Raw genomic sequence first — 72,089 nt, forward strand, 5'->3', positions numbered from 1 at the left:
GCCATGGGTAATCCAGACACGAAGTCCATAGTGATACGCTCCCATTTCCACTCAGGAATGGGCATCCTTTGCATAGGACCACCCGGTTTCTGATGCTCATACTTCACTTGTTGGCAATTTAAATACTTAGCCACAAAATCAATAATGTCTCTCTTCATGCCACACCACCAATAGTGTTGTTTCAAGTCATGAAACATCTTTGCCACTCCCAGGTGAATCGAATACTTGGAATAATGAGCCTCCTCCAATATCATACGTACCCATTCACTAACCTTGGGCACACAAATACGACCATTAATCCTCAAAACTCCTTCCGAATCTAGAGAGCCTGATTTTGCTTCACCACTTAACACTTTGTCTCGAATGACCCTCAACTTTTCATCTTCAAACTGGTGTGTACGAATCTGGTCCATCAAAGTAGACCTAGCCTCCACAAAGGCCAACATACCATGATGTATAGAAATATCAAGTCGGACCAACTGTCTAGCCAATGACTGAACCTCCAATGCCAAAGGCCTCTCCACAGCCTTAAGAAAGGCCAAACTACCCATGCTAGATGCTTTGCGACTCAGGGCATCCGCTACCACATTAGCTTTTCCCGGATGATAAAGTATGGTAATGTCATAGTCTTTCAATAACTCTAACCACCTACGCTGCCGCATGTTCAGATTCGGCTGAGAAAAGATATACTTAAGGCTACGGTGGTCAGTATAGACCTCACAATGCACTCCATAGAGATAATGCCTCTATAATTTCAGAATAAACACCACCGCTGCTAACTCTAAGTCGTGGGTAGGATAGTTCTTCTCATGTACCTTCAACTGTCTAGAAGCATAAGCTATAACTCTATCTTTTTGCATCAATACACCACCCAAGCCGACTCTTGAAGCATCACAAAACACAATAAATGCCACGCCCTCCTCGGGTAAGGCTAGAATAGGTGCTGAAGTCAATAATTCCTTGAGCTTTTTAAAGCTCTCCTTACACTCCTCAGTCCACTGAAATGCCACAGTCTTTTGAGTTAGCCTAGTCAATGGGGCTGCAATAGAAGAGAATCCTTGAACAAACCGATGATAGTAGCCTGCCAACCCAATAAAACTCTGAATCTCGATAACCGAAGTAGGCCTAACCCAATCACGAACCACTGCAACTTTGGCTGGATCAACCATAATACCATCCTTGGTCACTATATGACCCAAGAATGTCACGGACTCAAGCCAAAACTCACATTTGGAGAATTTTGCATACAACTTCTCCTCTCTCAATCTCTAAAGGACTATCCTTAGGTGCCTAACATGATCCGCCTCATTCTTGGAATAAACCAAGATGTCATCAATAAACACGATCACAAACGAGTCCAAATAAGGTCAAAATACCTGGTTTATCAACTCCATAAAAGCAGCTGGGGCATTAGTCAACCCGAAGGACATAACCACAAACTCATAATGCCCATAACGAGTCTTGAATGTAGTCTTTGGGATATCAGATTCCCGAACTCTCAACTAATGGTAACCCGACCTCAAATCAATCTTTGAGAACACCGATGTACCTTGAAGCTGGTCAAATAAATCATCAATGCGAGAAATAGGATACTTGTTCTTGATAGTGACTTTGTTCAACTGTCGATAGTTAATACACATTCCCATAGTACCATATTTCTTCTTCACAAATAAAACCGGTGCACCCCACAGTGATACACTAGGTCTAATAAACCCTTTCTTCAATAAATCTTCCAATTTTTCTTTCAACTCTTTCAATTCTGCCGGAGCCATCCGATAAGGAGAAATAGAGATGGGTTTAGTGTTATTCTCCAAATCAATCACAAAATCGATATCACGGTCAGGAGGAACTCCCGGCAAGTCTGTAGGAAATACATCCATAAACTCTCTCACCACCCTCGTAGTCTCTATATGAGATGACTCCGTGGTGAGATCACGTACATGAGCCAAATAAGACAAACAACCCTTATCCATCAAGCGACGAGCACGAATATAAGATATCACCCCCTTAGGATATGAACTCGGATTACCTTTCCATACCACACTAGGTAAACCGGGATAAGCTAAGGTCACGGTCTTTACATAATGATCTAATATAGCATGATAAGGAGATAACCAGTCTATACCCAGTATCACATCAAAATCAAGCATGTCTAATAAAATCAAGTCTACACGGGTCTCTCTACCCGAAAATATCGCCAAACATCCCGTGTATACCCGATCCACTACTAAAGATTCACCTATTGGGGTAGAAATAGTAATAGGCACAATAAGGGACTCACTCACATAATCAATACCCATATCAAAATAAGTCGACACATAAGAATAGGTAGACCCTGGGTCAAATAATACTGAAGCAGAACGATGGCAAACTAGAATAATACCTGTAATAACTGCATCAGAGGCTTCTACCTCATATCTACCTGGTATAGCATAGCATAAATAATGGTCACCCTTAGCCTATGAACCCCCACGAGCACCACCTCGTGCTCCACCCTTAGCACCACCGGTGCCACCTCTAGTATTCTGCAAAGAACCTCGAACAGCTAGAGCATCTATAGAACGAACAACTGGTGCCCCGGGCCATCTAGTAGAAGGAGCACATTTGGGGAGATCTTGGGCCTTATGCCCAAACTCATCACACACATAATAACCTCGAGGACCTGAACTCCGTGGGTAATAACTAGAAGTATCAAAACAACCTCTGGAGCTCGAAGAACCCTGAATAGCTTCCTGGACTGGTCTTCCCTGATAACCATGGGTTCCTGAACCTGAATATTCTCTACCCTTGGAGGAATGATCGTTGAATTGACCTTGCCGACGGAACCTCTTGGCCCCGCCTTATCTAGCACGTCGGATACTCTCTATCATCCTGACATGATCAATAATACTCTGAAACGTACCCCAGACAATACAAGAGAGGTTGTAGCCTCCTGGAGATATACGACAAATCCCTTCACTAGTTTGCGAATCTGCTCGAACTCAATGGGAATACTCAACATAGCATAACGAGATAACTCATGAAAACGAGTCTCGTACTCAGATACAGATAGGGAGCCCTGCTCCAGTCTGTCAAACTCATCCCTACGCTGATCACGAAGGCTATAAGGCACAAATCTCTAAAGAAACACCTCAGTAAACTATTCCCAACTCATCATAGGAGAACCAATAGGTCTACGAGCAAGAACTGACCTCCACCATTCTTTGGCCACTCCTGCAAATTGATATGAAGTGTAAGCAACTCCATGTGCCTCTAAAATGCCTAGGTTGAACAACCTGTCTTGGCACTCAGTCAAAAAGTCATAGGCTTTCTCTCCGGCTTTACCATCAAACCTTGGAGGCGCTAATCGAACGAACCTCTCAAAACTCTTCTGCTCAGCTACCAACATGGAAGCATTAGCAGAAACTGGCGGAGCTGCAAATCTCGGAGGTGCAATAGAAGGCATTGAAGATAAACCAGGAGTCTGAAATCCTACACTAGGCCCCTAAACTGGCAGTATTGCACCAACTATGATAGGAGAACCTACAACACCTGAAATAATACCAGAGGTAGGAGCACCATCCAGTCTAGCCAATATTCGAACCAGTAGCTCCTGAAGAATCGGAGCACTATCGGGAACCACAGGAGGCTGGGATGGCCTCTGCTCCTCAGCCTTCTTCTCTAAGTCATCCTCATGCTCATACATGGGCTCAGGTGATAGCTCTCTAGCTCATCCACGAGCAGGTGCCACTGCCCTTGCTCGGCCCCGTCCCTTGACTCTACCACGTCCTCTACCTTGCCCACGTACTGGGGCTCGAGCAGCAGGTGCAGCCTCACCCTTAGTAATTATGGCTCTAGTCCTCACCATCTGCGCAGAAGGAATAGATTAGAGGTATACAACACTTGATATGAATAAATCACACAAAGGGAGTAAAAAGAAAGAAATTCTCCTATTAAGTATCTTGTAGCCTCTCGAAGATAAGTACGGACGTCTATGTACTGATCCGCAAGACTCTACTAGACACCCTGCTCTTTAACTTATAAGACCGGTGAACCTAGTGCTCTGATACCAATTGTCACGACCCAAAAACTGAGGTCATGATGACACACATCTCAAAACCCAATCTAATGTGTAACCCTAAAAATAAAACTCATACAAGACTCCCAAAGGGGAAAGTGATGCCACAATTTAAATAAAAAGAAAAAAATGAAGAAATTATCCCAAAACCTGGTGTCATAAGTATAAAAAGCATTTAATACAAGGTTCGAATCTGAAGATACAACATAAGTCTCTTAATGATACAAAAGACTGAAAAATAAAGATAGACTAGTGACGATACGAATTCTGGGACCTCACCACTAATCTAAGAATACACAATCCGCTAGAATATCAACTGCCATGTGGGGTATCCCGACTAGTATCTGCATCAAAAAGGGACACAGAAGTAGGGGTGAGTACAATTCACATGTACTCAGTAGGTTTTAGCTGACTGAGTATAAGGAATTAATCAAACTTATGAAATAAACTATGGAACGCATCCACCTGCATACAGAAAAGTCCCACTTCGGCATTGGTGCTGCCAGTTTATATATATATTGGCGCGAGTAAAGTAAACCCATAATAACAGCTTATAATCACAATTAATCAGATAATTCAAGCAGCACAGATATCAATGCAATACAATGCAATATGATGATGCAATGATGTGGTGGTACGGTAGAATCAAGACTATCGCACAGCCTGTCATATACACCTGCCGAGCTGTGCTACCAAGCAGGACCCATGGGGGTCTTGCAGACCATATACCTCAATCACAATATCTCATTATCTTTACCACCTCCTCGTGGTCAAGGGATCATAATGCATCCACTACCCTGCCGGAAAACTGTCTCGGTCAGGGACTCAAGATACAAAGGTTTAAAGGTGTTTCATTTTCTTTCTCAAAAAGAATTTCCATATTTCTCAACTTCCCATGTTTCATGATATGATGAATGAGGATGAATGCATCAAAACACATATGCATGGAAGTAATAATCAACTCACATGTGGTATAAGGTTCAAAGTTCTCAAAAATTAACCTACACATGATATTCACCCTCAATAAATATTAACGGGAAGAACTCACTTTTATTTAAATATTCACCCCTTTCTCAACAATATTTCAATACTCAAGTATGCTCAAAACCCCCAACTCAATCTCTCAGGCGGCATCACAAGTCAAATAATATACTCAAGCCTCTCTCTTAGGCAAATAATAATTCACATGCTCTCAAAGCAAATAAGATAACAAATAAGGCCCCCACACGGGCTATGTAATACAAATAAACCCCGTCACGGCAACACATTAATAAATAAGCCTCCACACGGACATCACAATATATATAACATTCTCAACTCATACTACAACCCCATCCCAAAGTCTAAAACATATGAATGACTAATTACCCCATCTCAATCTCAAAGAAAGATAGCCAAACCTACCTCAATTGTCGAAACCGCACTCGAATACCTCCACCAGACAAGCAACTCTCGAATTCAGCGCTCGGAATGACAACCCACTATCAACAATGAAACATACATGTCACAAGGAGTCCAATGGCACCCATATTGATAGGTTTCGGAACCGGGGGTAAAATGATCTAAAAATTAACTATTTTCGAAAAGGGTCAAATCTGGAAATTTATTGAACAATCCCATTCTATTGGTAATAAGGAACTCATGGTTGAAAAACCCATAAAAATAGAGCTCAAAACGAGTTGGAAATCACGATTTTCCTTAAATTCGGATTAGGGAAGAAACAAAGATTTTTGGGGTTTGAAACTAAAATTTAAGAGTTAAAATCGTCAAAAACTTAATGAAAAAGGAAGGTTTTAGGTCAAAAATCACTTACCCAACACTTTGCCTCAAAAATCTCTTCTCAAATCACCTCAAGGAGTTCAAGAACTCAAACAAATGGTGAAAAATATTGAAATGGGAAGAAAGGGGCATTTTCTGCCCAAAAAGTTACTGTTCACTCGTGTTACTGTACAAATTTTCAAAAATCACCCTCAAGGTCATTACAAAGTGATCATTTCAAATAATTCATAGCATGCTTCCCTATTAATATACACATATGCATAAATTGAAGTAATTTATCAATTACATGAAACACATACGAAAAACAAAACCATCACCTACCTCGAATCGAGCTTCAACAACTTTAAAATGCAGGAGTTTTCTCCTTTCGGGTTCGTTCAGCTTGTTCTTGGTCTAAAGATAGTAAATACATACAAAAGATCAATATAATGGTCTACTTTACTCGAATTATAGTATAATTCCCCTCTTAGACCAACCCATGATCACCCACCATAGTTTATTGGTTCTAAAAATCAAAATATGAGTTTAGGGAGTAGAAATCCTACCTTTGGCGTAAGAATCCATGGAAAATTATTTAAAAATGCCCTGGGTTGCCTCCTAACATCTTAAGAACAATTTCTATGCAAAAAACTATTTTCTGGGGTTTTTACCCCATTTTAACTCACGATTGTCCCGCCACAGCAAGACTATCCCAATCTGGCAGCCCTTCCCTGTCGCGATTGTTCCCACTCTATCGAGTTGCACGAAAATAGAGAGCTCAGAACTTGAGCTCCAAACCTCCATTTCACTACACACCCTCAACCCACGACATCTTATATCATACCCTTAAAGCCAAATCCAAATTCTGGAGTTTACTCACCCAAATATAATTTCGTAAAGCCATAAAGGCTCCATATCGTATTGGCTATTAGTTAATTTAATCAAATCGTCGATTTGACCGCCGACCTATCACCAGGTCATCCTAGACCTCGGCTGACTCAGAATTAATCCAAGTCTAGCTTAGGCTCAATTTTTCCAAAGTTACTACCCAAAGTTTTCTGGCTTGAATTCCTTCCCCATTGGCCTATCCATAAGGATGGGGACAGGTCGTTACAAATTAGTATGAAAAATAATCGTGTGTTTCGGAGTTAGGATATTAATGTGAGGTTACTTGCTATTTTGGATTGATATTAATGGGTCTGCATGATGGTTATGTTAATTAAGTTTAGTATTGGGTGAACATAGTGTGGTGTTATAGTAACTGCGAGAAAGATTTAATATGAGTGGAAAGGATCTACCATGGTTAACTTGATAATATAACTATTAGAAATATTAGAAGTTGAGTGGTGGAATTGATAATGATAATAATAATAATAATGTTGGACTTAATAATGTGATGACTTCTATACAATAGTTACGTGTGTGAGTATGATGTTGGTGACTAGGATAGGAAGTGTGCCAAGAATTTATTAAAGAATATAATCATAACCTTATGTGAATGACTACGGTAAGAGAATAATAATAGGTATGGAGAAGTATTATCTGTGTTATAATAATGTGACATAATGGTGTTGGTGTTCCTGTTGATTTTGTGATGTTTTATGTGGAACTAATTTAGGTTGATTTATGATGTCTACTTAATATGTGTTGTGTACTGATACTATTTTCTCTATACCTTTTGTTTGTATAGATTTATTTCAGATTGTTTGAACCGTGGGATGACGACCGCTCACTATAAAAATTCACCTACTTCGTCCTCAAGTAAACGCTTTGTTGGTCTTTTATATTATTTATTTTATCTTCTGTTTGTACTTTGTTAGAAGCTTTTTTACCTGTCTAGACTAGGTCCTTGGGAGATGTTGATTATTTTGTAAAGTTTTGGAAAGGAATTTTCTTATTTCGTTATTCTTGTTAATGTAGATGCTTTTATTCAAATGTTTCTATTAAATGGGGGAAAAGTTGAAAGTGTACGCCTATTTAGTTAAGTTAAAGTAGGTGTCCACACGGTTCCATAATCTGTGTTGTGACACTTTTTCCATGGTATGATCAACCTACGTTACTTTGATCATAAACTCTCAAGGAAAAAAAAAATACTTTTTTCATAAATTGAATGATTATTGGATATTACTTTTTCTGTTTCAATTTATTTGTCTTAGTTACTATTTGAAAAGTCAACATGTATTTTCTTTGACTTTAATTTTTTCAAATGCTTTCTAAATACTTTAAATTGTTAACTATTTTGACTTATAGTACTTTTTATTTAGTTTTTGAATATGTAAAGTTTATCTTTAAAAAAACTGAAGATTTTATGTACGAATTCACAGCTAACATTAGTTAATTTGACCTTCGAACTCTGAACACTAGCTTCATAATAAATCTGCAAAGCTTCCGGGAACACCTACATCACCTGCCTTACACTAAAAGTTCACGTGCTTCTTAAAAAATAAAATAATCTGAAATGAACCCACATATAAAAGTCAAGCTAAGTAAATTGAAACAAAGGAAATATGTTTTTGTGATGAGTAGCTCAATCCTAAGTTACTTTATTATTATAAAAAGTAACTTAATCACTATTATACATTAAAATATCAGTTGAATGACCATCAATGGAAATCACCACAGTTTAAGCAATCATAATAAAATCAATTACATAGTCACATTTCAGTCTTTTGAATTGAAATAATGAATCTTGTTCGTGAATATTCATGATATGCAATTTGACATATATCAGGAGAAAACAACAATTCATAACATTCAATAAGCCATTAATATTTTATCCTTACTTATACGATCGCCATGGATATACTGATCTGTATTACTGATCATATCACCATGAATACATCAGTTTTAGGTCATATGGAAAAGGGTTGATATAATTTGCAAAATAAAAGCCATCTTCCCTAACCAACCAATAACATATATCACCACGACCTCTGCACCTGTTTGAATTACTTTCAAAAACATTAAAGGTTATGGTCTTGGTAACCCAAACAAATTCACACTTGTACTTAGTTGTCTGCCATAAATTCTCACGAAAATGCCAATGAAAACCCTCCTCAGGACCAGAATTAAGAAAATGAGTTCCCAAATCATTGTCTTTGGACCAACAATGGATGAACAAAAGATTTGTTCCAACAGGGAGGTCACTGACAATCCAAATTTGATAGCGAGTTAAAGGACCCTTAGTAGAATTAGTAGCAATAACTCCACTCAAGGACAAGATATATAAAAATGAAAAGATTATAGTAGTGATGTAAAAATTCATGTTAAGAAAAAACATAGAAAAAACTATCCTCTTGTAATTTCACGATATTCACATATTATTTATAAAAGGATCCCTATTTATAAATTCTTGAAAAAGCTCCATTAATTTAGCACATTAACTTACCTGTAAAAGTCAAACTATTTTAAATTACACAATCTAGTTAAACTCTTTTAGATTACATAATCTATGGTCAAGATAGTGGAGTAAATTTCTCAAATGGCCATTCAATTGGTAGAAATATCTTACGAAAATAACTTTTGAATTTTTCTGGACAATATGGTCATCAAACTATGCCATATTTCCAACGAAGTCAAAACTAGAGAAAAGCCAAAAGTTTAACGAATATTTACATGTAATCTTTTAAGAATCCAATTTTAGATACAATACCCCCAATCCATTATATAAAACCCGTGACCCATTTTTAATTGCTTACCAGATGGAATAATAAAAATTCTCTCATGTTTGCAATTAAAACGTTTGGTATTTAAGATGTACCTCTTAATTGGAATTAAAGATTAGCTAAAAAGGGTGAAAAAAACTGAAATGCATAATTATTAATCATCTCTGCACAATTAAAATACAATACATTATATTGTTAGATTGAATTTTAAACAAAAACAAACAAACTAAACTTGCTAGTAATTCTATGAATTCGGGATATTGTCTAAATAACTCATGCATCAATATGTGTCTTTTAACACTTGGAACATTACATAATAAGGAAGTTATACCATCAGTAACATAACTAGCCGAAAAAAGATGCTCACAACGTTATGAGTTATGCCTTCTACGCATAATCTTTGTTTATCACACAATCACCCAAAACAGAATATATATTCTCATACAATTGCTATTTAGTGAGCGGCAAGATAGAGTATATGTGAAAATAAATTTTATAGAACAACTTCTAATTGTTGAGATAGAAATTTTACTTCATCCACTAAAGAATTTAAAATGGCTCAAAACGAATTTTATACAATGGATCAAGGGGTATTGTGTTTTAAAATGGATCCAGAAAGATAGTTTGTAAACATTCATTGAAAATATTTTTTGTAAAGTGTCCAACTAATTCAGAGGATCACTAGAAATATTAGTTTTTTTTTTAAATTCAATCAAACAATATAATTTATTGTATTTCAAATGTGTAGAGATGAATAGTATTAGTTATGCATTTCAATTGTTTTTTTCTTTCTACCTAATCTTTATTTGAAGCTAAGAGGACTTCTTAAATATCACTTTTTAAGCCGCAAATTGAGAGAAATTTTTACTTGATCAGCCAAAAATAAATAATTAAAATGGGTCAAATGAGTTTATATGATGGATTAAAGGTATTGCGTCTAAAAATGGATCCTACAAAGATGGCATTTAAGCCTCTGCTTAAAAAGTTATTTATCCGTTAGTTTTATCTTCGTTGGAACTTGGAATATGACTATAGTTTGATAATCATATTGTCCAAAAACAAATAATCCAAAATATGAGATATTTAGGCATTAATGATTTCTCTCATTATGTAATTGAAAATAATGACAAGTTCTGATATAGTAAAAATTAGAATTGATTTCTCTCATTTATGTACTTGAAAATAATGACCAGTTCTGATATAGTAATACTTAGAATTAGATTTGGTCAAATGAGGATACAAAATTAGCTCATGAAATTATAATTAGTTCAAACTTGGATTGACTAAAATAATTTTTATTTGATATTTGTAGCCATAAGAAAATAAAATTAAGTACGCGAAAAATTATACAAAGAACAAATAGATACTTAAAACATAGTAAGAATTGGGCAGATTGACTTTTGACCCGCATTTTAGCACTGTCACGATCCGAATCGGGTGTGATGGCACCTGTCCTTTTCCACCGGACAAGTCATCCTAAAACCCAACATTTCGGTAAATAAAGTAAAAACAGTCTAAATAAGTATATAATAAACAAAAGCGAAAGTATGTCAACATAAATACCTCCAAAGATTGGTTATCACATGTACAAGCCGCTAAAGAAAAATAAAACTGAAATGAAATACAAGTCTCAATATGTCTTCAACTCTCAAATAGAGTAAAGCATAAAAATACAGGAAATCTGAGAGTACGTTGGATATCAATAGCAACTTTTCCCAAACTCCTGGAAGCCTTAGATGATCAGAAATGAACGATGATCAAAATCAGGCTTAGAACCTACACAAGTGTAGAAGAAATGGTGAGTACCAAACAAAATGATACCTAGAAAAACTAAGTAAGTCTAATAGAATTCACGAACTCCTTTCCAACACAATCGAACCTCCGTAACTACAACCTGCACAGAAATCAACCCAACCTAACAATTCATACCAACAGTTCAATAAGGTTGAGATCTCAACTCAATATCACAAAATATATCGTACACATAATCACAAGTCACAAATAACAATCAAAACTATCACACACAGATATGGAGAACATATATATGCACACTCAATGATCATGCATGTGTGCAATAGCCGACAAAGACCTCGACATAATAAACTCTGATCGAAAATGACCTCAGTTTCATAATCTCTGACCAGTAATGACCACGGTCCCACAACCTCGCCGAAAATGACCTCGGGAATATAATCCCGCCAAAAATGACTGCGTTAATATAATCCTGCCAAAAATAACCTCGACAATATAATCCCACCAGAAATGACCTTTGCCTATAAATCTATGACCGAAAATGACCTCGGTCTCGCAATCATATGCCTCTCATCGCAGTATTTCAGAAACAATGCAAACAATATGCTCACATAGGTAATGAAGAATAATCAATTCAAACAAACCGCAATCATAATTAGACTATCAAGTATTTCATTAAATACACATAGATATCTAGATTACGACATGTAATATTCAATTCTCAACAATAACAAACATTGTCTTTTATTAATCCATCGATTTATTTTAAATTAGGTCATATCATAATTAAACCAATAACCTCATCCCCATTACACCCTAACACATATACAACGGGATATTCAGAATTCTAAGAGATTCTTGGAGTTTTAAGAGTCCACTTGCGTTAGCCAATACGCGATCGATCAATCCACGTGAGCCTTTCCCTTTCAAATGCACTCTGAATCACCACAGTCTATGCAAATTCGAATTCTCAATCAAAATATGGAACCAATGATATCCAAATCATATTTTTGAAAATTCAGCCGACACTAACCCGAAATGCTCAAAAACTCCAATTCCGAAAGTGAGAAAAAAAATCCCATAAGTTTTTACATAAACAACATCCTCAAGGAATTTAGGATTTACTAGTGAAAAAGGGGAGTGGATTTGGATTTAAGACGAGCTCACAATCATCAAAACATTGAAACTATACAAGTTCTTGAAAACCCCAATTTTTCCAATTCAAAAACCTCAATTTCATGCTAGAAATCTTAAATAATCAATGGATAATCAAGATTTGAGGTTAGAATTACTTACCTCCAAAGTTTCCACGCAAAAAATCCTTTGTAAATTGCCTCCCTGAGCTTCACAATCACCAAAAATTATAAAATTAGGCTAAATCCCGATTTTAGAAGTCTTCACCATTTAGGCAAATTTTTCCCCTCCGCGATCGTAGTGCACTTACTCCGTGAAAGCAGAGGTCAAATTCGGTCTTCATCGCGAATGCAATCGGAATCCCGAGAATGCGACGGCCAAAGAATCAGGCTTCCATAAAAGCAGAGGAGCTCCCGCGAAGGCAAAGTTCAATGCCTTCCGCGATCACGACTCCCACTCTACGAACATGAAGCACATATAGTGGCACCATATGAAAACAACTCTACAAGTCTCAAAATCTCGAAATTAACCCTCGAGATTTGTTCGGAACCTAGTATAGACAAATCATATATGCAACCCTACTAACCTCGGGGTTCCGGACTCAACGAAACCATCAAAATTCGATTTCGAGGTCTCCTTAACCTGAAAACCAAAAAGTCTCACCTTAACCAAATTTATACCTTAAAAGACCAAAATGCCTTTAGAGCTTCCAAAAAATACACAGGAGCTTTTTCTAGGCCTAAAATCACCCTCCAAATCTAACTTAGTCATCGAAATTCAATTCCGAGCACCCGATCCCCAAATGTTAACCAAAGTCAAATCTATGGCCAAAAAACTTAAATATTTCCAACTCAACACCTCAAATCCACGATATGACCCCAAATTTGATTCCGTCAACTCTCCTAAATCAATTTCAACATTTTGGAACTGATGGAATTCGATTTTGAGACTCAAAACTCTGAATGACCTCAAATACCACTTTTGAGTCATTCTAAACCTCAAAAACTCAAAGTTTACCAAAAATCTCAACTTTTCAAGAAAATATGAGAACCGATATCATATATCAACCAAACATGACTCGGGAAAACTATCGGAGGGGGTAAAATGGTATTTTTATGAGATGTTTTAAAAAAATGACTTTCAATGTCATGAAATCATCCACCACTAAAAACCATGTTCGTCCTCAAACATAAAGTAAAAGAAGAAGAATACTCACCGCTACTGAGAGTCCGTGGCGTAGCCTCCAAGTTCAGTATTTGTCTTCACAAAGTAAACCCATCCTTAGATCATATCATTAGAAAACATGCCAAAATGAACTTTCAAATCAAACTGTGGTGGATCTACAAGTCAGAGTAATTCCCAAGTCACAAACTATCGCATGGACCAAATTGAAATCGAAATCCTCTAAACCATAGCATAACCATCAGGACAAATAACCACTAGAGGATTCTAAACTAATACTCACAAAATCAGTGTGATCCTGAAACAGATACCACCCACTCATAACATACGATCCATCACAGACTCTAGCAAAATCCTATTCTTACTGCCAAATCTCCCCACTTGCTTAAGTTATACAACTCTGATTCATAGACATCGGATACTTATCACGGGGAAATCAAATTTAGCTGACCCAAAGAATGAAATGGTCAAGCAATCATCTAGCGAGAGATACCTTCAAGCACACAAAACCTCATACAACACAATCAAATTGCCAAATCAGTAATTGTGATTGTAATTGACCCCTCAAAGCGATAACTCTAGGCCCACAGACTCCTCACGTTCAATTATACCTAGTCAAAACATGAACTCAACGACGAGATTCACAATAAGACTGCTAGTTAGTGCACATATCTATAGTAGCTCTTTTATAAGTTTACATAAACCTTCAACCACCCCAAGAAAACACCAAATCTGTCATATCTGAACTTACCAAATCTGTGCAAGAATCTTACCCTATCAAGAGGACATGTATTAGTACATTCGATCCACCATGAGAAATCCATCCACGGAAGTGAAAACATGCATGGGTATAAATAGGGAATCATATTCCAACACCATGTCTGAAAGAAGTAGGTGGTACATAAGAAAGTCTGAAACCGAAGTCTAATAACACAAGATATTCCTTCCATAGTGTCCATAACACCTATTTCACCCATCTGACTTCACAATCAACCAATCTAATCTTATAACAATCATAGACACACTCAATTTATCAAGTTTCTCATACCCTTTTAGTGCTTCACTGAATCCAACACTCTCTTAATACTACTCGAACGTCATAGTCACACCGGTCAGTTACTTTACCCTCAAACCATCACCAATATCTAGGTACTCTTAGAAACATAGTGTTGTCTCCCAATTTCGAACTGTGGTCTTCTATCCTTCTATTTAACATTCCATGATAGGTACGACTCCCATCCAATTGCTAATAATCTAAACTTTGAATCTCATAGCACTTTCCTATTGAGATAAAACTATTGAATCACGACCAATACCAGTTCCACACAATCCTTCACTTACCGAGTTCCAACTATAATTTCAAACCATCATATACCTCATGCCAAACTTAGAGAAATTCTTGGTCACCCTAATAATTTTATACTGGTAGTCCCATCAATGGAGTTATCAATCCCTGCTCATAATCCTCAATAATCATGTAGAACTATAAGTCTTTCTGATGGTGCTTCTATAAGTCACCTACCATAATTTGAACCATCCGACAAAACTCAAAAGCATAGAACCCCTTATACATCACTGTTTATCATCGACACCAATACCAGGTGTTCAAAAAGCAACTGATGACCCATCATACATCTTTTTTGAACCACCCCACCTTGCATTGTCATATCTAAACTCAAAGACAAAAATCCATACCATCCTCAATCTTGACCTAAGGATCTACATGTGATGTCATATCTCTTCACATCTCTTGACTTGTACCTATTACGCAAGACTTGTTTCTTTCCATAACTCATGTATCATTATTTTACATTGGCCAAACATCCATGGCCTAATACCTTTTACCTTAAATCAAACTTATCGAATAAAAATTCATCGAACCCTTTTACAATCTAAAGTAATAAACTCTATAACTCAAACCATGCACAAGTCATTCCAAAGGTTCAACGATCTACTCAATCAATCATTTCTTACCTTGTCAATTCATATCTTGAGAAAACCATCTACCACAATTGTAGACTTATAATGCAATACCCGAATTTGATTCAAACTAGGTAACCCAATCTTATTCAACAATCGACATTAGTCTATACCTGGAAGATTTTTATGAAATCACATATCTCAACTCATCATCAAATATCTATCCATCGATCTTACCATGTCCCTCATTAGGAACCTAAATCGTGCCAGTCGTCAAACTTGAAATAACAATTTAACTAACCACAACACTAGAGCCGAATATCCGTAAGCTCCACTCTCGAAGCATGCTCAACTTGACTAATGAACACTGGATACTGTACCATACCCAAAACAAGATAGAAGAAGCCGTACGTTTTTGAATTTTAACTCATCAACTCCCGGATGGTAAATCATTGTCCTTTACAATCCAAAAATGAATGTATTTTCTCTCCGTCCTTCTAAGAGCCAAGTTACGTCCCATTAAATTTTTATATATTGAAATTATTTCGATTCTACTCGAGAGTTGTCCAACACATTATATATTATCCATGCAACTATGCTACATGTCAAGTAGTACCATGCCACAACCTTAGATATCCACAAGTTATCTTTATCGTACCGTGTCTCTTTATTCGTAAGCCTTTATCATATAGATGTAATCTAATCATAGAATGCCCCAAACTCTTATTACCATGTTCAGTAACCTTTCCACCATCTCAAAATCAATCCTATTATCCATAGAATACCTTGGACCCAATTATACGAACCATATCCAAGGGACCAACCCCATGTTTCTTTAAATTGTACTTTCTCACTAACATCCCCAGCTGCTTTTGCACAAATATATATTTTTGGAACTTTTCTTACCCATAGCTTATTTTTAATATCTGTCTACTCCTCTTGTCTTATCATGAAGCCATTAGTTCCCAATATAATAATGCCAACCCTAGTGTCGTACCTTGCCAAAGAGACGAGAGAGGAACGATACACTCGATCCACCACTATAATGTTTTATATAAATTATGCTTAACTCAAGCGTTCATAGTAGCAACCACTTGATTTCTCAATCGAGAATGCAATATCAAACCTCATCCCCTGAGTTGGTGAAACAACTGATAACTTTTTAGGTGTCTCCACTTCCATAAATCACTAGTACCACCTCGTGAGCATCCACTAGATCCACCATTTTATCATGTCATATCTATTGAGAAAGTTGTACTCAAATAGACCAAACATTTATATCCATTACATAGCTACAAAACATCACCAATGCATTTCAATTTCCAATCAAAGGCAATATACACCATTCCTTAATCTAGGTCGATAGCACAAGCAACACAACCCATAACCCTAACCAAAAGAATACAAGTACTATCATAGAAGTCATATTATGACCCTTTTTGATATACACCAACACTATAAAAGTCCAGTAGAAATTCTAATCTTGATTGGGACAATGCCATTTTAGTAATACACGAAATAATCCATTCCTTTTTGACGAACTTCGCAGATTGTAGTCTCCAACGCCACTGTGCTCACAACACAGTCATTCCCTTACTCATACCATTCTTAATTATTGAACCACTTCAGATATTGTATAATCTCTACAAGCGCTATCCCCGCTATTGAATAATAACTTGGAAAGGTAAGACATTCATGAAGTCTCTCAACCCTCGCTCATTCTTAAGTACCATATCGTCAAAAAATATCATCGAACCATAAACTTACTCCCCCGTTCGAATCACAAAGCATTCCAGGCCTGACCACACATCCATTCCGTAAACATATCACTTCCTCCTCAATACCAGATCTAACACTGAACCAAGTGATGACATCTCAATTGTATGCATGCAGGACCAAGGATGAACAATAGAGAATTAAGAAGTGAAGATCTTTCCTAACAGACTTCATAAACTCCCAAAGATAAGTACTAGCATCTTCATAACGATCCTCGAGACTCTACTTAGACTTGGCTTGTACACGTGAGACCTATGAACCTAGGGCTCTGATACTAATTTTTCATAATCCAATTCAGATGTGATGACACCTATACTTTCCCACTTAATAAGTTAGCCTAAAACCCAACATTTCGATAAATAAAGCAACAACAATCCAAATAAGTATATAATAAACAAAAGCGAAAGTTTGTCAACTTAAATACCCCCAAAGATTGATTTTTATATGTACAAGCCGCTAAATAAAAACAAAATTAGAATGAAATACAAGTCTCAATATGTCTTCAACTCTCAAATAAAGTAAAGCATAAAAGTATAGGATATGTGAGAGTACGTTGGATAACAATAACTACCTCTCCTAAACTCTTGAAAGCCTTGGATGATAAGAAAGAAACAATGATCAAAGTCCAGGATCAGAACCTACACAAGTGTATAAATAATGGTGAGTACCGAACAACACAATATCCAACAAATTAACTAGAAAAACTAAGAAAATCTAATAAAATTCACGAACTCTTTTCCAACCCAATCAAACTTTCGTAACTACAACCTGTACAGAAATTAGCCCAACCTAACAGTTCATACCAATAGTTAAATAAGGTTTTTTTCTCAACTCAATATCACAAGATATATAGTACACATAATCACAAGTCACAAATAGCAATCAAAACTATCACACACATATATGTAGAACATGTATATGCACATTCTATGATCATGCATGTGTGCAACAGCCATCAAAGACCTCGGCATAATAAAATCAGACCAAAAATAACCTTGGTCTCATAATCTCTGAATGATAATGACCTCGGTCCCATAATCTCGCCAGAAATGATCTCGGCCATCTAACCCTGCTTGAAATGACCTTAGTAATATAATCTTGTCGGAAATGACCTCAACTATATAAGTCTGCCGAAAAATGACCTCGGCTTTTCAATCTCTAACCGAAAATAACCTCGATCTTGGATTTATATGCCTCTCATCATAGTGTTTCAGAACCAATTCAAACAGCATGCTCACACAAGTAATGAGGAATAATCAATTAAAACAAATCGCAATCATAATTATACTATCAAGTATTTCATCATATACACATAAATATCTAGATTACGACATATAATATTCAATTCTCAATAATAACATACATTGTCTTTTATTAACCTCATCTATTCATTTTAAATTAGTTAATATCACAATTAAACCCATAACCTCATCCCCATTACGCCCCAACACATATACAATGGGATATTTAGAATTCTAAGAGATTCACAGAGTTTTAAGAGTCCATTTACCTTAGCTAATACGCGATCGATCAATCCACGTGATTCTTTCCTTTTTGAATGAACTCTGAATCACCACAATCTATGTAAATTCAAATTTCCAATCAAAATATAGAACCAACGATATCCATATTATATTTTTGAAAATTGGGTTAAAACTAACTTAAAATGCCCGGAAAACCCAATTTTGAAAATGAGCAAAACATTCCATAAGTCTTTGCATAAGCAACATCCTCAAGGTATTTGTTATTTACTAGTAAAACGGGAGTGGATTTGGATTTAAAACGAGCTCACAATCATCAAAACATTGAAACAATACAAGTTCTTGAAAACCCCAATTTCTCCAATTCAAAAACCTCAATTTCATGGTAGAAATCTTAAATAATCAATAGTTAATAAAGATTTGAGGTTAGAATGACTTACCCCAAAGTTTTCCACAAAAACTCCTTTGTAAATCGCCTCCCAGAGCTCCAAAATCACCAAAAATAGTGAAATTAAGCTAAATCACAACTTTTAGAAGGCTACACTATTCAGACGAATTTTTCTCTCCACGGTCGCGGTGCACTTACTCCGCAAATGCGGAGATCAAAGCCGGTCTTCATTGCAAACTCGGATGGGATCCCGCGAATGCGACGTTCAAAGTTTTAGGCTTCGCCAATGCGAAAGCTAAGTTTAATGGCTTCCACGATCATGACCTCCCACTCCGCGAATGCGAAGCACATATAGTGGCACCAGATGACAACAACTCTACAAATCTCAAAATTAACCCTCGAGATTCATTCGAAACCCCGTATAGACAAATTATATATGCAATCCTACTAAACTCGTCCGTTCTGAACTCAATGGAACCATCAGAATTCAATTTTGAGGTCTTCTTGATATGGAAACCAAAAGGTCACAAATAAACTAACTTTTTACCTCAAAAGATCAAAACGCCCTTGGAGCTTCCAAAAAATATATAGAAACTCTCCCCAAGCCTAAAATCACCCTCCGAATCTAACAAAATTGTCAAAATTTAATTTCGAGCATCCGATCCCCAAATGTTAATCAAAGTCAAACCTTTGGCCAAAACCTCAAATATTTCCAACTCAACACCTCAAATCCATGATATGACCCCAAATATGATTCCATCAACTCTTTATTCCCAAAATGATGGAATCGACAGAATTTTATTTCAAGACTCGAAACTCTGAATGATCTCAAATATCACTTTTGAGTCATTCTAAACCTCAAAAACTCAAACTTTACCAAAAATCTCAATTTTTCAAGAAAATTCAGGATTTGACATCAGATATCAATTAAATATGACTCAAAAAAACTATCAAAAGGGATAAAATTATCTTTTTACGAATTTAAAAAAGAGAATTTTAGGGTCATTACAAGCACAAATCACCCTAACTCATTTCAACTCAAATAAATTTTGAGTGGATCAATAACTCATCAAATTCAATCTACACAATCCATATTCTGCCTCAACTAATAGCTGTCGAAAGTTAACATTAATTTGGACCTATCTATTTATTATTATTTTTATAAATATATTTTCTATACTAGGACCAAGTTAATTTACTCTTATAAATAGAGGGATTCTCATTCATTACATTTCATCTCTCAAGAGAGAGAATATGCCTTCTCCATTCTCTCTATCTTTGTCTATAATATTCATCTTCTGTCTTTATTATTTTATAATTCATTATCAACATGAGTCTCTATTTTAAAAATTTTCATGCCCCAAATTCGACCCTGGTGCAACAGACATTCAATTCTATGGAACCACATTGTAAGAACCTTATATAGATAATAGTTCACACGATTGCTCCATTATTATTACTTAATTCAGTTATATATATATAATTTAATAAAAATTAAAATTTTGGAGTACAAAATAATATAAATCATGTGAAATTTATCTAGTTGTTAAAGATAGTAGTGTGCCCCAATAAGTCAATCAATAACTCAAATAGTACCAAGGCCACAATATCTATCTAAGAAGCCTCTATGAAAAGAATAATTAATTCAAGATGCTGCTCAAAATCTAATAAAACAATAAAAGAAATATGGAGTTCCATGATAAAGAATATGACCTCACTAACAACCTGTATTAATAACAAGTCATTCCTAAGCAATGTGATCATCTCGAACCTGCTCCTCTTCTATACCAAACATACTATCAAAAAACTAATGGTATGCCTGAGTAAAGTACTTAGTGAGTGTCTTGGGATACGAGTTCAACACCAACAACAACATATATACCAACAACAATATATCTAGTAAAATCTTATTAAGTGGCGTATGGAAAGAGTAAAATATATGTAGACCTTATTACTACTTCGTGGAGGTAGACATACTACTTTTGAAAGACCCTCGACTCAAGTGCAACAAAACTAAGTAAAAGAGGAAGAAAACAATGAAAAACACATAACAGTTAGTACGAAAAGCAGTGTAGAATCTACAAGAAGAAAAATACCAACAACAAAATAGTACGTTAATCAAAACACTATACACAACATATGGCGATAGATAACAAAAGAAGGGTAAGAGAAAATGCTACCCCTACTAATCTTCTAACCTAATATGCGACCTCCACTCCTTTCTATCTAGAGTCATATCCTTAATATAGTAAATTTAATAATAATAAATTTAGAATAGTTATAAAGAAATAGTTCAAATCTAGTTACAGAGTAAAAGTTGTGTAAACATAAAACATATCATCAATATAGAAATAAGAAGATTATTTTTTTATCATGTTCAACGATATGGTATGAAAAATAAAACAAATCAAAGCAATTATAATCATGCCACTCAAACACGAATATAAAATAGATTTAGACCAGTCATAGAGGTAACCCAAAAGCTTGGGAGAGTCACATCATGATCCCATTGCTAAAAAGTGATACATTGCGGTATGCACCCTCAAAGCCATTCGAATACAAGAAGGTCTCACCAAAGTTGGATGAAAGTGATCCGAATAATGTGTCTGTTGTAAACCCTGAATAACTGAATCTATATCATTAAATAATAATAATAATAAAAAAAATATATCATTAAATAATACAACATTAAATGATGTTAGTACATGAAATATACGGTATGCAAAATGGTTGAATGAAGTAATTAGCTAAAACTGAACATAAGGAACTCAATGAATAACTCTGAAGATAGACTGAAATAAAGTCAACTGAATAGTAATTCATGCATATTTACTTTAACACAAATTTTATGACTGAAAATATGCATAAATAGAAAATACTAAAATTAATAAAACTTTATTTTTTTTGGGAGTAACATGAAGTCCAATATCTGACCCAGTTGGGAGAACTGCCCATACCTTGCCAGGATATATAACCTATCTATCTGATATAGATCCATTAACTGAGCCTCAAAGGCCTAAGGAATTTGACTAACAAATCGCTAAACTCAAATTCTATGTGGCAAATAGTTATAGGACTTGAGTTTTCTAAACCTGCATCCTCTCGGTGCTAAAAAGTCCTCTCAAAATATTCTATATATGCTCATAATATATCATGAAAATTGTAACTAAAATCATATTGTGAGTATTTGTAATGATCCTTTTAGTCATTATGGGATAGCCAATAGTAAAAACATTTTGGGCTAGAAAACTTATTGGGTAGTAGGTAAAATTTTAAACTAGGCTAGTCTCAAACAAAATCTGAGTAAGGTAAGGTCTAGATCAAATTGATAAATGATTGGGGATAATTTCTAAGCGTGGATTGTGTTTTCTAGTAGCTAAGATATTAAGGAATATGTAAGACTTTTTAGAATTGAAGTAGGATAAGTAAAACTCCCGATATCGAACTTGACATGAAATAGATGTTTTAGAATGTCAAGGTTCGAGGGTGTTTTGTGAAATGTGGTCCTGGGAAAGATTATTTGATTTTCTATCTCCACGAAAGCTTTCATAGCCGATGGAATCACGCTATAGTGGGGTCACTATAAAGGGAGGGTGAATTTAATACAAAAAAGTCCCAAAACAACTCTTTATTCTCAACTTTATTCATGAGAAAAGAAAAGGAGATCTAGGGCATTTTTCTGCAGTCATTCATCAATTTCTTCTGTAAAGGTAAGTTAATTATTCTCTTAACTTATTATTCAATTCTTAGACCATAAAATCCATGATGGAAATCATAAGGGAGGTTTTTTTTTACTTGAATTAATGGTGGGGAAATTCATGGGATGATCATGAATATGGCCTATGGTTAGGATTTGAGTATAATTCGAGTATTTTTAGGCCATTGTTCATTGATTGTTTTGTTTTGTTATTGTTTTGGACCAAGAACAAGCCAAAACATTGCAAAAGAGAAAAGCTCAAGCTCTTTAAAGTTTTCAAGGCTTGATTCAAGGTAGGTGATGATTGTTGTTTTTCTATTTATGTTATATGTGCTTATCAACTTCTTCGTGGTATAATATACATGATATATGATTAAGGAAAAGGAAATAACATAATTTTAATTATAATTGTTTTCAATTACATGCAATGAATGTGTTTAGTTGGGTGTACAAGTGTGATTGCTATACATTATGGGTGTGATTGTGATTTATGGTTTTCTGGTTAGATTGGGTAACATACTAGTACATATTCATAATTAGATCGTGTACCACATTATTACATATTAATGATTAGATTTGGTACCACACTGGTACACTAACTGATGGTTTGATCAGGTATCACGCCGGTACACTAACAGTTTATATGTAGGTTCCATAAGAGAATCGGGTTGGTTACTGTGTTGTGATTGCTTATGTTTATTGTGTATATCAATTCAGAGTAAGCACAGGGGTTTGTACTTGCTAAAATTATGATGTTAATTGTATAGTAATTGTTTTACTAAGTTGTGGTTTCTTGTTCATATTTCATATCCTGGAATTAATTGTTTGATCCTACGAGTACACAGTGGTTTGTGTATTGATACTACACTAGTTTTTTCTTTATTGAGTACATGACATATGTAGACAGCTGTTGAGAGACCTCAACTGTGAAACTTCCACTATTTGAATCTAATGGTGAGCTATTTTGTTCAGGCTATTGTGGATTCTTTCTTGTTTCTTTGTCCATCTTTTCGTAAAAAGATATTTTTAGATTTGATTTATGTTTTCTTATTGGGTTTGAATCCCGTTCATTCTATATACTTTAGAATTTTGATACCACGACTTTCAGATTCTTAGAGATTTATTTTTGCAATACTTTTTGTAATATTGATTGAGTTTTTGAGAACTCACTATTTTACCTATTTAAACCGTCTTTCTAGCATTTCGTATAAGATTTTTGCTTCATGAATGGTTTTATGATTTAATAATTAGTTCTTCCACCAGAAGGTTAGTCTGGATGCCATTCACGATGGATCGGGGTTATGAAAAATTTGGTATCAGAGCTCTAGGTTTATTGATTTTATCATACCAAAACAAGTCTAGTTGAGTTTTGCAAAATAGTTCAGAAACATCTGTACTTTTCTTCGCGAGTTGACAAGACCGTTGGAAAATTCTCTGTTTTCTTCCATCGTTCTATGACTTGAGTCCAATTGGTATTTAGGGATGCAAATTTGTATTTAACTCCCTTCACATTTTTTTCGTAGATGGTTGATACTCAATGTCATTGTGTAAGGGTAGTATCTCCAGCGATAGAGCCATCATCACAAGGACACTATAGATGAAAGGGTAGGGGAAGAGGTTTGAAGGAGAGGGAGAGAGATACCCACTAGGGGTAGAGCTTGGGTGAAGACTGAGCTCTGGCAAACGACCCCTCCCCCATCCTAGAAAAATGTTGAGGAAGAGATTGAGTTTAAGGTCGTGGAGGAGGTTGAGCAATAGGTGGAAACTTAGTCTGGGGCTATAGGTTTTCCTCCCATATCAACTAAGAAAGTTTAGCAGGTGTTGGCATATTTTAGTGAGTTAGCAGGTACTGGAGATATGCTCACTCTACTGACTCCTCATTCTCTAGAAAATCAGTTTTTTTCTAGTACAACCCCTAGGATAAAGGGTTCTTTGGGCATTGATGCATTTTTACGTCCTTTACTAAGCCTCGTTATGATCGGTACAAAACATGGGATGCTATCTAAATTCCTAAAGTTAAAGCCTCTAGTGTTTTAGGGTACTGAGAGCAAAAATGCCTTTGAGTTCATCTTTGGGTTATATGAGAGACTACATAAGCTTGGCATTGTGCAATAACATGGGATTGAGTTCATGATTTTTTCATTACAAGGTGAAACCAATCAATGGTGAAGAGATTATGTAGAGTTTCGATCATCAGTATTTCCTCTACTAACTTGGACTCAGTCCCACACTTTGTTTCTAAAGAAATATATGCCTCATTCTTTGAGTGATCGCAAGAAGGATGAGTTTCTATCTTTGAAGAAGGGTGGTATGTTAGTGGCAGCCTATGAGGCTAAGTTTCACACTTTGTCTCATTATTCTACCCATGTTATGTACACAAAGGAGGAGAGAATCTTCTTTATGTAAAGGGACTGAACACTAATTTACAGATCATGTTTGTGCATATAACTTCAGTTGGTAAGAGCTTCAATAAGGTGCCTAATTATGTGAAGAAGATTGATGAACTTTGAGAGGTTGGGCAGCCTAAGGCAATGGCTAAAAGGTCTAAGAATATGGGAAATTTAGTGGTTCATATTCTAAGGGTTCCAGACAGCAGGTGTATTCAACTCATTCGATTCAATTTGCATTGCCCGCTTCTATGAGTGGTTAGCAGTCCCTAACTTAGGGTGGCCAAGGGACTTCTTACTAGTAAACCAGCAGGCATCACTTTATCTGGTGTGTTTTAATTATGGTGAGCTAGGATAATTCAAGAGGGAATGCTCTCACAATCAGATGGTTGGCCAAGAACAATAATAGGTAAAGACTATGGTACCAGTGGGTGGAAGGGGTAATGGTAGATGATGCTCACAGGGTGGTTGAGGTAGTTATCAGGGAGGTCGTAAAGGTCGAGGAACTGGTAATATAGGAAGACATCTAGCGCATCCAGGTATAGGGGCTGACCATAATTATGATAGAGCCTAGTGTTATGACTTCTCAAGAAGAGTAGAGGCTAAGGCGTAGAAGGAATGATAACAGGTACTATTCTTTTCTATCATTAGATGACTACTATTTTGTTTGATCTGGGTTCTACCTGCTCCCACATATATGTTAAGTTCTATTTGATTCTTGACTTTATATTTAATATATCCTTGATCCTCCTGTGTATGTTACTACCCTAGTTGGAGAGTTTGTTGTAATTACCCATGTGTACCGTACTTGGTCTATTGTGTTTGTGGGTTTCCAAACTTGAGTAAATTTGATTATTTATACATGGATGATTTTGATGTGATCTTGGTTATGTCTTGATTGTCCCCTTATTATGTTGTGCAAGATTGTAAAGCTAAGATAGTGACTTTAGAGATTTTGGATATCCTAGGAAAACAAAAATTGTATGTTAAATATTCCAAGTGTTTAGCTGTCTTTGATAGACTTCTTGGGGTATATGGTTTCAAAAGAATGGATAATGGTAAATCCCCAAAAGATTGAGACAGTATAGAATTGTATTCGACCTAGTTCTATGACGGAGGTGAAGAGTTTTGTGAGTCTTGTTAGCTACTAATGCAGATTCATCAAGAATTTTGTCTCTATTACTATACATCTAACAAGATTGACTAAAAAGAGGTAATATTTGAGTGGTCCGAAAAGTGTGAAGACAACTTCTAAAAGTTCAAGAGCCTTTTAACTACAGTGCCCATCCAGATATTAATGGTTGAAGGTAAGGACTTTATTATTTATTGTGATATTTCATATTTGATCTTGGGTGCTGCTTTGATGCATGATAGGAATGTTATAGACTATGCTACAATGAATCTAAAAATTCATGAGATGAACTACCCAACACATTATTTAGAGTTGGCATCAGTAGTGTTTGCTCTTATAATTTTGCGACATTATCTCTATGGTATCAAGTTTGAGGTGTTATGTCACAACAACCTTAATATTGTGTCACCACCAAAACCAAGTCGTGAAATACACCCATACTAACCCTCTAGTGGGAGAACTATTAGTATAATCTAAATAAGCAATAATAAAAAAAACATGCATCTAAAGATGTGGAAACAAATTTAAAAATAGTTTTAAGCTGGTTCCCGTAAACTCAGAAAAGTTAAACAACAAATAAACAGTACGAAAGTTAAACTCTAGAACCTGAAAGTTATTATACCAAAGCTACTAAGTAATAAGTCTAAGAGCAAGGGGATACAACCCCGAAGAAATAATATTACAAAATTCTAAAATGTCTAAGTCTGAAAGGATTGAACTAAGATCCTAGAGGAATCCACAGTAGCTTGAAAGAACTGGCTCACCCTTGGATTCGATTGGTCACTGGTCTCCTAGGGGAGGTTTGTCAGCAGCCGCCTGAGGATGCCTTGTACTTAACAAAGGAAGAACAAGTGCATTATTGTTATTAGTACACATAACAACGATGCACTGGTAGGATCATGCGGCCATTCTAGTAAGTGAAATATGCAGAGGTAACCACATCATAGTAAATACAAGCATATACAAAAACACATTACCAATTATCATTTCACAAGCAATATAAAATTTCACAGTGTCAATCTCAAATATAACTGTCGAAAGTGATCAGCTCATGAAACCCGTACCCAAAATATTAATGTGTCAGTGTGACACCCGATCTAATATATGTCGGCATGACACCCAAACAAATAATCACAATTACAAACAACAATGAATAGTCTCACACACTTGCAAAATCAAGTAACAGGTTCATTGTATGAAATTGATCACAAATAATTACTTTACTAGGTTCTTTCCATCTTTCCTTATTAACATACATGCATGCATGCAATAATATCAAACTGCAGTTAATAGGCACATAAAATACATACGAAAAAATAAATCATCGTCTACTTTGAAACAAGCCTTAAGAATTCTAAAGAACTGGAGCTTTCCCCTTTTTCAAAGTTTTGGCTCATTCTTGGTCTAAAAACAAATAAGAAATACAAAAAATCAATTAATAATGGCCTACAATACCCGTATTATATCTAAATCATAATCCTTGGCCAGTTCCATGACCATCTTTACCGACTAGGGATTTTTCGACCATTAATTTTAGGTTATAGCAATGATTAACTTACCATTAGCATGAGAATTGGTGGAAAAATAGAGAAGAAACTGCACTAGGTCATCCTTTGCTCTCCAAAAATGGAACTTACAAAAACATAACATTTTTGGACTTTTTCCCATTTTTGTTCAAACCTGGCTCACCATAGTGGGACCAGCTCGCCATAGTGGGAATAATCCCACCGTGATGGGTTTCATAGAGACAAAAACTCTGAACTCAAGTTCCAAGCCCCCATTTTACAACACACCCTCAATCTTTGATGTTCCAAAACAACCTTTTAAGGCCAAGATCTATTATGGGAGTTCTACTTGTTTGAATTTCATTTTGTAAAGCCGTACAGGCTCCTTAATGTCTTGGATATCAAATAAAATGATTGAATTCATAATTTATTCACCCATCCCTTATTGTATTACCCCAAATGTCACCTATCTCAAATTTCATTCAAGTTTGGCCTAGGCTCAAAATGTCTAAGTTACTACTCAGAAGTTTTTTGGCCCAAATTCCTTCCCAATTGTCTTATCTATAATGACGATAACATGTCGTTACAATAGATATCAATTTACCCATCACTCATCCATGAGTGATCAAAATTAGAAAGCTGGGCTAAAGCAAGAATAGAGTAGTGCCTCAATTGTCAAACAACTAGGGATACTTGTCTCATATGTCCCTTTTGATTTCCCAAGTAATTTTCTCAATTGGAAAATGCTTCCATTGAATCTTCACTGACTTAATCTCTTTGGTCATTAGTTTCCAGACATCATGATCAAGAATTGCAATTGGTTCTTCTTCATACTGAATATATTTATCTAATAATACTGAGTCAAACTTGATGATATAATCTCTATCCCTATGGTACTTATTCAATATGGACACATAGAACATTGGATGGACTCTAGATAGGCTAGGTGATAGGTCCAACATATAAGCCACTGTCCCTACACAATCAAGAATCTCGAATGGACCAATGTAGAAAGGACTAAGCTTGCCCTTCTTTCCAAATTTGATCACTCATTTTATGGGTGACACCTTCAGAAGAACCTGTTCACCTGACTAAAATGTCATATCCCTCACCTTGCAATCTGTATACTCTTTTTGTCGACTCTAAGCTGCTAGAAGCTTAGATTGTACACTTCTTACCTTATCCTAAGCATCCTTTACCAAATAAACTCCAAAAGGTTTCACCTATCTTGCCTCAAACCATAATATGGGAGATCTACATCCCCTCTCATAAAGTGCTTCGAATGGTGTTATGTCAATGCTGGAGTGATAACTATTGTTATAGGAGAACTCACAAAAAGGTAGAAATTTATCCCAATGACCTCCAAAATTGATTAAACATGCTCTCAACATGTCTTTCAACACTTGAATTGTTCTTTCCGACTGCCCATCAGTTTATGGATGAAAAGCTGTGTTGAAAGTGAGTTGAATACCCAACTCCTTATGCAATTTCTCCCTAAACGTTGATGTAAACTACGTACCAAAGTCTGAGACAATAGAAAGGGGCACCCCATGCAACCTTACTCTATCCTTCACATAGATCTTTGCCAACTGCTGAGCATTATAATCCACTTTAATCCGAATGAAGTGGTATGACTTCGTCAATCTTTCAAGCACTAACTAAATGGAGTCTTACTTGCCCAAGGTCTTAAGAAGACCCACCAAAAAATCATAGCTATTTGTTCCCACTTTTGTTTAGGAATAGGAATCCTCTGAAGTAAATCTATAGGCCTTTGATGCTCATACTTCATTTGCTGACAGATTTTACACTTAGCCACAAACACTTCTATGTCTTTATTTATGCTAGGTCACCACTAGAATCACTCCAAATCCTGATACATCTTGGTCACACCCGAATGGATAGAGTGCTGCAAACCATGCGATTCTGTCAACACCTTCCGAATCAAGCCATCCACTCGGGGAACAAAATTCCTTCCCCTAAAACTAAGCACCTCACCTACATCAAGAGCTGCATCCTGTGCTTTACTAGAAATATCGTTCCTTATAAGCACATTGAAACTCTTATCTTCAAATTGCTTAGCCTTAATCTCTTCAATGAAAGTGGGCCTAACCTTAATACTGGTCAGCATCCTATATTTCTCTGAGATGCCTATATTCATGAACTTAGTCTGCAAATCCTGAATCTCCTTAGCCAAGGGTTTCTTAGAAACACGCAAACAAGATAGACTAGCCATGCTTACTGGCTTCTAGATGAATGTGTATGCCATCACATTAGCCACCCGGATGATACTGGATGGTGACATCATAATCTTTAAGCAACTCTATCCATGTTTTGTTTTCTCAAATTCATGTCTTTTTAAGTGAACACATGTTGTAGACTACGATGACCAGTAAACACTACATACTTGACACCATAGAGGTAATGTCACCAAATCTTATAAGAAAATACTATCTGCAAACTCCAAATCACATGTTGGGTAGTTTCTATCATGAACCTTCAATTTTTGAGAGGCATAAGCTATGACATTCTTATCCTATATCAACACAAAACTCAAGCTCAAATGTGAAACATCACAATAAATAATGAAATCCTCCTTACTTTCAAATAGCAATGTTAGAATAAGTGTCGTGGTCAAAAGAGTCTTGAGCTTTTGGAAGCTCTCTTCATATTTGTCATTCTACTCAAAAGGTACCTCTTTCTGAGTCAGTATCATCAAGTACATGGTAATAGAAGAAACTTCTTCACAAACTGCCTATAATAGTTGGGAGCCCCACAAAACTCCTAAACTCAATCATTGAACTAGGTCAGACCCAGTTCTTGACTACTTCAATCTTTTGGGGATCTACCATCACCCTTTCTTTTGAAACCATATTACCCAAAAAGGCCACAGAAGACAATCATAATTAACCCTTAGAAAATTTTGCATACATTTCTTTTCCTAGGATACTTAGAACAATACGAAGATGGTCTTCATGTTCTTCCTTACTCTTTGAATAGAACAAAATGTCATTTATGAACACAATATAAAAGAATCCAAGAATGGTTTGAATACTGCATTCATCAAACTCATGAAGGTTGTAGGAGCATTGGTCAAGTCAAATGACATTACCAAGAACTTATGGTGCATTTAAGGAGTTCTGAATACCATTTTACGTACATTCTCAGGCCTAATCTTTAGTTGATGGTAACCAAACCTTAGGTCAATTTTTGAAAATACTGTTGCATCTTGCAACTGGTCAAAGAGATCATCTATATGAGGCAATGAGTATTTATTTCAGGTGGTGATCCTATTAAACTGCCAATAGTCTATGCACATCCTCATACTACCATCCTCCTTCTTTACAAACAAGACTAGAGCACCTCACGGGTACTTGGATAGATGAAACCTTTATCAAAGAGCTCTTTGATTTGAGCCTTAAGCTCCGTTAATTTTATTGGAGCCATGCGATAAGGAGGGATAGAGATTGGGTGAGTGACCAACTCCAAGTCAATACAAAAATTTATAGGTCTATCCAGAGGTATACTGGTCAACTTAGTAGAAAGCACCTCTTTAAACTCAGAGACTACAGGAATAGACTCAATAGATGGGGACTATATACCCTTTCCACTCTAACCTTTCCTTATCCAAATTCTCTAGAGTCACAATCTTTGCATTACAGTTAGGAATAACATAATAGGGGGACAACCAAGTCATGCCTAAGATCACAACAAAATCAGTCATATCCAAAATTATCAAATTAGCCCAAGTCTGAAAACCCATAAACAGAATAGAACTAGCACAATAGACATGGGTGACTACAACAAACTCTCCAACTTGGGTAGAAATATAGTTGAGGGAATCAAGTATATCACAAATCACATCAAAACCCAAGGAAAATGTCATGACCCAAACTAGGGCGAAGTCACAACATGACTTTCGAGATTACGAGGCAACCTAACCAATCTATTTTAGCATATATCGCATGCATAAGGTAAAGAAACATAGTAAAGTAATTGGGAGTAACAACTCAATAGATATCCAACCGGACAATATGACATAGCTTCTAAACATGCCTCTAGTCTAATCTTTGTTGAGGCTTAGAAAAAGCTCATAGCTCACCCAAAATAATAAAAGAAAGTCAATGAAACTCTGTGGAAACTAATTCATGTCGTCGATGGAATGAGGACTCACCAACTCTTTGATATCTAAAGCTTTCTAGCCATGAATCAGATGATCGACATCTGCCTCTACATTATAAGACAATATAGGCAAATTATGCCTTAGTTTATAGAAGGTACTAAGTATGTGAGATATGCATGAACAATTAAAAGGGATGTGAGTAATATGATATAAGATGCATGGCCAACATAATGAACATGAATAAGGCTTAAAAGCATTTGAAAATATATGAAAACTTATGGTCAATGCATTCTAAAACTTTATAGCAAATCTCATAGTTTAACATTCAACTTGTGTGGGATAAGACCTTTAACTGATATCTGAAGACCATGCGAGCTATAACATAGAATCCGATGTAACCCTCATCGAGATAGGGAACGCTACCTTTCCAGGGTATACTCCATTATGGAACTCACTCAACTCAACTCAACTATGCTATATATGGATACACTAGCTAGGTCATAAAGGCAATCCTATGCGGGATACGTAGTTTGGAATTTTAGGTTTCTACTAGGATTCCCTTGGGTAACTAACTGTATTACCGGAACGAACCCTACCTATAAGTCCTTTCGATAATTAGTCAATATCCCAATGAAATTCATTAAAATATTTTCATAAACATTATAGGGAAAGATAGTAACTACCTATCAGTCCATCTTTATAAAATATATTAAGAGTATTTCATTAACTTTAGTGATTCATAAGAATCCATAACTTCAGTGAGAATTATCCTTATGACCATGTTAAACATGATTGTGTAAGAATTGTACTTATCACACCATAATAACTATCTTTGATCATATCTTGATCATCACCATAACTTCATCATTAAAATCATAATTTCAACTTTAAATCATAGAACTTTCCTTGAGAATCAATGAACTCATGATCAACTTATTAAAATCATATTTAACTTTCATAATCATAACTTGAAAATAGCTTTATGCATGTACATTCATAATTCATCTTAAAATTATGTAATTTATGTAGAAATATGCTTAGAATAATCATACATAATAATTCAAAATGCAATTGAAACAACCCAATGCAATTCATCAAACCTAGGGTTCATAAACCATTCAAAATTGAAGGATACTTTGAGAAAACTTTGGGACTCCATGGATGAAAGGAACCCATGGATCAATCCCCACATACCTTGATTGGAATCACTTAGAACTGAGAAGAAACCTTGAAGAAATTCTGAAACCCTAGTTTGAAACTTGGAGAACAATCCTTGAGAGAATTATGTTCTTGCCTTAGAGAATTTCAGAAGAATGATTTAGAATGAGAGAATTTCAAAGGATTAGGTAGATTTAGTCTTGAACTTAGCCAAAATAGTGTCTAGTTTCATTGAATCGAACTTTAAAAATTACATAACTATCCTTCATAAAAAAACTTGGATTTGACCCTCTGAGATGACTCTACGAGTTCTAGAAAGGCTGATGAGTCGTCAAGATGACTCATCTTGTAGGTTTAGTAAAACTCTAAAAAAACAAGCTTTTGAAGTTTGAAAACATGTCATTTCTACGATTTGTCTTCATGACTACGAGTCGTAATGTGCATTCATCCTGCAAGTGTTAAAACCTGCAAACATTGAAGTCTCTAAATTTCTGAAATGACTAACTTTGATGAATCATAGACACTCCTACAACTTGTCTTGTTGAGTCGTAGGGTATCACCTGAGGTTAATCCTGGACAAGTGTAAACGCTCCCTCTACGACTCCTCTCTACGAATCGTAGAAACCTCTATGAGTCATAGAGTGAGTCATAATATTTAGTCTAGTCAACATTGTTTTAGTAATTTCTCCTTGGTTCCATCCTTCTGACTTGCGGGGCTTTACAATATCTTCCCTTTGGGAACATTCATCCTCGAATGAGATTTAACTTATCATAAAAGAGATATGAAAAGAGAACTAGCAACCCAACATGAATATAACGACATCTTTAAAATGCATGGAACATGAAAACTTCAAACTTAACATATATCATGGCTTTAAAATTAACTTTTATGAACATGCATGCATATGAATGACATAGGAGGAACTAAATACATAAGAGTTCAATTAACCCGAATAAGAACAACTTACTACTTTAGGATGGAGTAGAGGGAAAGAGGTATGGGTATTGTTTCATCATATCTGCCTCTGCCTCTGCCTCCCAAGTAGCACTTTCTACTTGTTGATTTCTCCATAATATTTTGACGGGCGCAAATTCTTTATTTCTTAGCCTCTTAACTTGTCGATCTAATATTTCCATCGGAACCTCCTCATAAGTCAAGTTCTCTTCAATACTCACATCTTCCAATGGGATAATGGAATTCGGGTCACCCACGAACTTGCTCAACATAGATACATGAAACACCGGGTGAACCATAGCTAATTAAAATGGCAAATATAATTCATAAGATACCTTACTAACACGTCTCAGTATCTTTTAAGGTCCAACGTATCTAGGAATTAGCTTTCCCTTCTTGCCAAAATGCATTACACCCTTCAAAGATGAAACCTTCAAATAGATCCAATCATCCACATCAAATTCAAGTTCTTATTTCCTAACATTTGAATGGGACTTTTGATGACTTTGAGCCATCTTTAACCTCTACCTTATGACTCTAACCTTTTCCATAGCATCTATTATCAAATCTGGACGAATCAAGACCATTTCACCTACTTTAAACCACCCTACCAAGGACCTACATCTTTTCCCATACAATGCTTTAAAAAGAGCAATTTAGATGCTAGAGTAATAACTATTATTGTAGGAAAATTCAATCAATGGAAAATGCTCATCCCAATTCCCTTTGAAATCAATAACACATCCCCTTAACATATCTTCTAAAGTTTGGATTGTTCTTTTGGCTTGACCATCAATTTGAGGATGGAAAGTGGTACTTAACTTAACCTTTGTACCAAGACATAGCTGCAAACTTCACTATGTCATTATTTATACCATTTGACCGATAGACATCTCTCAAGACCCAATACATTTTGGTGGAACCAGGATAAATCAAAGATCGAGAGCTAAAATCCTCATTCAATATCAACTCTCTTAAACCATCAATGTTAGGCACACACAACTGACCTTGGTAGCGAAGTACCCCATCTCCCCCTTCGACTTCTTTAAGTCAACTAACACTGGATCATAATCTTGCTTGGCGTTTACATCTTCCACAAGAGACGATTTCGAACCATTATGCATAAGAACACCTCCATCATTGGAATTAATCAAATGCACACCTAAACGTGCCAATATATGAACATCCTTAATTAATTCTTTCTTAACTTCTTCAACATGTGCAATACTACCCATGGACAATTGACTTAGTGCATCGGCAACCACATTAGCTTTGCCCGGATGGTACAACACACTCATATTATAGTCCTTAATAATTCAAGCCATCTCCTTTTCTGAAGGTTCAAATTCTTTTGCTTAAACACATATTGTAAACTTTTATGATTGGTGAACATATCCACATGCACACAATAAAGATAGTGTCTCTAACTCTTCAAAGGAAACACAACCACTACTAGTTCCAAGTCATGAGTTAGATAATTTGTTTCATATACCTTAAGTTACCTAGAAGCATAGGCTATTACCTTACCATGTTGCATCAAAACGCAATCAAGACCAACCCTTGAATCATCACAATATACAATAAAACCATTGGACTCTTCTATGCAAGTCAAAATAAGAGCGATAGTAAGATGATGTTTCAACTCTTGAAAACTCTTTTCACAAGCTTTCGACCATTGAAACTTCGCTTTGTTTTGAGTCAACTTAGTAAAAGGGGATAAAATTGATGAGACCCTTTCTAAAAACATCGTATAATATTCGGTTAGGCCCAAGAAACTTCTAATATCCGAAAGAGACAATGGTCTAGGGAAATTTTTCACCGCCTCTGCTTTTTTAAGATAAACCATAATTCCTTCACCGGACATAATGTGACCAAGAAAATCCACCTCCCTTAACTAAAACTCATATTTATTGAATATGAAAAATAATTGCTTGTCTCTTAGAGTTTGTTACATAATTCTTAAGTGATTAACATGCTCCTCCTCACTCCGTAAGTAGACCAAAATATAATCAATGAACATAATCACAAACATGTCCAAATATTATTTGAACACCCTATTCATCAAGTCTATGAATGCCGCGGGGACATTGGTTAAGCCAAACGATATAACTAAGAACTCATAATGACCATACCTTATTCGAAATGCTGTGTTGGGAATATCACACTCTCTCACCCTTAATTGGTGATAACCGAAATGAGGATCAATCTTAGAGAAGTAAATTTTTCCTTCCAATTGGTCAAACAAATCATTTATCCTCGGAATTGGGTATTTATTGTTGATGGCTACTTTGTTCAATTATCGATAGTCAATGCACATACGTAACAAACCATCCTTCTTTCTAATAAATAAAATAGGAGCACCCTATGGGGATATACTTGGTCTAATGAAAGATTTGTCTAAAAAGTCTTTCAATTGACCCTTTAACTGCTTTAATTCAACTGGAGCAATTCAGTAAGGAGGGGTGGAAATGCGTTGAGTGCTGGAAAGAAGGTCTATGCCAAAGTTAATTTCCTTTTTGGGAAGAACACCGGGTAGATCATCAGAAAACACATCCAAAAACTCATTAACAATAGGGACCTACTCTAGAGCAAGGGCTTCGGAATTAGTATCCCTTCCCTCATAAGATGGTAGATGCAACCCTTGGAAAGCATTTTTTGAGTTTTAAGGCACAAAATGAATTGACCTTTGAATATGTAGTTACTACTCTCCCATTCTAAGATCGGCTCATTGAGGAATTGAAACTTAACCACTTGGGTTCTACAATCAATAGAGGCACAACATGTATATAGCCAATCCATACTAAGGATAACATCAAAATTGGTTATCTCAAGTTCAACTAGATCACATAGAGTAACTTTATAGAAAACCAAAATTGGATAACTTCTATAGACTCTTTTATCCACAACTGACTCACCTACGGGAGTATAAACAGAGAAAGGCTCTAATAATATGTCGAGGCTAATATCAAATCTCATGAACACATGATTAACAAAAGACAAATTTGCACCCGGATCAAGTAAGGCATAAACATCATAGTGAAAGACCAGTAACATATCAGTAATAACATCGAGAGTATCCTCTATTTCTTGCCTATCATAAAGAGCATAAATCGATTATTGCGTTGACCACCTTTTGGTTGCACTTGAGAAACTTGGCTTTGAGGATGACTTCATTGACCTTATACTCCTTCGCATAATGACCCTACATACCATATCGATAGCATAAATTCAAGCCCACTAAACACTCACCCTTGTGGTTCTTGCCACACCTCTTGCATACAGAAGTGACTTAGCTAATAGGAGCACATCCTTGAGCCTTAGGTCTGGGCACCCTATCTTTGTCAAACCTTGGAGTAGTAGCATTCTAAGATCTTTGTCTGGAATACCTTTGGTGAAAATGAGGACACATACCACCTCCAAACCTAGCAATAGAGGAATCACCACCATCGATCTTTTCCCTCTTGGACTCCCTAGCATTTCTCTCCTTAAACTTTTTGTTACACCCCACACTCTTGAGCTCGGAATGTCTTTTAAGCTTCTAAGAAGTTAGCATGTGATCTGGATAATATACGACACTATCAAATGACTCTAAAGATGGGAGAATGTGATACCCTATAGTAGAGAAGGTTGGAAATAGAGACATAAGAATACAGAAAGAATTGAAGGCCAAGTAATGAGTCGTAGGACTCGATTTACCTACGTGAACTACTAACTTAGAAGTCTTACATACCTAAGCTACTTGAGAATGTACCAAGCTTATGAAGCATGGATTACATAGACTCTTAAAATAAGATGAGATTATGAGCTCACGAAAGAGAAATAAGGAAACGACGCACCTAATCGAAGCAAGTAGGTGATGCACCTACTTGGACAAGTAGGTGATGCACCTACTTAGGGTCAAGTAGGTGATGCAGCAGCTTGGGGTGGACCCCGCTGCCATATGGCAGCATGTGAGGGGATGCATGGGCTGAGGTAGCGCCCTAAGAGTCTACCACGTGGCACCTTCTAAGAAGGTGTATATATGTATATTATTCTAAGATATACTTCATTTTCAGCATGTTCTCTTTGGAAAAAAGAAGAGGAAAACGTTGAAGGCAAGAGAGGGCAGCTACGGGTTGGCTCAATTTAAGGTAAGGTTTCCAGTTTAGTTCTGTGAATTAATTATTTAAGATATTCTACGGTGATATAAAGGTTTTTAATAATGAAAAATTTCTATTTGGGGCAGCGAATAAGCAAGACAAATAGCCCACTACTTTTCACCATACTAAGAGAACTTTCGAGACAAGTTTTAGTAAGTTTTAGCACGGTATAGCTTGGTTCTCTTATCCCATGTTTTGGTAAGGTTTTGGACAGGTTATGAGAGTTTTAATGATTTAAATATATGGTTTATAGAAGCACCAAATGGATATTAAGCAGCCACAAAATTTCAGCAAGTTTAGAGAAGTTCTGAGTCGCAATTTTGGCGAGTTTTGACCAATTTCGGGTAAGGTAAGGTCTTTTGTTCCAATTTGAAGTTTATAGTGTTGTTATAGGGTGTATTAAACACCTTTTATGCTGCTGTAAGTTTAAAAATGTAATAGAAATGTTTAATGTTCAAAATAAACTAAATTGGAATCGTTATAGTAAATTGTAGTCGAAGTAAGGTGTTGTGCTTGTGGTGTGCTGCTGCAGGTGTGTGGTAGTGTGTTGCGGGGACTAAAATTATTCTAAAATAGGTGTGGGGGATGATGGTTTTAGCCACACGACCCTTCATTTCGTACAATTAAAGGTTTTGTAAAATAAAGACTATAAACCCTATTTTGGTATCGTAAGTTGCAGCAAGTTGTTTGGAGCTTATATTGTGTAATGTTGCCATATTTTAGTTGTATATGAGTTGTAGCTTGTTTTTTTTGGTTGGATTTTGTGATCAAGGATCTAATTGGAAATTCAGATAGGGCATGTTATAGGGGAGGTGCTGCCCGATTTCCGTTAACTCCTTAACTAACTAAGGAACTAGTCGAGAAGGCGAGCAAAGAGATGAGTTCTATGAATACTCGTATGTAACTTAAGAAGATGGAAAGTCGAGGGTTGTTGATACTCGTATTTCTTTCATGTTAAATAGGTTCAAAAGACGACGAGGCGAACGTGTTAAGAGTAATCCGTAAGAGGTATGTAAAGCTAATGTTTCCTTCTTTTGGCATGTTTTTGGCATAAGTATGTAAGGCTTAGACCTTGTTTTGGCATGTCTTCCGCATAAGTGTATTAAGCTTATTCTATCTCTTGGCATGTTTAAGACACAAATATGTAAAGCTAATTTTCGTTATTGACATGGTTTTTATGAAGCAAGTATGTGACTTTTATATGATCCCAAGGAAGTTCCTATTCGTAGAGCCGCTAGGATGGCCAACTTCTTGATTTTACAAAAGATATTTGTTATGCCTTGATACGTGTATATGATTCCCAAAAGTTCTATTTTGATATACTTTCAAAAGGTACTTGATATGACTCTTGTCTTGATTTTGAATAATAGCTCATTTTGATTATTCCATCGAGTCTCAAATATGATTTAAATTGCATATTGTTTCTCACTACTCCACTCGTGGATGCCTCAATACTTCCTTTGCTGAGCCCGGGTCAGGATTTGTTATCACGCATACTTCTCTACATTGTTCGTCATGCTCCGATGTGAGGGGGAAGGTACGACCTGTAAATGGGATTTGTAGAGTTCTGATATGCCATGTACATATATGATATGATATGATATGATATGACCATCTGATATGATATGATCTGTTATGAAGATATTCCCTACTCTGGAGTTATGATGTGATGTGGCGCCTGTGATAGGGCGGTGACCACAATTTGTTCACTGATTCCCATAATGGGGTTAGATATGGCATATGTTTTTCTGCATACCTTATCTATAGTTGTGATAAGCATTTTGATATTTATGGATACCTTGATCATTTTTGCATATTCTACTCTGGTAATGACTTTACTTATTACAGTCCATGCTTTATATACTCAGTACATATATCGTACTGACTCTCCTTTCTTCGTGGGGCTGCGTTTCATGCCCGTAGGTACAGATGTTCATTTTGGAGATCCGCCAGCTTAGGGTTTCCACTCAGCGATGTTGGAAGTGCTCCAATGTTCTGGAGCCTAACTTTTGATACTGGTCATGATATATATATATGTTTGTTTATTTAGGGGTAAACGGGGGCCCTATCCTATTATATGTTATCATTACTATTCTCAAAGGTCTGTAGATATGTGTATGTGGGCAATGTGTGAGTTTTGTGCGATTATGGTTGTACGATGAGTTATAAATGTTATTATGCTATGGCAGCCTTGCCGGCTTGCTTGCCCTTTCATGACATGATACAAATGAAAGAGGCTATACGTTTATGAAAATTTTATCACCCATTAGGGTTCATATTTATAGGTCTTAGATCTGATAGATACATATACGGGGGTCCAGGTCGGACCCTAGTTGCGGACTACGGGGTTGGTCCATGACAGAAATAGTATCAGAGCAATTCGTCCTTAGAGTGTCTACAGACCGTGTCTACTAGAGTCTTGTTTATTGGTGTGTTGTGCACTACATCTATAAACAAGAGGCTACAAGATATTTAGGATGCTTCTTTCTTTTATATCTAAGATCGTGCGATAGAGCCGAGTCATAGAGAATGAAATTCCTCCTACTACCCTGTGCTTTTAGGAGAAGGGAAACATCGATAGAAGAAAGTAACTGACGCTACTAGAAGTTACAAGGCACGCAGGTAAGCAAAGGCACGAAGGACATATGTCAGGTAAAATATTGAAATACGAATGACATACAAAGTGAAAGGAAAAGTAACCAGGAAAGTTTAACAAGTGCGGTTTGAGATGGAAACATGAGGTAAGTCCATCATTTTATACTCTCATTGATTTTAGGTGCCCGGTGTGTCTACGATATGAGATGATATGACTATATATATGTGTACCCTGTGAGGCACTGTTGGTATTTTCTGCGTGCAAATATTGAGATAGTAAGAAATACAGAGGAAACTCTGCCCAAATTTTCTTAGAAATAAGAAGAGAATGAGATACAAGGTTGTAGTATGTCTTGAAAGGTTGTGCCCATAATAATGATGAGATTTGACTAAATGAGTATGACTGACCTCGAGAAATGAGTTAATTAATAAATTGATGACAATAGAAACTAGGAGGTCGATACTGGAATAGTAGAATGAAGTTTGAAAATACCTATAAGACAAAGAAAATAATTTAGAGAAGATTGATAGATCTGGCTAAAACGATATAGTAAGGCATCGCCTGAATCGATACATAGGGATAAACTATAACGAGTTATAGTTGAAAGAAGTAACAGTATGATTAAGACAAGAGTGCAAGGGAAAAGGAATTGTGATGGAAGTGAGGTGTTAATAAGACAGCTTATGAGATATTAAGGATAAGACTAGCTAAGAAGGGTAAGTAACCCATAGTAAGAATCGTGAAGAAGGTCAAGCAGTGTTATACTATGGGACTGAATAAGAACAGGATACCATGTGAATATAATGAAGGTCGTTATGAGAATAAGTAAATCTTAGTAAGAAAGTTCTAACAAAGGCACCCAAGATAGACTTAGGTAACTGAATACGAGGACGGAACAAAAGAAGAATGTATGGTCATAGATTTAAAGAGATAGTACAACAATGTGGTGTTAAGGTAGAACACAAACAGATAGTGACATGGGTATACCCTAAAGGGGGGAAGTGGCTTCAAGTGAGAGCCCACACTAGCACGAATTAACAAAATCGAAAAGCCAATAATGAATGGATAGAAGCTATAATGCCAAAGACAGTGTTGAGAATTATTAGTAAGGACCTTGAATAGTATAACATCAAAGAATGGGTGCATATAAAGGGGATGAATACGACAAGGGAATCACAATGAGAACTTAAAGATATTGTAAGGGATAGCCAGGCTACACTTGAATAAAGGTCAAGATGTTGGTAATAGAGTACTGGCCACCGGCATTGTGAGATACAAGTAGCTAAAGATAAGAGATAAAGAAACCTATCCGATATTAGAATATGATAAGACTTAAGAGTAAGTGTAAGAAGAAAAACAAGTATGACAAAAGAGACTGTAAGTGCGTGTTAGTACAATGGTAGGTGTAGACCAAAGTAAGCCAAGAGAAGAAAAGACTATGACTAAAATGGAACGCACTTCGTGTAAGTTGCACAAGAATAGTTGTGCAGCCTATGAACATTGGTATACTAAGAGTAAGATCAAGTGATTACATGATAAAAAGAAGGTAGTAATCGCAATATAATTGCCATATTTAGAATCTATTGAAGAAAAGTGTAAGATGGTTCAAGGTAGAACTAGTAAGATATAATCAGTATTAAGGACAAAATCCATAGTGGAGCCCTAACCTCGACTGAAGGAGGTAAGACATTGGTATAGCGATGCTAAGACATTCTCTGGACTTCTTTAAGTACCTACACACATTAGTATGAGGATTACAATATGATGTGTGGTAAGAGAACTAGAGAGAAGATCTGAGTAAAAGCGTAAGATAGCATGCCTAAAGTGTTACAAGTTGGATTAAGAGGAATGGTACAATAGCTTAAACAAAAATTTAGCATCAGAGGCTTGATAGCCTATTATGAGGAATGGGAACCTCGACTCAGAAATGGAAATCAGCCAATATGGATTATAGTACGGGCTGACCTCGCATTCTAAGGAACCATGAATTCATAAGGGTTATGATGGATAGGCTGACGGAATCAACCCATTTCCTTCCAGTTAGAAAGGCATGTTCAGCTGAGGGTTATGCGAGATGACATAGCAAGGGGACAATGAGACTTTACGGAGTTCCCATACCTATTATCTCATACAGGGAAGTTCAATTTATAGCTAACCGCTGGAGATCATTTCGGAAGGGATTAGGAACACAGATGACTCTTAGTAAAACATTTCGCCCTTCAATTAATGGATAGGCCCAAAGGGGATCCATCAAGTTATTGATGAAGTAAACTTGTTCAAGAAAAAAAAGCTATTAACAGCCCAAAGTTAATAAAAGTCATACGCAGATAGTCGACGTCAACCTTTTGAGTTGAAGTGGATGAATGAGTGTTTGTGAAAGCGTCACCAATGCAAGGTTTAATAAAAGTCAACAAGAAAGGGATATATTGGTCGTTATCAGACCATTCGTAGAATAAGAAATATTGCCTATAGGTTGGACCTACCATCTAATTAGAAGCAATACATTCAGTTTTCACGGATCAATGCTCCGCAAATATATAAGCGACCCTCCCAAAATATTCTCTATGGATGAAGTCCATATGACAGAGGAGTTATCCTATGAGGAGCGGCCTATCGCCATCTTGGGTCGGCAAATTAGAAGGTTGCAAAGTAAGGATGTGGCTCCCATCAAAGCATGTGATGAGATAAAGATAGAGAAGAAATATTCATATGGAACCCTACGTTTACAAGTAATCTAAACTCCTAAATCAATTATGTTGATGAGTAGGAGGCCTATGGGTGACAACTGGTATAGAGAATTCCCAAAGTCTCGATAAGACCTTATAAGATTAAACAACATTCGAGGATGAATGTTATAAAGGGGGGAAGGATGTTACACCCTACACTCTTGATCTCGGAATGTCTTTTAAGATTTTTCGAAGTTAGCATGTGAGCCGGATAATCTACGACACTATCAAATGACTCTAAGAAAGGGAGAATGTAATACCCTATAGTAGAGAAGGTTGGAAATAGAGTCATAAGAATCTAGAAGGAATTGAAGGCCAAGTAATGAGTCGTAGGACTCAATTTACCTACGTAAGCTACTAACTTAGAAGTCTTACATACCTAATCTACTTGAGGATGTACCAAGCTTATAAAGTACGGATTACATAGGCTTTTAAAATAAGATGAGATTACGAGCTTACGAAAGAGAAATAATGAAATGACGCGCCTACTCAAAGCAAGTAGGTGATGCACCTACTTGGAAAAGTAGGTGATGCACCTACTTAGGGTCAAGTAGGTGATACAGCAGCTTGGGGTGGACCCTACTTCTATGTGGCAGCGTGTGAGGGGATACATGGGCTGAGATGGTGCCCTAGGAGGCTGCCACGTGCCACCCCTAAGTGGATGCCACGTGGGAACTTCTAAGGAGGAGTATATATGTATATTATTCTAAGATATACTTCATTTTCAGCATTGTTTCTTTGGAAAAAAGAGGAGGAAAAGGTTGAAGCTCAATTTAAGGTAAGATTTCCGATTTTGTTTCGTGAATTAATTATTTAAGGTATCCTATAGTAATATAGAAGTGTTTAATAATGAAAATTTTCTATTTGGGGCAGCGAAGAAGCGACACACATAGCCCACTACTTTTCACCATACTAAGAGAACTTTCGAGACAAGTTTTAGTAAGTTTTAGCACAGTATAGCTTGGTTCTCTTATCCCACATTTTGGTAAGGGTTTAGACAGGTTATAAGAGTTTTAATGATTTAAATTTATGGTTTATAGAAGCACCAAATGGATATCAAGCAGCCACAAAATTTCAGCAAGCTTAGAGAAGTTCTGGGGCGCAATTTTAGCGAGTTTTGGCCAATTTCGGGTAAGGTAAGGTATTTTGTTCCAATTTGAAGTTTATAGTGTTGTTATAGGGTGTATTAAACATCTTTTATGCTTCTGGAAGTGTAAAAATGTAATAGAAATGTTAAATGTTCAAAATAAACTAAATTGGAATCATTATAGTAAATTGTAGTCGAAGCAAGGTGTTGTGCTTGTGGTGTGCTGCTGCAGGTGTGTAGTGGTGTGTTGCAGGGCCTAAAAGTATTCTAAAATAGGTGTGGGGGATGATGGTTTCAGACACACGACCCTTCATTTCGTACAATTAAAGGTTTTGTAAAATAAAGACTAGAAACCCAATTTTGGTATCGTAATTTGCAGCAAGTTGTTTGGAGCTTATATTATGTAATGTTGCCATATTTTAGTTGTATATGAGTTGTAGCTTGTTTTTTTCGGTTGGCTTTAGTGATTAGGGATCTAATTGGAAATTCGGATAGGGCATGTTATAGGGGAGGTGCTGCCCGATTTCCGTTAACTCCTTAACTAACTAAGGAACTAGTCGAGAAGGCGAGCGACGAGATGAGTTCTATGAATACTTGTATGTAACTTAAGAAGATGGAAAGTCGAGGGTTGTTGATGCTTGTATTTCTTTCATATTAAATAGGTTTAAGAGACGACGAGGCGAACGTGTTAAGAGTAATCCGTAAGAGGTATGTAAAGCTAATGTTTCCTTCTTTTGGCATGTTTTTGGCATAAGTATGTAAGGCTTAGACTTTCTTTTGGCATGTCTTTAGCATAAGTGTATTAAGCTTATTCTATCTCTTGGCATGTTTTAGGCATAAATATGTAAAGCTAATTTTCCTTATTGACATGGTTTTTATGAAGCAAGTATGTGACTTTTATATGATCCCAAGGAAGTTCTTATTCATAGAGCCACTAGGATGGCCAACTTATTAATTTTACAAAATATATTTGTTATGCCATGATACGTGTATATGATTCCCAAAAGTTCTATTTTGATATACTTTCAAAAGGTACTTGATATGACTCTTGTCTTTATTTTGAATAATAGCTCATTTTGATTATTCTATCGAGTCTCAAATATGATTTAAATTGCATATAGTTTCTCACTACTCCACTCGTGGATGCCTCAATACTTCCTTTGTTGAGCCCGGGCCAGGATTTGTTATCACACATACTTCTCTACATTATTCGTCGTGCTCCGACGTGAGGGGGAAGGTACGACCTGTACATAGGATTTGTAGAGTTCTGATATGCCATGTACACATATGATATGATATGATATGACCATCTGATATGATATGATCTGTTATGGAGATATTCCCTAATCTGGAGTTATGATGTGTTGTGGCACCTTTGATAGGGTGGAAACCACGATTTATTCACCGAGTCCCATAATGGGGTGTGGCATATGTTTTTCTGCATACCTTATCTATAGTTGTGATAAGCATTTTGATATTTATGGATACCTTGATCATTTTTGCATATTCTACTCTGGTAATGACTTTACTTATTACAGTCCATACTTTATATACTCAGTACATATATCGTACTGACTCTCCTTTCTTCGTGGGGCTGCGTTTCATGCCCGTAGGTACAGATGTTCATTTTGGAGATCCGCCAGCTTAGGGTTTCCACTCAGCGATGTTGGAAGTACTCCAATGTTCTGGAGCCTAACTTTTGATACTGGTCATGATATATATATATATATGTATATATATATATATAGATATATATATATATATATATATATATATATATATATGTTCGTTTATTCAGGGGTACGGCGAGGGCCCTATCCCACCATATGTTACCATTACTATTCTTAGAGGTCTATAGACATGTGTATGTGGGTAATGTGTGAGTTTTGTGCGATTATAGTTGTACGATGAGTTGTAAATGTTATTATGCTATGGCAGCCTTGTCGGCTTGCTTTCCTTTTCATGATATAATACAAATAAAAGAGGCTCTACGTGTACGAAAATTTTATCACCCATTAGGGTTCATATGTATAGTTCTTATTTCTGATAGATACATATATGGGGGTCTAGGTCGGACCCCAGTCATGGCCCATGGGGTTGGGTCGTGACACTTTTCACCCTCTATTTTCTATGAGAAGTCATAAGTCTAGAGATGTCCATTTCACGAATCAATATGGATGTCTTACACTCCTTAAAAACCATATTTGACACATCCGACACAAACTTGCTCATTCGAGCTCTAGGGTCAGCAACCATAAACAGAGCATAGTTTTACAATTGGGTAAACTTGAGGGAATACTTCCTCACATTCATACCACCTTGTTTAAGGTTGATGAATTCTTATATCTTGGCCTCCCTCTACTCCAATGGAAAAAAGCGATCAAGAAACACTCATTTGAATTCATCACAAGTCACGAGATCTACCTCTATAGTCCTCTCACTCTTCCATTAATTAAACCCAATTTGAGCAATATCCTTTAATTGATATGTAGACAACTCCCCCTCTCAATCGGGCTAACCCCATAATATCCATAATCTTGTGAATGTTATCAAAAAACTCTTGTGGATCCTCTTCCACTTTAGACCCCAAAACTCTGGAGGATTCATCCTCATGAAGCCACGAACTTTTGTTGCCTATGGACCCACATTTGGGTTCATGGGAAAAACCACCTCATGAATGGCTTGATCCATAATGGCTTGAGGAAGTACTTGAAAGGCCGCTCAGAACTCGACATTGGAGACTTAGTCATTCAAGGGATCACTCAGAGCTTGTTTCTCCTCTTCAACCATATTTCTTCTAGCGGGGTATCTTTGTTAAGGCATTTTCTAAAAATCACAAAGAACAAGTGTTAGAGAGAAAGACTTAATGTACCACTTTACCACATGACATATTTTATGAAAGAAGTGATATTTTCCTAAGATGTTTTATAGCCTCCCATTCATGGATGTGACGCGCTCCACACTAATGAACAAGATTTTACTTAACGCAGTATGTTAGACTCTCTAGGATACTACTCAACCTTGTGCTATTATACTAAGTTTTTCACGATCCAAACTAGGCCAAACTACGACATAACAATCGGGATTATGAGGGATCCTAACCAAGCCATCTTAACATACATCACATGCATAAGGTAAAGAAATATAGTAAAGTAACTGGAGTAACAACTCGAGGGAATGGGTATAAGTGACAGAAAACTCAATAGATACCCAACCAGACTACATGACATAGCGTGTAAACATGCCTCTAGTCTAATCTTTGATGAGGACTTAGGAAATGCTCCTAGCTCACCCGAAATAATATAAAAAAGTTAATGAAATGTTGTGGAAGTAAAGTTATGTCCTCGATAGAATAAGGACTCACCAATTCTTTGATATCTAAATCTCTCTAGCCATGAATTGGATGATCGACGTCTGCCCCTACATTATGAGACAATGTAGGCAAAATATGTGTTAGTACATAGAAGGTACTACGTATGTAAGATATGCATGAACAATCAAAAGGGACGTGAGTAATATGACATAAGATGCTTGACCAACATAATTAATATGAATAAGGATTAAAAGCATTTGAAAATGTATGAAAACTTATGGTCAATGCATTCTAAAACTTCACAGTAAATCTCATAGCTTAACAGTCAACTTGTGTGGGATAAGACCTTTAAACGATATCTTAAGACCATGCGAGTTATAACATGTAATCTAATATATCCCTCATCAAGAAGAGGGAGGCTGCCTTTCCAAGGCATACTCCATCATGGAACTCAACCAACTCAACTCAACTATACTATATGTGGATCCACTAGCTAGGCCATAAAGGCAACCCAACACAGGCAACGTAGTTTGGATCTTTGAGTTGCTACTAGGATACCCTTGGGTAACTAACTGAATTACCGAAACAAACCCCACCTAGAAGTCCACTCAATGCTTAGTCAATATCCCAACAAAATTCATTAAAACATAATCATAAATATTATAGGGAAAGATAGTAACTACTTATCAATCTATCTTTATAAAGCTTATTAAGAGTAGCTCATTAACCTTAATGTTTCATAGAAGTCCATAACTTCGGTGAGAATTGTCCTTATCACTATCTTAAACATGATTATGTGAGAATTATACTTAACACACCATAATAAGTATTTTTTATCATAGTTTGATCATCATCATAACTTCATCAATAAAATCATAATCTCAACTTTAAATCATAGAACTTTCATTAAAAATCAGTTAACTCATAATCAACTCATGAAATTTATCTTTAACATTCATAATCATAACTTGGAAATATATTTATGCATGAGCATTCACAATTTATCTTAAAATCATGCAATTCATGTAGAAAATTATTTAGAATAAGCAGTAATAACAATTCAAAATAAACTTGAAATAACCCAATGCAATTCATCAAAATTATGATTCATAAACCATTTAAAATTGAAGGATACTTTGAGAAAAATTTGGGACTCCATGGGTGAAAGGAACCCATAGATCAATCTCCACAAACCTTGATTGGAATCACTTATAACTGAGAAGAAACCTGAAAAACAATCTGAAACCCTAGCTTGAAACTTGGAGAAGAATCCTTGAGAGAATTATGTTCTACCTTAGAGAATTTCAGAAGAATGATTTAGAATAAGGGAATTTCAAAGGATTGGGTAGATATAGGCTTGAACTTAGCCAAAAAAATGTCTAGGTTTGTTGAACTGAACTTTAGAAATGACATAACTACCCTTCATAAAAACTTGGATTTGTTCATATGAGATGACTCTCCAAGTCATAGAAAAGATGATGAATCGTCAAGACAACTCGTCCTATAGGCTTGGAAAAACTCTAAAAAATTAAGCCTCTAAAGTTTGCAAATAAGTCGTTTCTATTACTCGTCTTGATGACTATGAGTTTTAATGTGCATTCGTCCTACAGGTGTTGAAACCTATAAACTTTGGAGTCTCTGAACTTCTAAAATGACTCACTTTAATGAATCGTAGACACTCCTATAACTCATTTTGTTGAGTTGTAGGGTTTCACATGAGGCAAGTCTAGGACAAGTGTAAAGGCCCCCTCTATGACTCCTCTCTACGAGTTGTAGAAACCTCTACGAGTCATAGAGTGAGTCATAATATTGAGTCTAGTCAATATTTTTTGAGTAATTTCTCCTTGGTTCCATCCTTCTAATTTCCATGGCTTTATAGCAAACTGTACTGACACATAAGAATAAGTAGAACCCAAATCAAATCGGACAGTAGTCATCTGGTCATAGATAATAATAGTACTTGTGATCATTGCATTTGATGCCTCAGCCTTTGTCATGCTCGAAAAAGCATAAAATAGTACCTTGTCATCCTGACGGCAAGCTCTCTGCCTAGCTGTACTGCTCCTCTACCTGTATTACTATTCCCACGGCCTCCATGTCCTATCTGATTTCCTCCTCACCCACCTTATGGATGTCCTCTACTATTATTACCTCTGTCTATCGATACTACTTCTCTAGTCTACTACTGCACTAGATCAGTCATGCGAGGGTGGGAATGATTTCTCCTCATGTGTCCTAGCTTTTCATAATTATAACAACTGTGGTCAAGGGATGGCCTACTGCCTAATGAGAAAGAAGCTCCCTGACTATCTTGAGTAGTATTCTACTATGGAGTCCCTGAGTATCCATCTGTAGAAGTGAGCATGGCTGACTGAATTGGTCGGACTACAAATGTCAGCCTACCTGAACCGCTAGAGTAAGAACCATTAAAGTTATCTTTATTCTTGGGCTTTTTATCCAAGGCTTTAGGTTGCCCATCCTGTCGAACTTATGTCACTTTCTTCACAAAGTTTGTCACTTTATTAAAGCTTCTACCTTCAGAGTTCATATGAATATTTTTATACCTGTAACTAGAGATTCAATTTCTTGACAAAAAAGTGAATACTCTCCTTCTCAATAGTTACCAACTTTGTAGCATATCTAGGAAAGGCATGGAACTTAACCTCATAAGCGGCTATAATCATGCATCCCAACTCAAGATCCATAAACTCATCATTCTTGCAATCTCTCAGATTCCTGGGCACATACTTCTCCAAAAACAAGGCATAGAACTGAACCCAGGTAAGCAGAGGTAAATCTAGCGATCGACACTCCACAAAGACTCTCTACCACTTCTTAGCTTCACCTTAAAGATAGAAGGTTAGGAACTCAACTCTATGCTGGTGTACTATGCCTAAATTTTGAAGTCTCTCACAACAATCTAGGATAAACTCATAGGCATCCTCACTCTTAGAACCCTGGAACACCAGAGGATCTAGCTTCAAAAACTTGGTCAGGATTTCATGCTCAGAGCCAGTCATCATTAGGCCTAGATGTGGAAGGAAGATTATATCAGTGCCTAATGGTCTATCCATCTGAGGGACTGCAACAACAACAGGATGAGTGACTGGAGCTTGAGAGGCTTGCACTGTGGGAATGGCTCTAGAGCGGACCAACCCACTAAGAAAAGTCATGATCTACATAGCTATAGTTGGGTCTAAAGGGGGAAGTCATGCAGCCTCAGCCTCCACATTCTCCTTCTCCTCAGCATCCTGCTTAACCTCTTCCTCCAAATTCTCTTCTACTTCCACCTAGGGTGTTGGAGGTGCCTCTCCTCTGAGAATATCCTCAGCTTGAGATTCATCCCTTGCCCTCCGCGTCTACCGTATCCCATTCTTATACTCTTTCTTTTGCAACATTCTCTCACTATGGATCCTCTTCTAGATCCTTCATAGGGGTAATGGGTCAGACATAGTTGTATTGCATTTTAACCATCTATGGATAAGAGTGTGAAAAAGGTTAGATACCAATTGGAATCAAGTTATAACACGAAGGGAGAAGAAGATAAAGAGATTTCCTAAAGTCTCGTAGCCTCTTGAACAAAAAGTACACACGTCTCCATGCCATTTTGCAATGTTGTACTTGCCTCATTTTGGTACAATGAGATAAAAAAGCCTAGGGATATGATACCAACTTTGTCATGAACCAAACCAGATCGTGAGTGGCACTCACACTAACCTTCCAGGGGGAGAACCATTACTACAACCTAATTAAGCAATACTAATAAAAGATAGACATCTAAAGATATGAAAATAAATTTATTAATAGTTTTAAGTTGAGCAAGGAGATGCAACCCCAAAGCAATAATATAACTAAATTCTGAAAGGTCTAAGTCTGAAAGGGTTGGACTGATATCCTAAAAAAATCCACGGCAAGTGGAAGAAACTGGCTCACCCTTAGATTCGATCGATCATTGGTCTCCTAGATGTGGTGTGTCAGCAGCCGACTGAAAATGCCATGTAATCAACAAAGAAAGAGCAGGTGTAGTATCAGTACATATAGCAATGGTGTACTGCTAGGATCACACGGGCAGTCCAATAAGTGAAATATGCACAGATAACCACAACATAGTAAATATAGGCATATTCAAAAACACATTATTACTAATTATCGTTTCACAAGAAATATACAATTTCACAGTGTCAATCTCAAATACAACAATCAATAGTGGTCCTCTCTTGAAACACATACCAAAACTATTAATGTGTCGGTGTGACACCCGATCCAATATGATCCATATGACACCCAATCATATATTTATCAGTGTGGTATCCTATCCAATTATGTGTTGACGTGACACCCGATCTAACAATCATAATCACAATCCACAATGAATAGTATTATTCACTCATCGCATGGAATTAATCACAAATAATAATTTCATTAGGTTCTTTCCATCTCTCCCTAATCATATACATGCATGCAATACTATCAAACTACAGTTAACATGCACATATAACACGGACGACAAAATAAACCATCACCTACTTCAAAATAAGGCATGAGAACCCTAAATAACTAGAGCTTTCCCACTTTTCAAAATTTTGGCTCATTCTTGGTCTAAAAATAAACAAGAAATACAAAAAATCAATGAACAATGGCCTACAATACCCATATTATATAAAAATCCTAATTCTTGGCCAGTTTCATGATCTCCCCTTAATAGGATTTTTTCCACTATTAATTTCAGGCCAAAACCTTTCCATAGGAGAATTCCCATAGATTCTAAGGTCTAGGAATTTAATTACAAGTTAGAGGAATGATTAAATTATCTTTAGAACTAGAATTGGTGGAAAATAAAGAAGAAACTGCCCTAGGTCATCCTTTGATCTAAAAAAATGAAACTTATAGAAAAATAATATTTTTGGACTTTTCTCCTTTTTGTTCGCGACTGGCCCACCATAGAAGGACTAACCTACCATAGCGAGAATAATCCTATCATGGTGGTTTGCATGGAGATATAAACTCTGAACTCGAGTCCCAATCCCCATTTAACAACACACACCCAATCCTTGACATTCCTAAACAATCCTTTCACGTCAAGATCTATTTTGGGAGTTTTACTTTACTAAATTTAATTCTGGTCCTTAATCCCTTGGCTATCAACTCAAATGATCGAATTCATAATTTATTCAGCCATCCCATACCATATTACCCCATACCTCACTTGACTCATATTTCGTCCAAGTATGGCCTGGGCTAAAAAAATTCAAGTTACTACTCAGAAGTTTTCTGGCCCAAATTCCTTCCCTATTGGCTTATTCATAAAGATGGAAACAAGCCGTTACATATTGTACCATGATTGTGTAGAAGCTATAGATGAGTGTCCCGTAAGAAAATCTCTTATTTATTTTTGAGTTTTTGACGGAGTGTAGTTTCTTTAGTTGTATTAGCCTCGATTTGATTGTAAACAATAGTTGTGTCATGACCCAAGCTAGGCCTAGGTGTGACACTTCTATTAAGATTCCTGATGAAATACCAACCAAGCCTCTTAGCATATCATAAGCATACATAAGGTAAGTAAATCAATAGTCGGAAGCAAAGTGATAGTTATGTCTCAAAAAAAAGTCTAAAGATAGAGGTGAAGATTAGGCCCAATTAAACGGACATACATATTTTCTTTGTCTAGACATGCCTCTACTATACTAACATAGGTGGGGGTATAGAACAAGATACTAGCTCACCCATTCAAGAAAAGAAATATTCTCAAAATAACAACATAGTCTAGAGGTAGAAAGAAAATATATGCTCGATAGGTAGTCCCCGAAGCATGAGGACTTACCAATCAAGTGAAGAAGTCTTCTATCTATCCGTAAGAGTGTGTAGGGTGATCGCCAAGCTCTATATTATAAGATAATAAAGGCAAACAAAAGAAGTATGTGTTAGTACTTTTAATGTACTAAGTATGTCAGCAATGCAATGCATGACATAAAAGCAATGATGTAATGATCAAGGTTAGAACACATAATAAGTAAACCATTTATATGTGATAGTGAGTCAACAGTAAGGCTAATGTCATTTAAAACCATAATGCAATCTTATAAAGATAACTTGTACGATTCATGGATAGTCATAAGTCATAGTGAGAAATTTTCATTAAGTAGTAGTAAGAATCTTAAGTCAAAGTGATAGTCACAAAATCATGAGTGAGAGAACATACTTTACTTTGTGAGAGATACCGGTAACCGATATAAACCATGTGAGCTTTAACATGGACTTTCGATGTTTACCCATATATCGGAGGAAAGAGAGAGGCAACTTGCCAAGGCAGACTCATATATGCCTATATGGATCCACTAAGCTACATGAAGGATCGAGCCTATACTGCGGGTGACCCTTGAAGGAATCGAGCCTCTACTATGGGTGATCATTTATCCTATGATGGCACATAGTAATGGGACAATGGGATCTTATTACGGGTCTCTTGCCTCAACTATGGGAGAGAGTGCCAATTCCAAGGTCCACTCAGTACTAGGAAGCTTTCAACGGAATAGACAAATCATAAGTCATAAAGTCAACATCACATGGAAGGGACTATATATACTACCCGTCCACTATGTATAAATACATAATCATAGAATAGCTTCTTAATCTTGTCTCATGTAATGTGAGTGTAGACCTTTCATTATTACACATTCATACTTAGGTGAGAAGAACCCACCATCATTCATTTTTTACTTGAATTTCATCATAAAGCTTATTTCAAACCTTTCATGTAACTTGCTTGAAAGCCTTATCAAATCATTCTCATAATATATATATATATATATATATATATATATATAGCTTATCATTGAAAAATATATTTAAATACTTGAATCTATAGAGAATTGTCTTAAAATCATATAATTAAATTGATACCATACATAATCATGTGAAATAATATCAACTTAATCATAATTTGAGAGAGCCATAAGGGCATTCATAAAGTCATAATTTGAATTAACATAATACATGGGTTTAGGTAACACTCCATCAAAATTATGTAATTCCAACTTAAATCATGCATAATTGAATTGAATAGAATTGAATCAATTTATAATCATAATTTAGGAATCCATACTCAATATCTTGAACCCTAGATAACATAAAGGAGTAATTGAATGAAAATCAATGGAATCATGTGATTAAACTTAAATCATGCCTAATTGAATAAATAAAGTTCAATTGAAACTTAATTCATGCAATTGAAAAATAACTTATCAAAATCTCATGAAATTCATACTTTAAATCACTTGAAAAGTTGAAGATCTTTTGGGCTCTACGGGTGGAAGATGCCCATGAATCAACACCCACATACCTTGGGTGAATTCGTTGATTGAAGCTTGAAAATTAATGGAAGAATTGGAAATCCTAGTTGATCCTTCAATGGAGACTAGTAGGAGAAGAAGAGATTCTTGAGAAGACTTTATAGAGAGAGGATTTCTAGATACTTGAATGTTTAGATTGATGCTTATGAGGGAAAACTAGTTAGTGGAATGATATCTTCCTTCAAAACACCCAAAAATGACTTAGAACAAGGTTAATAGGATTTAGTAAAGACCAAAATAACCCTGGGACGCGTGTAGAAAGTTGCTGAAAAAACATTGCAGTCATTCATCATGGAAAGCAATACGGCCCGTATTGACCTTCACGGTCCCTAGTGTCATCCGTGAACATGAGACTACCCAACAAGGCTCCACTAAAATGGGCATAACCTTTTACTCCGAACTTCAAATGAGGCAAACTCAATAGATTTAGAAAGAGGACTGAAAGACCTTTAATTTGATAGATCGTAGACCTACTTCTATAAATTTTAGGAGATATGATTGTTTAAAGTTGTCCCATGTAAAATCTTATATCGAAACTCAATCGGTAAGGAAGCTTTCAACTTAACTTTGTGCTAAAGATTTCTTGTGACCTTAAAACGTCTCCAAATCTATTTCCACAATAAAGAATGGACCTTAACACCCTTAAGATAAAAAAAAGAATGGATCCCTGGATGGATCATCTTCACGGATTGTCAAAAGCTCCAAGGGCCATGGGGTGGTCCTTGAAGATTGACTTGATCAAGCTTGTACAAGGACTCTTTTTGGAAGGGGACTATAGGCCGTAATGGATTCGATGGGCCATAATGACCCTCATGAAGCTGACCCACCTTATAGTTTTGAGAGTTGGCTTCCATGGACCACTTGACGGTTCATGATCATAAATATGGGTTGTGAACCCAGTCGTGGTCCTCTCCTGATCTCACTTTCATTCCCTTGCCCTACCACGACTCCCTTCCATGGGTAGTGGTGCTGAATACAACCCGTGATGTGCTTTGTGAACCTGAACTAGTGAAATATTTTCTAAGTGTTAATGAGAGTTTAGGCATATAGGGTACTGATAAGGGACTCAAAATAGCCCCAAAATGTAAGGGTTTTGGTTTGGAAAGGGTGGAAAAAGACCAAACTATCCTCCACTAAAATTGACTTTTGGCCATCTACGGGTCCTTCTATGGATCGTAGAAACTTCTACAGATCGTAGAAGACCATTCGTAGAAACTATGGCCCAATATTGGGCCTTATTGGTTCAAGCTATTTTGGGTTTATGACCAAGTTTCTATAGGTCGTAGAATTTTCTACGAGTCGTAAAAACCATTCTTAGGAATTTTGTACACATTCTGGTAGCTACCGAAATGTGACACTAAAGTCTATGACTCATTCTTATGAGTCGTAAGAATTTCTACTGGTTATAATCAAGAATCGTAGAAAAGACCCTAAAGATTGAAAATTTTCTAAGTGTTTAGGGTTTCTACAAATCCTTCCTACGACTCGTAGAAAACTCTCTGAGTCGTAGAGTTAAGTTGTAACTTTTGATGATCTAGAAGCCTCTAGTTAAATGACTATATCTTTTTACTCTAAACTTGAAATGGGGCAAATTTGGTGGCGTTGGAAAGATGACTCAAAGGCCTTTAATTTGATAGGTCATGAACAACCTAATTCTTCATATTCTAGGACATATGATCATTTGAATTTGACCCAAGTAAAATTTTATATCGAAACCCAATAGGTAAGAAAGTTTTCAACTCAACTTTGTGGTAGATGATTCTTATGACCCTAATTCACATCAAATACACTTCAAACACTTAAGAATCAGTCATAATAATTATATTACAATTAGAATTTATTGGATTCAGGCCTATACGCATACAAAGAATGGTTTGGGTCTTAGCATAAATTTTTTTGGGGTGTTACAATATCTCTCCCTTGGGATCATTTGTCCTTGAATGATGGTCAAGCTAAGAATTTACCCAAGGAATGAATACAAAGCAAGAACTCAAAAGATTCAAACTCAAGAATAACTTACTCAATTGCTCAAATCAGGAAGGGACTAACTCAATGATAAGAGTAGGAATGATACCTTCAACATCGACACTAGGAGGAACGAATAGGTGCGGGTACTTGGCTTTCATATCCTCATTGACTTCCATGTAGATTCCTCAACGAATTGATTTCTCCATAAAGCTTTAGCTGAAGCAATCTCTTTGGTCCTCCATTTACGAACCTGATGATCAAGGATCTAGACTGGAATCTCCTTATAAGTCAAACTCTCTTTCTCCCCAATCCTTCATATCGGAACAACAAGCGAAGGGTATCCCAAACACTTCTTAAGCATAGAGATGTTAAACACAGAATAAATAGATGCTAACTTTGATGGCAACTCTAGATCATAGGCTACATTACCAACCCTCTTCACAATTTGATAAGGACTAATGTAGCGGGGATTAAGCTTCCCTTTCTCCCCAAATCTCATCATACCCTTCATGGGTGAAAACTTTAAGTATACCCAATCATGCACTTTGAACTCCAAAAATCTCCTCCTAACATCAGTGTTGGATTTATGGCGACTCTAAGCAGTCCTCAACCTATCTTGGATGGTTTTCATTTTCTCTATGGCCTGGTGAACTAAGTCTGGTCCAATCAACTTAGCTTCACCAACTTCGAACCAACCAATTGGCGATCTACATCTCCTCATACAGAGCTTCATAAAGAGTCATTTGGATGCTCGAGTGTAAGCTATTATTGTACGCAAACTCAATAAGAGGTAAATGATCACACCAATTACCTTTGAAGTCGATGACACAGGATCTTAAAATACGCTCTAAAGTCTGAATCGTACGCTCTGCTTGGCCGTTTGTATGCGGATGGAAAGTGGTGCTAAAGTTCACCCCTGAACCTAAACCTTTCTGGAGAGACTTCCAAAACTGAGCAGTGAACTGAGCTCCCCTATCTAGGATGATAGAAAAAAGAGTCACATGAAGTCTAACAATCTCTCGAAGATACAATCTGCCATAGTCCTCTACGGTGTTCGTAGTCTTAACAGGTAAGAAATGATCTGATTTGGTCATCCTATACACAATCAACCAAATAGAGTCATGCTGCCTGCGGGATCGCGGTAAACCTGTTATGAAGTCCATATTGATCATTTCCCACTTCTATTCTAGAATTTCAATATTCTGGGCCACTCCACAAGGCCTTTGGTGCTCAACTTTGACTTGTTGGCAGTTTAGGAACTTAGACACAAACTCTGCTATATCTCTCTTCATTCCACTCCACCAATATACTTTTCTTAAGTCATGGAATATCTTTGGAGAACCTGGCACTATAACAAAGGTGATATTTAGCTATGAATTTTTTAATACGATAGAAAATTCGTCACTAATTATTCATTTTTTATGACAAAATTACATTTCATGCTTAAATGCATGAGTCACATATTTTTAGTGACGAAACACAATATTTCATGGCAAAAATTGTCTTCTAAACTTTCCGTCAAAAAATAAGTTGACGCCATTTATTGAGTAATATTAGCCACAAATATTAGGTTATCAGTGACATCTTTTTTTGTCACTAATAATGTACTATTTTGTGACGAACTAATTTTTGTCTTAAAATTATTTATATTTTAGACACGAAAAAATTTCGTCACAATTAATACGTTATTCAATAGCGACAAATCAAAATTTGCTGGTAAATGTTGTAGTCTTTAGCTACATAATTTTAGCTTTACTTACCTTAATTTTTATCACTAATAATATAGACAATTAGTGTCAATCACTTTATTGTCTTTAATCAACTTGTGATTTAGTGATAACAAACAATTATCACCAAATATGAGAATTGTTAAATAGCAACTAGTTAAAATTTATAGTTGAATAATTCAACTATTTTCTAGAAAAATAATTCACAGCTAAATATAAAAAAAATTTATCTATGATTGTTAATGATTACAAGTGAGAATTGACAGGAAAAAAAGTGCTTCATACGAAATAAACTGCATTAATTGGTGAGTTTTTTTAAAAAATAATGATTTAAGTGTGTGCCTACTAATTTTGTGATCAATAAACTTCGTTGTTCTATCTTTTAAAAAATATAAAACTTTAATAAATAAAAGGGTAAATATGAAAAAAAAAAATCAAACATCCATCTTGATCTTTGAATAATTAAATTATTTTAAATAATAAAAAATTCCTCAAAAATTCAATTAATATGAAATAGAGGAAATATCATTTTGGTAGTGATTCCACCTAGAACAACCATAGATAATGTCGACTAGCAAACTTAGACTTTGCAAAGGTGCAGAATATTTTGTGAACTTTTTATTAATCTTTACCACCACTGTGAAAAATTGAAATAAACAAAATAATGAAAGAAATTAATCAACTAAAATTTCAAATATTATTACAATTAATAAGAGTCTAGGAAGCAGGTGGTCAATCGTCAACATATCTGCTTCCTGGACAGGAGCAATTTGATCATTTAAAAAAAACGGCTAAAAGTTTTACTTTTTTCATTTTAATTTATTTGTCTTATTTTTAAAAAAAATATTTTATATATTTAAAAATTATGTAAAAATACTATAAATTACAATAATTAGCTACTTAAAATATTTGAAAGTGTTAGTAAAAAAATTTGATTGTCTTTTAAAATTTAATCGGTATCTCATAAATTGAGACATAGGAAGTAACATATGTTATTTAAAATGACTAAAAAGTACTATAAATCACAATAATTAACAACTTAAAAATTTAAAAGACATATAAAAAATTTGGCCTAACTCTCGAAATTCTATCAGTGTCACATGAATTGAGTTAGATGGAGAAACATATCTTATTTGAAATGACATAAAAAAATATTATAAATCATAATAATTGACAATTTAAAATATTTAAAAGACATAAAAAAATTTGGTTGAATCTCAAAATTTTATTTGTGCCACATAAATTGAAAATAAAGGAGTAATATATATTATCTAAAAATTATGTAAAAAGTACTATAAATTACAATAATTAATAACTTAAAATATTTATAAATTATAAAAAAAAATTGATTGACTTTCTAAATTTTATTTATGTCACATAAATTGGATAAAATGAGTAACATATATTGGGTTTGCGTTAACTCTAATGTCTAGTTACTACTAGAATTGTGAAGAAATACACATGTGATGGTCAACATGTGTACTTCTTGGAATCAACTTTGAATTAAAGGGTAGTTTTGTCATTTCAGCCTTTTCACTTTATAATTGAATGCTTCTATTATCGTGTACTCAATGTTTCATTGTTTATACTTTCCTTTATGGACAAAAAGGGTATACCATCTCTACTTTATTCTTCCTAATAGATGGATCCACCTTCATCTCTATTTAGTTTTGTTGCAACTATTTATTTAAAAATTACATATATAATATAAAGTATTATAGATCACAATAATTAATAAATTAATATATCAAAAAGACATATAACAAATTTGGTTAACTCTAAAAAATTCATTTATGTTACCTAAGTTGGGACAAAGGAAATAACATATACTATTTGAAAATTACATAACTAATATTATAACTCATAATAATAAATAACTTACATATCTAAAAACCTTTAAAAATTTGATTAACTCTCGAAATTCTATCTGCATCACATAAATTGGAACAAAAGTAATATATATTATTTGAAAATTACGTAAAACAATACTATAAATCACAAACGTTAACAACTTAAATATCTAAAAACCTTATAAAAACTTTGGTTGACTCTCAAAATTGGGTCAACGAGAGAAACATATATTATGTAAAAATTAAGAAAAAAATAATATAAATCACAAAAATAAACAACTGAAAAATCTTTTTAAAAAATTAAAAATATTGATTGACTCTCAAAATTCATTTGTGCCACTTAAATTGGGATGATAGGAGTAACATATATATTATGTAAAAAAATATATATAAAAATATAATACTATAAATTATAATAATTAACAACTTAAAATAATTAAAAAAAACATAAAAAACTTTAATTGACTTCAAATTTTTGGTGTCACATAAATTGAAATAAAATAGCTAACATATATATGGACCCATGCTGGCACGGATTATATATATATTATGATGAAACTATTGTAAATTAAATTGGCAAAACCTTGTTGTGAATTAAATTGAAAAACAACAAATAGAAGATAAAGAGGAGAATAAAGATAATAGGAGAAAGGAAGCAGAATAGAAGAGCAGAATATGCAAATATTTTGTATTTCGATACCTCCTTCACTTCATTTACATGCCAGCAATATATAGGAAAAAGATAGGCTAGAAAGAGAGGAAATCAGTGGGTTGCCCACTTATCAGTGGGCCCCACTTATATAAAAAAACATCCACTAATTTTCTAACACTCCCCCTTGGATGTCCACGTGTAATGTGCCTCCATAGATGTTGTGTCTACATATCTGATAATACGCCTTAATTACTGCCTTATTAAAAATCTTATCAGGAAAACCCAGTAGGACAAAACCATGGTCAAGGAAAAAAGAGTGCAGCGCGTATTTTACTCCCCCTGATGAAAACTTCATTTGATATTTTGGAGACGACGCATTCCAACTTTATATCTTAATTTCTCAAAAGTTGATGTTGGTAATGCCTTTGTGAATAAATCTGCAAGATTATCACTTGAACGAACTTGTTGTACATCTATATCACCATTCTTCTGTAGATCATATGTGAAGAATAATTTTGGTGAAATATGATTCGTTTTGTCTCCTTTTATGAAGCCACCTTTCAATTGAGCTACACACGCGACATTGTCTTCGAATATAACTGTGGATACTTTAACATTATTTTCCAGGCCGCATCTTTCTTTGATGAACTCTATCATCAATCTCAACCACATACATTCTCTACTTGCTTCATGAATTGCTATTAAGAAGTAGCAACAATGGACTGCTTTGTAGATCGCCATGATATAGCAGTTCCTCCGTGTGTAAATAGATAGTCTGTCTGAGATAGAGCTTTATGTGGGTCTGATAAATAACCTGCATCTGCATAACCAATAAGGTCTGCGCAGCCTTTGTTAGTATAAAACAAACCCATATCAATAGTACCCTTTAGGTATCGCAAAATATGTTTGATACTGTTCCAATGCCTTCGCATCGGGGATGAACTATACCTTGCCAGCAAATTAACAGAGAATGTTATATCCGGTCTGGTTGCGTCAGCAAGGTACATAAGTGCACCAATAGCATTGAGATATGGTACTTCAGGACCAAGAATTTCTTCATCCTCTTCTAGAGGTTGAAATTGATCTTTTTCCACTTCAAGTGATCGAACAACCATTGGATTACTTAATAGATGTGCTTTGTCCATGTAAAATCTTTTTAAGATTTTCTCAATGTAGGCAGATTGATGGAAAAAAACTCCGTCTGCTAAATGTTCAATTTGCAGACCTAGACAAAGTTTTGTCTTTCCAAGGTCTTCATTTCAAATTTTTTCTTTAGATATTCAATTGCCTTTTGTACCTTTTCAGGGGTTCCAATGAGATTTATGTCATCAATATAAACGGCGAGTATAACAAACTCTGATTCTGTTTTCTTAATAAAAACACATGGATAAATAACATCATTGACATAGCCTTCATTTATTAAGTTCTCACTTAGGCGATTATACCACATGCACTCTGATTGTTTCAGACCATATAATGATCTTTGCAGTTTTATTGAGTATATTTCCCAAGATGTTTTACATGCTTCAGGCAATTTTAATCCTTCTGGTATGTTCATGTAAATTTCATTATCAAGTGAACCATAAAGGTAAGCTGTAACTACATCCATTAGATGTATATTAAGATTTTTATGTACAACTAAACTGATGAGATATCAAAATGTTATTCTATCCATAATAGGTGAATATGTTTCTTCATAGTTAACCCCGGGTATTTGAGAGAATCTTTGTGCAACAAAGCATGCCTTGTATCGTACAATTTCATTTCTCTCATTTCGTTTTCGTATAAAAACCCATTTATAGCCAACTGGTTTTACACCTTCAGGGGTTTGGACTACAGGTCCAAAGACCTCACATTTAGCAAGTGAGTCTAATTCTGATTGAATTGCCTTTTGCCATTCTGGCCAATCACATCTACGTCGACAATCTTCGATGGATTTAGACTCAAGACTTTCACTATCTTGCATAAGGTTAATTCCAATATTATATGCAAAAACATTATCCACCATAATTTTTGATCGATCTAGATTTATCTCATCACCGATAGAACTTATTAAAAGTTCTTCATTCACTTGAGTCTCGGGTTCACTGATTTCTTAAGGAATATTAGGATTACTCAAATGTTGACCTTCTTCAGGAAGTTCTTGTGTAGTATCATCTTTATAATTTTTCACGCTTCTCTTTTTAGGATTTTTATCCTTTGAACCCAACGGTCTACCACGCTTTTGGCGTGTTTGGGATTTAGAAGCTATGATACTTGTAGATGGTTCTTTTGGGACATCAATCTGGATAGGTACATTTACTGTAGGTATATGTGACTTGGTTATCCATTTTAAATCAGTAAATGCATCTGGCATTTGATTTGTTATTTTCTGCAAGTGGATGATCTTTTGGACCTCCTGTTCACATGTGCGTGTACGTAGATCAAAATGTGATAGTGATGAAACTTTCCATACAATTGCTTTTGCTTTTTTGGGTTCCTTTTTCTCTCCCCCTAATGGCGGGAAATTTATTTCATCAAACTGACAATCTATAAATCGAGTAGTGAATAAGTCTCCAGTAAACGGTTTAAGGTATCGAATTATGGAAGATGAGTCAAATCCAACATATATGCCCAACCTTCGTTGAGGGCCCATTTTTGTACGTTGTGGTGGTGCTACAGGCACGTATATCGCACAATCAAAATTCTTAAATGGGTTATATTTGGTTCATGACCAAATACTAATTACGACGAAGAGTATTTATTATAATATGTCGGTCTGAGATGTACAAGTGCTGCTTCATTTAAGATAGCATGACCCCAAACAGTAATTGACAATTTTATTTTCATTAGTAGAGGTCTTGCTATCAATTGTAGGCGCTTTATAAATGACTCTGCAAGACCATTTTGAGTATGAACATGAGCAACAAGATGTTCAATTTTTTATCCCAATTGATAAGCAATAATCATTAAATGCTTGGGATGTAAATTCTCCAGCATTATCAAGGCGAATGACCTTAATTGGATAATCTGAGAATTGCGCTCTCAATCTTATTATTTGTGCTAACAACTTCGCAAACGCCAGGTTGTGAAATGATAACAAGCACACATGAGACCATCTAGATGATGCATCTATTAAGACTATAAAATATCTAAACAATCCACTAGGTGAGTGAATATGTCCACATATATCTCCATGTATACGCTCTAAAAAGCGAGGAGATTCGATGCCAACTTCAGGGTCGATGGTCTGGCAATTAATTTGCCTTGATAACAAGCATCACATGAAAATTCGTCATTTGTAAGAATCTTCTGGTTCTTTAACGGATGTCCAGTTGAATTTTCAAGAATTTATCTCATCATTATTGATAGAGGATGACCTATTCGATCATCCCATAGCACAAATATATTTGGATCAGTAAACTTCTGGTTTATGATCATATGTGCTTCAATTGCACTAAATTTTGCATAATATAGACCAGATGACAGAGTTGGTAATTTTTCCAAAATATATTTCTGGCCTGAGACACTCTTGGTTATACCAAGATATTTAATATTCATTTCATTTAGTGTCTCAACATGATATCCATTTCTGCGGATATCTTTAAAACTTAACAAGTTTCTTGGGAATTTAGAAGAAAATAGTACATCTTCTATAACAATTTTTGTCCCCTTAGACAGAATTATAGTAGCTCTTCCGGAGCCTTCTATCATTTTTGAATTACCAGAAATTGTAGTAACATTTGCTTTTCTTCTTAGCAAGTTAGAAAAATATTTCTCGTCTTTAAATATAGCATAGGTTGTTCCATTATCAATTACACAAATATCCTCATGATTGGTCATTGATCCAAATAAAATTTGAGGCATTTCCATAATTTCTTCAATAAAAAATAAAATAAGTATTAACACATGATATATTACACAATTTTTATTTATTTACATTGACTAGGAAAATACAAACATCATATTTAATAAAGATAAAAGAAAAATATTTACATATTATTAGTCCTGTCAATATTCATATTTTCGTCTCGAAAATTAAAAAAATCAGCTACATCCAGATGCATATGCTCAATATTATCTTCAGATATAAAATTTGTCTCTGAATTATTTTCTGCCTTTTTTAATGATACCTGATATAGCTGAACCAGACGTTTTGACGACCGGCAAGTCCGCGATCAGTGCCCCACACCTCCACATCTATGACATACACTTTCTGAATTATTCTTCAGCAAAGCTTCTGGCTTTTTACCCTACCTTTTATATTGCGGGTCATTTTTCAGTGCCAGTCGAGTATCATGATTAAAATTTCTTCTTTGCCTATGACCACGACCACGACCACGACTGGGGCCATGACCTCTTTTTCGTTGGTTAGAATTTGCCTGATTCACTTCAGGGAGTGACAAAGAATCAACTGACCAACTATCATGATTTTTCATTAATAGTTCATTATGTCTTTCAGCAATAAGTAAGTGAGAAAGTAATTCAGAATATTTTTTACATTCTTTTTTGCGATATTGCTGCTGCAGGAGCATATTTGCAGGTGGAAATGTGGAGTATGTCTTTTCAAGTTTATCTTGCTCAGTGATCTCTTCTCCGCATAAATTTAATTGAGCTATAATTCTAAATAGAGCAGAATTATATTCAGTTATATTTTTGAAATTCATTAATCTCAGATTTAGCCAATCATGACGAGCTTGTGGAAGCATGGCCAACTTCAGGTGGTCATATCTTTCTTTTAAATTTTTTCATAATTTAAGAGAGTCTTTTAATGTGAGATATTATAATTTTAGCCCTCGTCAAGATGGTGACGGAGAAATATCATGGCTTTAGCACGGTCTTGATTGGATGCCATATTGTCATCTTTAATGGTGTCTGCCAGACCCATTGATTCTAAATGAATTTCGGCATCAAGTGCCCATGATGAGTAGCCTTTTCCAGAGATATCAAGAGTAGTAAATTCAATTTTTGAAATATTTGTCATTTTATAAAAATAAATTTAAATAAAACTCTTACCACTTTTTATTATCTTCTAAAAATAGCTGAAACCTCGTGCTGATAACGTATTGTAAATTAAATTGGCTAAAGCTTGTTATGAATTAAATTGACAAAACAACAAATAGAAGATAAAGAGGAGAACAAAGATAATAGGAGAAAGGAAGCAGAACAGAAGAACAGAATATGCAAATGTTTTGTATTTCGATACCTCCTTCACTTTATTTACATGCATGCAATATATAAACAACATATAGGCCAGAAAAAGAGAAAATCAGTAGGTTGCCCACTTATTAATGGGCCCCACTTATATAAAAAAAACGTCCACTAAACATCCACTAACTTTCCAACATAAACATCATATTTTCCCCCTTCAAATTTTTGGTGAAATATTTCCCCCCATTTTAAAAGTTCAAAGGATTTCTCTCCTACCAAAAATTTGGACCACCTCTTCTCAAATCTCCATAAACCCCACAAATTCCTGCTTGGATTTTCCTTCTCGATGTAATTTGCAGTAACGTCTCATTTCCCTCAAATGTATTCTTAAAATATCAATGCTTGCTTCAGCAAATTTCAACGAGGAATAATAAGACATCAATGAGTTTAAATTTCAAGCACAGAGCGTTTCAGGTTTGTTTCGTAGTACTATTCTTACATCTAAATTTAGATGTAAGCAAATCTTAAACATTTTGATACCAACTTTTCATAGTTGAAGAATTCCTTTTGGGATTTACTATTGCCTGCTTGCTGATCCACTGAATGTTTGTTTGAAATCTTGTTCCCCATCCACCCCCATACGAATGAAAAGTTATTTTTTGCCCTTGGTGTTAGGCTCCTGGGCAATAAAATCATTTTGGGTTGGAGCCAATGGAGTGAAATATTCTGGACAAATAGTTAAAATTTGAAAGAATTAGTAGGAGAATAATTTTTTTATAAGATACAAAGGCCGTTTGCTCAAACAACCGGCAATCTTTCGGAATTATTCTTTCTGCCTTTTGAGGTCTGCTAAATGGATCTCCTTAGAATGGTATGTATGACCTCAAATATAGATTAAGAATGCAGTGTCAGCGAGGAACTTGGAGGCTTTTTACTCAAGCTTATTGTCATCCTTATATTTGGACTACCACAATTCTTAGTTAGAATGTAGATTAGGACTTTGTACACTGTGGTACAATTAAAAATGCATTTTTTGTCATATAAGTAGTTTCATTGTCAATACACATTACTAAAGTGATAACCTATTCTAAGGTCTTAAGATTCAAGATGATATTCTCTTGGTTGCTGACATAGGAGGTTAGCTTCTATATCATAGATTTAGTCCCAATCATTGCTCTTTTTTTCAAGAAAGTATATATTACATGGTTTCATCACCAGAGAAAAAGGATAGAGCACTGAAAGACCCTCTTAAAGAAATTATCTTTTGATATTTTAATATTATCATTTGTTAAATACTCTCTCCGTTCTAAAATAGTTGTCAGACTACTAATCCTCAGAGCTAAATTAGATTAGATTAGTTTGACTTTTTTAAAATTAAAATCTAGATATTCAAAAACTATATCAGTAGTATTACAAGTTGAATTATATTAATATGGTGAAGTAATACATATTAAAATGTTGGTCAAAGCTCATATAGTTTGACTCTTGAAAAGCAAAATTTGACAAGTATTTTGGGACAAAGGAAGTAATAACTAATTTACTCATGGCAAGAAGTTGTAGTAGTGCCAACTCTGAGGGAAAGGGTTGTTTTTTCCAAATTCTGAACTTTGGATTTAGTAATGGCCGGAAATGTTCCCTCCATAAACATGTTATTTAGAATATGGAGATTCGACTAGTGCTTTACTGGTGCATGTTCGCAGTGAATGTTCTTTCTAGTGGCCTCCAAAGATTCTAAAATTCTTTAGGTTGTTCTAGTCCTTGTCAGAACAAATGGCTATGAGAGAGTAATTTGGGAAACTTCCTTGGGGTGTCTAATAGACAATCTTTGTGTTCTATTACATCTTATCTTTCTTCTTCTGATGTCTTAATTTTTCCTTTGTGTTTTCTTATTTCAGTTAAATGGGGGTCATAGATTACATTGAGTCATTAACTGAGTGTCGTTTTGTAACTCTTGAAAACCAAATTAATTTCATTTACTAGTGAAGTACTTTCCCTAACTAAAATTTAAGTTTGTCTCGTTGTGCTTCCCTTAATGATATTATTGTTAGTTTTGTTTATTGCATTTGTGTATTATTGTAGAGTTGTGAAATTTGTATGATCAACCTCAACTAATTTGCGAGTGAGACATAGTTGATTGATATCATAACTTGCAGTTTACTCTGTAAATAGCTACATCTACTAACTATGCAAACAATGTTGTGAAAAAGCGCCGAAGCGCTCGCTTTAAGCGTGAAGCGAAGTGATTTCATAAAAGCGTGCGTTTCATGGGAGAAGCGAGAAGCACGCTTCATTTAGAAGCGAGAAAAAAGATCGCTTTTTCTGAAAAAGCGGCACTAGGTTTTTTTTTTATTAAAAAAATCTGTAAAACTTATAATTAATTGTTCCAAGTTGCTGCGACTTCTTCTTCAACTTCGACAGTTCAACCAGGTTAGTTTTTCTTCTTCTGTTCTTCTCTTTCTATTTCTATTTTTATTTCCATTCAGCAGTTCTGTCGTCTGCGCAACTGCTGCGATGTTCTTCTCTTCATCTCTTCTTCTCTTCTTCTTTTTCTATTTCTGCGCAACTGCCGTCTGCGAAGAATTATTTTCTTCAAGTTTTATTCAGCAGTATGACCATTTGTTTTTGAAGATAAAGCATATGCTTTGTTTTTTTTTTCCACATAGTCTGGCTGCTTTATTATTTTTTTTTAATTTTTTTGCAGTTACTCTTTTAATTTTGCTACAGCTGCTCTATTAATGTTTTGACAATTTAACTTATGTGACTGAATTATTATTCTATTTTTTCTTTGTAGTAAGTTGTATTTTCTTAATGACACAAAAAAGGAATTCAGCTTTGGCATATGGAATTGCCATGGAAAGTAACACAAAAATTAAATGTGTTTTTTTGTGATATGACATATAATGGTGGAATATTTCGTCACAAGAAGCATCTTATTGGTGGTTATAAGATGTTAAAGTGTGTCCAAAGGTCCCGAATAATGTGAATGAAGAAATAAAAGAGTATTTTGCGAAAAAAAATGAATTTAAAACTCAAATGAATCTGAAGCATCCATGGTTAATCTTGTTGATGATGATGAAATGGATGAAGTTGAAGTGAATATGCCAATGGGGCATATTTTATTATCTATGCATATTTTATATTTTATATTTTATATTTTTATACTAAATAGCACTTTTTCTGAAAAAAGCATGTGCTTTGCTTCACCCTTCTTGCTTCTGTGAAGCGAGCCCCTGTCGTTTTTTTCCGCTTCTCACTTCTCAAAACACTGTATGTGAATATCCGACACAATGTTTCTTATGAGCTGCTGCTTTGAGGATGTTCTCACTTTGCTTACTTCTAGGTTCTACCTTTCTTTCTAGAGAAAGGCAATACGTATTATACATTGAATCTTCTCAAAACAATATTTATACATAGAATATCTAACTAGTTTAAAATGTGAGATTTATACCAGATCTACCTATGTAGTGCCTATAATAGTTATTTCTTTCCAATATCTATGAGATGAACTTTGTTCAAGATCTATATATGCTTTTGTATGAGCTCTACTTAATTCTTTCTCAACATATTACCTCTAGTGGTATTAGGGTAGAAGGTTAGTAGGAGTAGCGTGTTGTCTTGCCTTGTGAAGGTTTAGGTTTGTTAGTTCTTGTTATAGTACTAGTTGTACAATTGTATTCTTTCTTTTGTTATCTATCGCCATATGTTGTCCACTCTTGTAACACCCCCTAAAAATGTTGTATGTGGTGTTTCAATTCTCGATGAAAATGATACTACTTCTGTTCTTTGGGCATTACTCTTCATAGGATAGTCCAAATTAGGTGATTCAAATTGCAGAATAATCCTAACATCATTACCTACAACTTTTGTGAAGACTATAACTTAAGATTCGGAGGGTAAGTAGGTCAAATAAATTAATTTTTGCAAGATCTGGTGTTGTGATGAAATGGAGTGTTTGTAGAAGAAAAAATCATATCTCATTGTAGGATGATCCAATTCAGTTGATTCTTGAACTATATGAAAGGAAACTTCTAGAGCTACAATTCATATGAGATACCAAATCCTAATTAGGAAGTTATCTTATTCAAATGTAGCTCCAAAAAATGGTATTCCGTAAAAAGAAGATTCATCTCACCAACTATGAAAGATCTAGATCCATTTGACATCATCATGACATCAATTGTCCTCCATTTGACAGCACTCATGACATCACAATCCTCCATTAAAATTTTATGATCATTCTTAGTAATTATTTTATTGGCGAAACCCATTGGTGACCCCTAAAGTTGGCACCAACTTTCACTTAGACACCTCAACTATGCGTTGTTCATTTTAGATACTTCAAGTAAGGCTTCAATGTGTTATTTTGATATTTTTTTGACAATCACCAAAATATATTAAATGTGTGTAATGTATTCGCTTGACGTGTCAAAAATAACGAATTAAATAAAGACACGTGACATATATATATATATATATCAAAATAATTATCAAATAATGACTTTTGAATAAAAAAATGACCAATCTCTTGTTGACACGTGGCATTTTAAAATCCAAATAATAATTTTTTTTAAAAAATAAAAATTAACAACTATCCAAATTATCCAATCTTCTCCTGCTCTGTTTCTCTCTTCCAAACCATAATGAAACACAACAAAATCATCTCCCTGCAAAAAATTGGAATAATTCGAATGAAACCAGCCATAGGAGATGAATCTCCATTTCAAGAGCTACATATAGTCCAAATATAAGACCAAAATATTATGCATAGACAGAGTAATCGCCGCAACGCCGCCTTCAAAATCAAGCCACCTCGGTGACATTCGAGACCCAACAACTACTGGGTTTGTTCGCGACCTCACGAAGTACCTCTCAGCCAATTTTCAGGCAATTCTAATGGTGAAATCACCGGCGGCGAGTTTCATGGTGGCGGCGTCGGAGCTTCGGCGACCCAAATCAAACAAAATGAATGTCAAAATATTCATAATGATGAAGTGCATCTTCCAAACCATGAGCGCCATTTTGAATCATCACCAAAGTTGTCGAATTTCTCTAGGACCTCTGACAACAATGGCAGCGCCGGAGCTTTGGCGAACTATATGGCACAAAACCAATGCCAAAATGACCACAATAGTGGTGCGCATCTTTCCAGCTATGTAGGGTGTCTCGAATCAGCTCCAATTTTTCGTAAAAGTAGAAGATCGGTAGATAGGTTGAGAGAGACTTCGAATAAAAAACAACCAAAATTAAGAATTATAAAAAAAAAATATAAATAAAAAGAGATGGTTGTTTAATGGTCCTTGAAAATGGGCTCTGAAAAAATAAATGATGGAAGAGTAAAAATTGGAGTAACTGTTTACTAGAACAAAGAAGAGGAATGATGTTCATTTCTCAAAACAATGCTAAAAAATGAAGAAGAAGAACAACAACAAAAAAAAATTATTTTTTAAGAAAAACACTGTTTACGCGCTTAAAATGGGTGTAGCAC

The sequence above is a fragment of the Solanum dulcamara genome, chromosome 1 (assembly GCF_947179165.1).
Source record: "Solanum dulcamara chromosome 1, daSolDulc1.2, whole genome shotgun sequence".
In the NCBI taxonomy this organism is placed as follows: domain Eukaryota; kingdom Viridiplantae; phylum Streptophyta; class Magnoliopsida; order Solanales; family Solanaceae; genus Solanum; species Solanum dulcamara.